Raw genomic sequence first — 72,089 nt, forward strand, 5'->3', positions numbered from 1 at the left:
GACCGATCAGATCAGGTAACCACGTGAATTTGTATAGTATCGGAATCTTACTGCAATATTAAGAAAATATGACCTAGAACAGGAACGGCCCAGTTAGCCCAACGTGTTTGCTAAAGGGCATACAAAATATTTGAGTTGTATGAATCGGATTAGTCTCAATAAATATCGGAATTTACGTGAAAAATTATAAGCAGTGGTGCTTACGGCACCACACAGTGTAGCCTGACTGTTAGAGTAACTCAAACTACGAAACGTAAAATAATTCCGTGTCATATAAAATTATGAACGGCAAGTCTGCCAACTCCGTCGGCTCCATCGCTTACCTTCCGTCCTGGAGCCCATGTATAAGAAGACGGCTTACCTCGACTAGTGAATAGTTTGATGTGGACAATGGAAACAACGTAAGTGAATACCAATATCTGCGACTGGCACTCTAGAACAAATGTTAGTGTGAAAATGCAAAGTGCAGTTCCGCGAAAATTGGTTTGAATAGGAAAGTGAGGGCAACTAAACGCAATGAATTAGAAAATATTCGACTAGAGAAGCATATAATCACAACGTGTAATTGAGCCACGACAGCACGTACAATACAATGGTGAAAAAATACTTTGGTTACCTCAGAACCTTTGAGATGGTCCTAGGAGCATTGCCACGTGTTCACTACGTCAGTTAAAACTACATTTATGCTCTAAACCGGATAATACGTGCCTATTTTACGTGGATATGTACGGTAATTTTGAACAGAAATTGTAGAAGTGGCCTTCCCCACAATTGATACTTTCCCCAATCAAAAATCAGGGATTTTCTTGGGAACCACCCATTACCAAATTCTGATTTTATGAGCCGGCTAGGGTCCACCCTCGATCATAGCTAATGCAAAAGAACTAACGTATTTGCTCAATTTGCCTGGGCGGGAGGAAACGTGTAATGTTTGAGTTTTGACACTATGTTGTATGAGGAGGATAGGGGCAGTATGCCACTTCTTCCGATGGGTATATCGCTAGGGAAATGACTACCCAAAACGGTTAACCCCTCATCCCCGTGATCAACAGAATCCAAGATTGACCACCTGAAAAATCTCATTTCAACCCATGTCTTTTTGGAACATATTGGCACCATGCACTTTCGTGGGTGGCCCTTTAACACAAAGGCCAACCAGAAAATAAAGAACTTCCTCGCATACACCCCTCCGCACACCAGTGTGGTGCAGCGCACATTGGTATATGGTGTTCAAATTTATGCGAACAGTCGCCGCATGCGGCTGTATGTCGGACCTTGTCTTGTGGTAAATGCAGAGAGGGCTGCGACCATGATTGTGCCGATTACGAGTCCTGCCAACTGTGAGGTACGTGGTATTATTTGTTTTCTGCAGGCGGAAAATGTTAGATCCAGCGACCTTATCCGCAGACTTGTTATCATTTGTAGTGAAGCTGTAATGATTGTATCCAGTGTCCGAAATTGATGCACAGTGTTTAGCAATGAGAGAGCAGCTGTTCATAACGGAAAGAGATCAGGGCGACCCTCCGTCATCACAGGTACGCTGAGACAAAATGTCTGTCGCATCATTCAACAGAATCAACGACTCACTGAAGTAGCACTTTGCTGGTAAACGTTTCAAATATATGTAGGCCTGAAGGATGCTGTCGTGATCTGGTTGAACAGCCAGGTGACCACATAGTATGAAGAATGTGCAGACAAACTGTTGCCGAGGTACGAAGACTGCCTTAATTTCAAAAGCTGCTGTGTGGAAAGGTAGACAGAATACACAGAGGTGACAGAACTCATGGGATAGCGATATTCAGATACACAGGTGGTGGTAGTGTCTCGTACACAGGCTTTAAAAGGGCAGTGCGATGGTGGAGCTGCCTTTTGTACTCAGGAGATTCACGTGAAAAGGTTTCCGACGGGAATTAACAAGCTTTGAACACGGAACAGTAGTTGGAGCTAGACGCATGGGATTTCCATTTCGGAAATAGCTAGGGAATTCAATATTCCGAGATGTAGCAAGGACGGAGTTGCAGTGGTCGTGGGTAGTACTGGGTTAAGAGGAGAATACATGCTCACACAAATTTCATTTATTTTCTTTTAACGACCTTGCGATACACGAAGGCGTGAGACACATGGAGAATACGCTACTAGTAACATTAAATTTGAAATGCAGTAATTTAAAAATGAGAATTAAAATACGAAATATCAATGAAAATACCGGAAATCACTTAAACACGCCACTTCTCTTTCTTCTCAGAACATCAAATTTGAAAGTCCCAATAATTATAAAACAAGAAATAAAATACTTAATATCAATGAATATCCGAAATACCAATGATATATTGATTTCCTTCTTAGAAAGCAACAGGCACTAGATTTAGCAACATCAGGCATTGTTGCAGAAATATTACAATACAGGTCACACAGTTACAATTCAGCGCCTGTAGCATACTATTTGGTACCTGTTAGCATTGCTTGCAACAATTTCAACGTATCTTGACAACTCACCTTTGCACATTCTTCCGAAGTCTACTAAAAATGGCCACTAATGCCAAAAAATACGCATTCGACAGTTTAGACTTTCAGGTCCTGCGCAGTTACCAAAACTAGTAGGTAAAAGGTTAGAAATGACAAGCCGACTATAGTGATTTGGGACGAATTTCATTCGTTACCAACACGGCGACCTGAGCAAATGTTTCTAATTACACCCTAAACGGTAATCAGCCGAACAACAAATACATCAAATAAGCCCCAACCGCTCAAGTCAAGTCATGAGCTAGGAGTACGCAAAACCACTATTTCCTTGATGAGACGTGTCCACGGGAGAATTCTAGAATTGCAGTGACTCAAGTTAACGTTTTTGACTTCAACCAATTACCAAGAACACTTAGACATATATAAGCATAACTTCTTATGTGCCATATGCCAAGGGATAAACAACTATAAGTAGTCAGTAACTGACACATCAAAACACCACAATTGTTTGGTAACGTAACTAGAAAGCTTAATTAGAATAACAACCTACCCAGTAACATATTTGTGGACAATTTCCTTCCATCGAGTCACTGCTTCAGCACAGCTGACAAGAATCGTAAAGTTTTCACATTTATTTTCAATGAAACACAAGGTTGCTTTTCCCATGCATGTAGAAACAGAGGTAACGCAAGGCACCAGCGGCAAAAAAGGCCTACAAGTTCAGAACACTTGAACTACCACAACAGACAATTTTATCAATATACGCAGAGTTCACAAACCTCCAGCGCCTAGAACAAATTGTTCAGACGCAGTTAGAAATTTAGTACCCAAAGCAGAGTGCTTGCAAAAGACACAATATTTCACCCCAAGCGAGCAGACTACTGTCTGAGGCAAATGATACTTTTCACTCCAACCACCTCCAGTGTCATTTTGCCCTACCGTCTCTACTGACCATTTGCCATTACATGTCGACAACTCAGACCTCCGCAGCCAATGTCCGCACACGTCCTCCGTTCGCCACACGTCAGTGTGCAGGACCTGTTTCGTTCTTCCTGGACGACAACCTGAACTCTAATCGGCTCCTCCTTGCTAAGCGCAGAATTTCCTCGTGGCATCCACCACATCACCCTCTTTCAAAGCTGGCGGACAACCGCTGCTCTCCGGCGGCGCGCTATTCGCAGCTCCCGGCCGCGGGGGGAAGTTCAAGTACTAGTGCTCGGTGAGACGCCGTAACGTCACATTAGATACACAGTGCAAGAGTGTGTCGAGAATACCCAATTTCAGACATTACCTCTCACCATGGACAATGCATTGGCAGATGGCCTTCAGTTGACGACCGGGAGCAACGGCAACTGCTTAGAGTTGTCGTTGTTTAGAGACAAGCAACACTGTGTGAAATAATCGCAGAAATCAATGCGTGACGTACGGCGGAAGTATCCGTTTGGAGTTAATTCTCTATGGCAGCAGATGACGGACGCGAGTGCCTTGGTAAGAGCACGACACCACCTACAGCGCCTCTCCTGGGCCAGTGAGAATATCGGTTGAACCCTAGACGACTCGGTTGAACCCGTGACCTGATTAGAGAAGTACCGATTTCAGTGGGTGGGAGGTGATGATAGGGTTCGGGTGTGATGCACACTCCACGATCAGAGGGGTCCATGTTGTCGACAAGGCACTGTGCAAGCAGGTAGTGGCTCCGTAACAGTGTGGGCTGTGTTTACGTGAAATGGACGGGGTCCCCTGTTCCGGTTGAACCAGTCATTAACTGTAAATGGTTACATTCGGCTACTTCGAGAACATTTCCACCATTCATGGACTTCATGTTCCCAAACAACTATGTAATTATTATGTATGCGCCATGTTATGAAGCCACAATTGTTTGCCATTTTTGAAGAACATTCTGAAGAATCCGAGGGAATCATTTGGCCACCTCGATACCCGACTTAAAGGTCGGTTGATGAAAAAAATCATTCACCAACAACACATGCGATTATGGACCTTTTAGAGACAGCATGGCTGAGTATTTCTACTGGTGACTTCCAGCAACATGTGAGGTCTTTGCCACGTAGAGTTTCTAGACTACGCCGCCAAAAATGTCAGACACGACACTAGGAGGTATTCTATTAGTTTTGTCACCTCAGTGTATATGCCATGTTGTTATTAAAGAATATCTTGGTATGCCGAAACGCTCTTCACTTTGTGGATCCCCTCTTACTTTTCGTCGTGGTGTAACTGGATAATACACAAGTGTTCTCCGTTCATTCACATCGGAGAGAAGTGCCATGCCCTCGTGGTGGACACGCCGCCGTGCAAATACCCTCTGCCGGAAGCGCTTTGGATTCTTCACAAGCCGTCAGGTCTGCCCGCTCCGGATAGTGGAGTGCTGTACGCGCAGCGTGTGACTAATGACGTGATACGTGCCGGGCGTCCGTCTTCATAAAAGACGATCTGCATGCGGGGGTCTCGGCCTCTGGGGACATAAATCCACGGGCGGAATGAGCGGGGCGTTAGGCGCGGCCTGGCTGTGGCGCTGCCACAGAGTAGATGTAGCGCAGCACTGCCGCAGACTGCACACTCGTCGGCTCAGGCATATTTCCGGTTGACAACTTAAGCAAGAAAAGTGGAGTGTTTCGTGAAGTGACACGCCCAACGGCTCGTCGTCAAATGGGAGTTGCATTTTGTTGGAGAGGCTAGGCTTGCCTCCAGAGAGCCGGCAGTCACAGTCAAAAAAGAAAAGACCCAAAGAAGAAAAGAAGATTAGGGCTTAACGTTACGAACAACTAACATATTGGTCATTAACTGAGATCTTAGAGGAAAGAGAAACGAGTCAGCCTTGCCTCTTTCTGAAAGTTCGTTATTCGGCATACATTCGTCATACATACATACTGCGCAAGCCACAGTATTGTGCCTGGCGGAGGGCACCCTGTACCACTACCAGTCATTTCCTTTCCTGATCCACTTGCTTATAGAGCAAGGGAAAAATGACTGCCCCTATGCTTCCTAATTTCTCGTAACTTATTTTCGTCGTCCTTACGCGAAATGTATGTTGGCGACATTAGAATCGTTCTGCTGTCAGCTTCTAATGCCGTTTCTCTAAATTTTCTCACCAGTGTTCCTCGAAACGAACTTCGCCTACCCGCCAGACATTCCCTTCTGTGTTCCCGAAGCATCTCTGTAGCACCTGCGTCTTGTTCGGACCTATCGGTAACAAATCTAGCAACCGGCCTCTGAATTTCTTCGATGTCTTACTTTAATCCGTTCTAGTATGGATCCCAAACACTCGAGCAGTACTCAAAAATAGTTAGCGCTTGCGTCCTATATGTGATCTGCCTTAATGATGAACCATACCTTCCAAAATTTCTAACAACATATCGAGAAACGGGCAAGCTGAGTTTCACACGAGCGATACTCTCTAAATCCATGCCGATTCATGGACATAAGCGTCTCGATCTCCAGAAAATTTATTACATTCGGACTGAGAATAAGTTCAAGGTTTCTGCAGCAAACCGTATTAGGGTATGTTTGTATGCTCTTCTTATGTACGGGATTCAGCTGAGCTTTTTCACCAGTCGCTTGGGACTTTGCATTGGGCGAGAGATTCGCGATAAATACGAGCTAGGTAAAGAGCCATTGACACGTCATATTCTTTGTAAAAACGAAACTGGAATTCCAACCGGACATGAGACGTATTTGTTTTCAACTCTTTCAGTTGTTTCTCTATGCCAGGGACACTTCTCACTACGATGTGCATACATGAGTCCGTTCGATAGACGTTATGTTTGTACGACACTCTTGCGTTAACGTCTCCTTAAATGCGAAATTTAAATATTCGGCCTTCGTTGGAGACAATTAATAGAACGACAATGTAGTCTAATAATTTTTCCACACATTCTGTGTGTCAGTGGCATATCACCAACACATGTATGACATTATTAACAGTTTCTTTTGGTGACGGGAACTAGGAATGTTTTGTGTTTTAAGAGATGAATGACTTAAACGTGTTAAACGAACAGACAGAAGTGTTCAAAGGTCATTTCTGGACTCACTGTAGCTATGTTCTTTAGAAAATCAGTCGTCAACCTAATTTCCAAAGTAGTAATAAATTCTTTGTGTTTACAGTTAGTCATTTGTGGTTTATGTAGTGAGCACATTTTGGAGAGTGGTGCAAGCATTAGCCCTGAGTAGTAGCTTGGCTGCCAATGGCTACGTATGTTCGATGATGTATCAGTGAATATTATTTTCTATAAAATCTCAAGAGATAAAAACATTATACCATAGTTGTAAGATTGTTTTCATCCTTTGCTTTAAAACAGATATACATTAGGCGAAGAAGGCCTTTGAACCGACGGCTGGATCGTTGGTGGCACTGATGTGTACCTGACATATACAAAATTTGATCGAAAGTGTCCGGACACCTGGCTAAAAACGACTTACAAGTTCGCGACGCCCTGCATCGGTAATGCTAGAATTCAGTATGGTGCTGGCCCACTATTAACCTTGATGACAGCTGCCACTCTCGCAGGCATACGGCCAGTCGGGTGCTGGAAGGTTTCTTGGGGAATGGCAGCAGCCCATTCTGCACGGAGTGCTGCACTGAGGAGAGGTATCGATATCGGTCGGTGAGGCTTGACACGAAGTCGGCGTTCCAAAACATCCCAAAGCGATTCTATAGGATTCAGGTCAGGACTCTGTGCAGGCCAATCCGTTATAGGGATGTTACTGTCGTGTAACCACTCCGCCACAGGCCGTGCATTATGAACAGGTGCTCAATCGTGTTGAAATATGCAAAAGTGGGAAACAAAAAGGTGCGTAAGACATCAACGTGTGACTGTGCAAAACAAAAGGGGTTGCAGGCGCCCTCCATGAAAAACACGACCACACCACAACACAACCGCCTCCGAATTTTACTGTTGTCACTACACACGTTGACAGATGACGTTCACCGGGCATTCGCCATACTCACACCTTGCTATCGGATTGCCACATTGTGTACTGTGAATCGTCACACAACTTTTTTCCTCTGTTCAATCGTCCGGTGTTTACGCTCCTTACACCAATAGAGGCTCGCTTGGCATTTACCGTGGTGATGTGTGGCGTATGAGCAGCCGCTCCACCATGAAATCCAAGTTTCCTCACCTCCCGCCTAACTGTCATAGTACTTACAATGGATCCTGATGCAGTTTTTAATTCCTGTGTGATAGTCTGAACAGCTGTCTGCCTATTACACATTACGACCCTCTTAAACTGTCGGTGGTCTTTGTCATTCAGCAGACGAGGTCGGCCTGTACGCTTTTGTGCTGTACGTGTCCCTTCACTTTTCCACTTCACTATCACATTGGAGACAATGGAGCAAGGGATGTTTAGGGGTGTGAACATCTTGCGTACAGACGTATGACACAAGTGACACACAATCACCTGACCACGTTCGAAGTCTGTGAGATCCGCGGAGCGCCCCATTCTGCTCTGTCACGTTGTCTAATGACTACTGAGGTCGCTGATACGGATTACCTGGCAGTAGATGGCATCACAATGCACCTAATAGGAGAAACTTATGTTTTTGGGTTTGTCCGGATACTTTTGATAACATAGTGTATTACTATCTTTTGTAGCTGATTGGCAGTTGACTTTCGTCAGTAAATAAACTGATCTCTGTGAGAGTATTTCACACCATCACTAATTACGAACTTTATACCATGTTGTAATGCTACCAGAGACGGCTAAGGTCTTGGAAGAGGAGTTGCGTTTATTTTGCCACAAAATAGCGCAAACAGGTGACACTAAAGAAGAAACAATGTGAAGAATATACAACATGTTAAACTGGAACATGCATAACGGTAGACAAAAATGTTCTTTTTCTTTCTTTTTTCAACGGATTTGCGCACACATTCTGAGAAATCGTTAATGTGCTCAGTATAAGGTACCAATACAGGCCTGAAAACGACGGAACATGCAGCGAATGATGTCATCAGTCACATGTTGAATTAATAACGCCCATTCTTCCTGCAGAAGTGCACACAAGTCTTGGAGGGTGGTTGGTGGATGCTGACGTGATGCAACCCCTTTCCCTAATGCATCCCAGGCGTGCTATATGGGATTCAGATCGGGACAGCGAGCAGGCCACGCCATGCGTGCAATATCATCCACTCCAAAAAACATCATTCTCTCTTGCTATATGAGATCGACAATTATCGTCCATCAATACAAAGTCTGAGGCCACAGCACCGCGCAATAATCGCGCGTGAGATCCCAAAATCTCCTCACGATAAATGAGAGCAGTTAAATAATGCTGATTCATCCGAACAATTTTATGAAGAGGTGTTCGTGTTGTCAACGTAATCCCTGCCTACACCATTAGGGATCCTCCTCGATATCGGTCTCTTTCCGCAGTGTTGGATCCCAAAATCAAGTTCCACTTGCCCTCCAGATGTGAATTCGACGGGAATCACCCTCCAGACTAAATCGGGACTCATATGTGAAAAGAACATTGGCCCACAGTTCAACCATCCAGGTGGCATGTTGACGGCTCCATTGTAGACATTCCCTTCTGCGAAGAACGCCAGAGGTAAACAGACAGCAGGTCTCCAACAATGAAGGCCACTCTGCTGAATCCTTCTGTGCACCGTTTGCCTCGATACAACACGTCCAGCGGATGCTGCAAGGTCAGATGCCAGGAGGTACCATCATTCCCTTACAGCTAAATTAACGGTCCACTCTTTCTGATGCCACATGTGGTCGGCAGTGTCCTGGTCTCTGGGATACAGTTTCGGTCTCTGTTAACAGTTCCCACATCTGAGAAACAACGACTCACGTAAAGCCATCGGACCACATGGGTTTACGACTGCCCTGCTTCCATTTTTCCTATGATCCTCCAATGTAGATAGTCTGTAGGCGTCTTGTGCCATATTGCACCGTCTGTTACTGTGTACACAGTGATTGTGGATGTGGCACTACCCCGCAAACATTACCCCGCTTAATAGATGCCCGACGCTATTGCTAGTGTGGTTGGCCGTTGGTCGGAATGCCATCTTCCGTCCAGAACACGATCACAACAACGTCTGTTGATAGTTTATATGATTATATCGTGAGTTAGGCACCGGACAGGGAAGTATCAGTTGGTTGCTTTAATTTTGGTGACCGGCGTATTTGGGAGGCGAAATAACTGTGGATGGACGAAGTAAGCAAGAAAAGCATTTATGAAACAAAGGAAATTGTTGATATCTTATACCAATTTTAGTGTTAGGATGTCTTTCCTGAAGTTATTTCTTTAGAGGGTAGCGATGTGTGGAACTGAGAAGTGTCAAAAGGCAGTTCAGATTGAAACAGAACAGCCGCTTTTCGAGTGTGGTGCTATAGAATAATGCTGGAGATTATATATGTAGTTCGAATGATAAATCAACAGTTACAAAACTGAGTTGTGAAAAAGATGTGTGTGCTACAACTTACCAAAAGAGGAACCGGTTGGTAAGAAACATCCTGAGACATCAAGGAATTACTAGTTTGGTAATGCATAACGTTTTCGTCAAAACACAGCTGTTCAGGCTTGTCCAGTCATGAAATAGGAGAATAATTAATGCAAAGTTATTACATTTGATAGCATGCACAGCGCGTCCTGTACTGTAGTGGATTAATGTTAGCAAAGACACCGATGTGGTACGCACGAAAGAAGAGTTTTTGTTTGCATTATGTATTGTGCATACCACGTCAGTGCTTTGGAAATATTAGCATAACACAGGTCGTAGAAGAATATACACTGAAGAGCCAAAGAAACTGGCACACCTGCCTAATATCGTGGAGGGCCCCAGTGAGCAGGCAGAAGTGCCGCAACACGACATGGCGTACATTCGACTAATGTCTGAAGTAGTGCTGGAGGAACTGACACCATGAATTCTTCAGTGCTGTCCATAAATCCTCGTCATGCTCAACAGCGTTCATGGCGGGGGGGGGTTGATGGTCAGCAGAAGTGTTTAAACTCAGAAGAGTGTTCCTGGGGACACTGTGTAGCAATTCTGGACGTGTTGGGTGTCGCATTATCCTGATGGAACTACCCAAGTCTGTCAGAATGCACAATGGGCATAAATGGATGCAGGTGTCATGCGTCAGAGTCGTATCTAGACGTATCACGGGTCCCATATCACTCCACACGCCCCATTTCGTTGTAGTGCCTCCACATGCCTGAACTCTTCCCCGCAGACATGCAGAGTACACGGATTCATGAAGTTGTCTCCATCCCCTTACACGTCCATCCGCTCGATACAGTTTGAAACAAGACTAGTCCGACCAGGCAATATGTTTCCAGTCATCAGCAGTCCATTGTCGGTGCTGATGGGCCCAAGCGTACCATAAAGCTTTGTGTCTGCAGTCATCAATGGTACACGAGTGGGCCTTCGGCTCCGAAAGCCCATATCGATGATGTATCGTTGAATAGTTCGCACACTTGCTGATGGCCCAGCATTGGAATCTGCAGCAATCTGCGGAAGAGTTGCCAACCGCAGCGCTGTATTCTGGATGTTTACATATCTCTGTATTTGAATACCCATAACTACACCAGTTTCTTTGGCGCTGCTTGTACGTTGCGTATAGAGCTGAATGTAGCTCCTGCGTATGATTTTTTCTCGTATTTCACGACGAGACAGCCGTTCATATATATAGATATGAATTGTTATATTTCGATGACGAAATTATATTCAGTCATATTTCTCATGTGCTGATGTCTTACCCAGTTACACTTGATAATGACTAAAAACGCAAATTATGCTAATGCAAATAAGAAAAAGCATACAGTCAAATGGCAGCAGTTGTTGTTCTTGGGGTGGTCTTCGGCCCACGCTAATCTCTCCTGTCTAGGCCTCTTCATGTCTGACTAACTACTGCAACCTATATCTATTTGAATTCGCTCACTGTATTGACGCGTAGTACCCCTCTACAATACCCCCCCCCCCCCAAAAAAAAAAATCAAAACTCACGCACACACACGCACGCACACACACACACACACACACACACACACACACACACACAATTCTCTCCATCACCAACACTATTCCTTGAAGGCTCAGGACGTGTTCTACCAACTGATTTCTGCCTTGAGACAAGTTGCACCGTAAATTTCTTTTCTCCTCAATATGATTCATTACTTCCTGCTTAATTATTTGATTTATCAATATTAGCTTCAGCATTTTTCTGCAGCACATTTCAAAAGTTCTCTTCTTGTTAGAAACGCTTGTCGTCGGCGTTTTACTTCCGTACTACGCCACATTCCAGAGAAAAAGCTTCTTTTTTTTTTTTGTCATCAGTCTGCTGACTGGTATGATGCGGCCCGCCACGAATTCCTTTCCTGTGCTAGCCTCTTCATCTCAGAGTAGCACTTGCAACCTACGTCCTCAATTATTTGCTTGACGTATTCCAATCGCTGTCTTCCTCTACAGTTTTTGCCCTCTACAGCTCCCTCTAGTACCATGGAAGTCATTCCCTCATGTCTTAGCAGATGTCCTATCATCCTTTCCCTTCTCCTTATCAGTGTTTTCCACATATTCCTTTCCTCTCCGATTCTGCGTAGAACCTCCTCATTCCTTACCTTATCAGTCCACCTAATTTTCAACATTCGTCTATAGCACCACATCTCAGATGCTTCGATCCTCTTCTGTTCCAGTTTTCCCACAGTCCATGTTTCACTACCATACAATGCTGTACTCCAGACGTACATCCTCAGAAATTTCTTCCTCAAATTAAAGCCGGTATTTGATATTAGTAGACTTCTCTTGGCCAGAAATGCCTTTTTTGCCATAGCGAGTCTGCTTTTGATGTCCTCCTTGCTCCGTCCGTCATTGGTTATTTTACTGCCTAGGTAGCAGAATTCCTTAACTTCATTGACTTCGTGACCATAAATCCTGATGTTAAGTTTCTCGCTGTTCTCATTTCTACTACTTCTCATTACCTTCGTCTTTCTCCGATTTACTTTCAAACCATACTGTGTACTCATTAGACTGTTCATACCGTTCAGCAGATCATTTAATTCTTCTTCACTTTCACTCAGGATAGCAATGTCATCAGCGAATCGTATCATTGATATCCTTCCACCTTGTATTTTAATTCCACTCCTGAACCTTTCCTTTATTTCCATCATTGCTTCCTCGATGTACAGATTGAAGAGTAGAGGCGAAAGGCTACAGCCTTGTCTTACACCCTTCTTAATACGAGCACTTCGTTCTTGATCGTCCACTTTTATTATTCCCTCTTGGTTGTTGTACATATTGTATATGACCCGTCTCTCCCTATAGCTTACCCCTACTTTTTTCAGAATCTCGTACAGCTTGCACCATTTTATATTGTCGAACGCTTTTTCCAGGTCGACAAATCCTATGAAAGTGTCTTGATTTTTCTTTAGCCTTGCTTCCATTATTAGCCGTAACGTCAGAATTGCCTCTCTCGGCCCTTTACTTTTCCTAAAGCCAAACTGATCCTCACCTAGCGCATTCTCAATTTTCTTTTCCATTCTTCTGTACATTATTCTTGTAAGCAGCTTCGATGCATGAGCTGTTAAGCTGATTGTGAGATAATTCTCGCACTTGTCAGCTCTTGCAGTCTTCGGAATTGTGTGGATGATGCTTTTCCGAAAGTCAGATGGTATATCGTCAGACTCATATATCCTAAAAACCAACGTGAATAGTCGTTTTGTTGCCACTTCCCCCAATGATTTTAGAAATTCTAATGGAATGTTACCTATCCATTCTGCCTTATTTGACCGTAAGTCCTCCAAAGCTCTTTTAAATTCCGATTCTAATACTGGATCCCCTATATCTTCTAAATCGACTCCTGTTTCTTCTTCTATCACATCAGACAAATCTTCACCCTCATAGAGGCTTTTAATGTATTCTTTGCACCTATCTGCTCTCTCCTCTGCATTTAACAGTGGAATTCCCGTTGCACTCTTAATGTTACCACCGTTGCTTTTAATGTCACCAAAGGTTGTTTTGACTTTCCTGTATGCTGAGTCTGTCCTTCCGACAATCATATCTTTTTCGATGTCTTCACAGTACCTATGTTTTCCTTCCCAACTTCTGTGATGGCCCTTTTTAGAGATGTCCACTCCTCTTCAACTTTATTGCCTACTGCGCTATTCCTTATTGCTATATCTATAGCGTTAGAGAACTTCAAACGTATCTCGTCATTCCTTAGTACTTCCGTATCCCTCTTCCTTGCGTATTGATTCTTCCTGACTAATGTCTTGAACTTCAGCCTACTCTTCATCACTACTATATTGTGATCTGAGTCTGTATCTGCTCCGGGTACGCCTTACAATCCAGTATCTGATTTCGGAATCTCTGTCTGACCATGATGTAATCTAATTGAAATCTTCCCGTATCTCCCGGCCTTTTCCAAGTATACCTCCTCCTCTTGTGATTCTTGAACAGGGTATTCGCTATCACTAGCTGAAACTTGTTACAGAACTCAATTAGTCTTTCTTCCCTTTCATTCCTTGTCGCAAGCCCATATTCTCATGTAACCTTTTCTCCTACTCCTTCCCGTACAACTGCATTCCAGTCGCCCATGATTATTAGATTTTCGTCCCCCTTTACATACTGCATTACCCTTACAATATCCTCATACACTTTCTCTATCTGTTCATCTTCAGCTTGCGACGTCGGCATGTATACCTGAACTATCGTTGTCGGTGTTGGTCTGCTGTCGATTCTGATTAGAACAAGCCGGTCACTGAACTGTTCACAGTAACACACCCTCTGGCCTACCTTCCTATTCATAACGAATCCTACACCTGTTATACCATTTTCTGCTGCTGTTGATATTACCCGATACTCATCTGACCAGTAATCCTTGTCTTTTTTCCACTTCACTTCACTGACCCCTACTATATATAGATTGAGCCTTTGCATTTCCCTTTTCAGATTTTCTAGTTTCCCGTGGTAGGGAAACTAGAAAATCTGAAAAGGGAAAAGCTTCTGACATTCCACGCGCCGACTCGTAGAACGTTATCCTTTCGTTAATTATTCAATCTTTTTCTCATGGTAACCTCCCCCTTGGCAGTCCCCTCCCGGAGATCCGAATGGGGGACTATTCCGGAATCTTTTGCCAATGGAAAGATCATCATGACACTTCTTCTATTACAGGCCACATGTCCTGTGGATACACGTTACGTGTCTTTAATGCAGTGATTTACATTGCCTTCTGCATCCTCATGTCGTTGATCATTGCTGATTCTTCCGCCTTTAGGGGCAATTTCCCACCCCTAATACAAGAGAGTGCCGTGAACCTCTATCCGCTCCTCCGCCCTCTTTGACAAGGCCGTTGGCAGAATGAGGCTGACTTCTTATGCCGGAAGTCTTCGGCCGCCAATGCTGATTATGTATCAAAATTTAGGCAGTGGCGGGGATCGAACCTGGGACCGAAGACGTTTTGACTATGAATCAAAGACGTTACCCCTAGACCACGGGTACTCCTGTTGGATTGTAACTTCATAAAAGACTTCGAAACTCTCAAATTTATGTTAGATACTAACAAATTCCTTATTTGTCAAAAGTGATTTCCATGCTATTGGCAGTTTGAATTTTATATCCGCTCTGCTTCGGTCATCATCAGTTATTTTGCCACCCAGGTAGGTAAACTCATCTACTACATTTACTGTCTCACTTCTTAAACTAATACCCTGAGCATTCCCATATTTAATTCTGCAAAATTCAGTTTTGGTTGTTTTACTTTAATTGATATTCATCATCTAATCTCTACTCAAGACACTATCTGTTCCAGACTGCTTTTCCAAGTTCTTAGCCAACTCTGACATAATTGCAGTAATATCCCTAAACCTCAAAGTTTTTATTTCTTCTGCCTGACATATTCTTTGCTTTCCCAATTTCTCCTTGATTTCCTTTACTGATTGTTCAATGTGCATGTGGAATCAACCCGGGGAATAAGCTACAGGCCTGTCTCATTCCCTTCTTAAGAACTGTTTTCCTTTCAAGCCCTTCGAATTTTATAACTGCAGTATACCTTTTGCACAAGTTGTAAATAACTTTTCGCGTCCTACATTTTTTCCTGCTACCTTCAAAATTTCAAAGTATATAGTCCACGTAACACTACCAAACGCTTTCCCTTAATCTACGTATCCTACAAACATAGATCTGTCTTGCGTCAACCTGTTTCGTAAGATAAGATGTAGGGTCAATATTGCCTCATGTATTCTTATATTTTTCCTAAACCAAAAATAATCGTACCCTACATTGGCTTATAATAATTTGTCCATGCTTCTGTAAATAATCGTTGTCAATATTTTGCAACCATCGTTTTTTAAATTGATGGTTCGATAGCATTCAAGCCTGTCAATATGTGCCTCAAGGCGATGTGAAATTATTACATTATTTCTTGGAAAGTGTATGTATTTTGCTTGCTTGCGCCACGGTAGACTCCCGCAAGGATCTCAATAGTTATGAAAGAATGCCGTGTGCTCCAGCTCTCTCAGTGCTCTGTCTTTACGCAGTGTCATATCTACCATATCTTAACGTATTTCCTCTTCTCTTTCTGTTGTAATGTCCTTTATTATGTTTCATCTATATACACGTTTCATATATTCCACACACCTTTCAGCTTCTCCTCTCTTCTTAGTGCTGGCTTGCCATCGTAGTACTCGATATTCAAATAGCCGCTTCACTTATCACCAAAGCCCTCTTTAATTTTCCTATATGCAGCATCCGTATTCACCCTACTCATGCGTAGACAAGCGTAGCATTTGTCCTCTTGCCCCATATCCGCATCCAGTGACTCCTGAGGGCTGAGAATGACACGGCGGCTGGTTGGTGCTGTTGGGCCTTCATAGCCTGTTCCGGCGGAGTTAAGTTTTTTTCGTGTCAATGTCTGTGTACCCTTTTGCTTTCTTCATGTGAATGAAGTGAAGCAGGCTTGAGAGTTATTAAAAATAACTCTTTTATTCCTTAAAATGTATGGTTTGCTATATTACATTATTAGACATCTTCACAAAAAGTGTCAAATTTATTTCTGTGCTGTTGGGTGCAACAAATCTACAAATGTCTAATCGAAGTGCTATCAAAATGTCCATGCGAACTCACTTTCATATGCAATAATGGCATTCAGAGGGTAAATTAAGGAACGTTCTCTTTAGTCTGACTACGAAACCCACTTTCTAAACCGATGACTTACTTTTCATTAAAACAGAGTAAATAATGATAGTGGCTCACCATTTCAGGTCACGAAATGCACTTTTCATTTTTGAGTGACCAGTCTTCTGACGTTTGATGCACCAGTCTCTTCTTCTCAGAGTAGTGCGTGCATCTCACATCCTCAGACATTTACTGGGTGAGTTGCAGTCACTCTCTCTTCCCCTTCTGTTTTACCCTCTACAGTTCCTTCCAGTAGCATGACAGTTATTCTCTGTTGTCTTCAGACATGTTTTGTCATCCTGTCCTTCTTGTTGTCAAAATGGTTCAAATGGTTCAAATGGCCCTGAGCACTATGCGACTTAACTTCTGAGGTCATCAGTAGCCTAGAACATAGAACTAATTAAACCTAACTAACCTAAAGACATCACACACATCCATGCCCGAGGCAGGATTCGAACCTGAGACCGTAGCGGTCGCCCGGCTCCAGACTGTAGCGCCTAGAACCTCACGGCCACTCCGGCCGGCTCTTGTTGTCAGTGTTTTCTACGTGTTCCCTTTTTTCGTCGATTCTGCAGAAAACCTCATCATTCCTTATTTTATCAGTCCACCATATTTTTAACATCCAAGGTTTAGTGTCTCTTCTGTTCCAGAAGATATGGCTGGTTGCCATTGCAATTGCGCATATCTACACAATATTTGCGGGACTGTAGACGATTAGAGTTACAATAGTCTGTGACAGACAGAACGGTCACCAAAGTGTGTTAATGTTGTTCGACTACAAGGTTGATACCAGAGAAATATATAAGAGCCATGAACAGCTTCAGAGTTTGAGTGGTGATTGTGAAGAACACGGAGATGCAGCATACTCGTGTGCGACAACTTATCGGCGTGCGACAGAGTTTAAAAGTATGACCGTTTGGCCAGCTGGTGGAATTGTCCAATGTCTAGATGTTTGTGGCCGTCGGATGTCACAGTCACCCGATGTTGGGCTTCATGGGAACGTGAGGGTAGGCATACTGGTTCTCAAGGTCTCGTTCGAACACAAATAACTAGCAAAGGGGAGAGTCGCCGTATTGAGCACCAAGCACATTGTAGCCCCGTAACATCTACGACTGTCATCTGAGAACAAATAATGGGCTTCTTACAACATTCTGTGTCATCCTGCGCCGTTGGTGAGAGACCTAGGAGTAGGCGGGCAAAGAAATTAGCATCTCATGCGTAGGGTGCTGTTATCGCCAGAACACAACAAACAGCTGCGTTTGGGCTGGTGTCGTGACCGGAAAGCATGGGCACTACCACAGATCACACATCATCGGCGAGGATGGTGGCGACATGGTGAGAGGCCTCATTCTTCAAATGTTTTGGAAAGGCGTAGCGGTGTTACTGCTGGTGTCATCATTTGCGGAGCCATAGGCTTGACTTACGGCGAGTGCTGGTAGTGACTGAGGGAACTCTAACGGCTCAACGTCACATCACGGATACTATGCGTCCTGTGTTACTGCTGATGTGACAACATCGTGGTGCTGTTTCTCTGCAGAAGGGTGCTCGTCCATACACGGCAAGATCCATGTGAACTGTCTGCGTGAACTTGAGGCACCGACGTGACCAACCAGGTATCCAGATCTTTTCCCCATAGAAGAAGTGTGGGACCAGCTTGGCCGTCAGCTCCACCACAGTGCCGGTGCCCAGGACGTCAGCTACCAGTTACAACATCTGTCGGTCAGTTTGCCTCAGGAGAGGATGCAACGGATAAAGACACCCTTCCTAATCAATTCGGTACATGCACAAAGGTCATAGTAGGTGCAACATCATACTAATAATAGGGCTCCTACTGCCAAGTTCTTTTTAAATGTGACTCGATTTTGTAATCACTAAAATAACATCACATACCGTCTCGGTTTGAAGTTTCGTTTCACCCTTCTCTTCTTAGATGCTTCACCTGTGTCGTCAGGCAGTGGAGTTCAGTCCTTCTATTATAGCTGTGCTAAAAAGCTATTTTCATACGAAATATTTAAAAGATTCAAATCATTGGCTCAAAAAGCACTGTACAAAAGTTAATTTATTTGTCTGCGCCTATACACTGTGTGCATAAAATATCTACATGAAAATATAAATACAAATATTTGTATATTGGAATTAATATTAATACTCATTGACACATCTGTGCGTAAAAGCTTATTTGACAGAACCGCTTATCGTGTAACATCTGTTTATTTGAGTGATTAAACGCAGCAGCAGCGTGGAAACATGTGAAATATGTATGTTCTCAATGGTTTCTGTTAAAGTCTGTTCTGTGGATTTGTGCTATTCTGTTATTTTATTATATAAATCTATTGTATTTTTAAGTGATTGCCACCTGTTTTCTGTTTATTCTTTGAGAGAGTTCTGCATTCACGAGCAAGCTAAACGCCTTTAAGGAGTGTCAAATATTTATCGATTCATGTAGATCACATTTTTCTGCAGTACCAAGCGTTTGACGAACTTAAAAATTCTTGTCCCTACTTTCTGTATTGATACTTCTGCCGAAATGAGCATTAATCGCACATCTAACTGATGAATGTTATTAGTTCGTTCTAAAACATATACATAGTAATCGAATTTTTCTGTGACACTAAATCTTTCGATGCACTTGCGTAACATACAGATAACACGCTCTAATACTTTGTAATATTAAATAAATATTACACTGAGGGAATTCTGTTACTGTCATCTAATGTGTCTTTATTTCTGCTGTTATTCAGGTAGCCGTTTATGTGTTGCGGTTAAATGGTGGTCGCTTTGTAGGCGACAGTAATCCAGGGAACAACTAGTATCGTAAGGTACGTGCACCTGTTTAAAAATAAATTTTCATTTCAATTTATCGTCAAATATTCAGCATGAAATCACGAAGAAGCATATTTATATTTAGTATAGACTAATGAAATTAAAGTTTAATTTATTTTCTGAGAACTGTAGTAACTGGAAACAGTAACACACACTGTGGGACGACGGTACCGATGAAGTTAATGTTTATGCATCATCTGAAACCTGTGACACGCAGTATGAGACCAGTGTTCATGATAATGTTTCTGTGGTGTACTTTTACAACCATATTATTTTTTGTAGCTCATGTTCTGCAGCCGTTAAATAGAATGTAAATATCAGTAATAGAAGCCATACGATATACTGTAATGAGGCCAGTCATATAAAGAAAATATAGGACGTGCAATATTAAAATAATTTTGAGTTTCAAATACATTTTCTTGACAACTCTGAAAACACTCCTGATGTTTTAGTTAGTATTACTGTAGAAAAAATAATGGTTGTAGAAAATCCCTTGCATTGGTGGCTAGCTTAAACAATAATACTTATTTTGAATTTAGTTTTCTTATTCTGTCTATTAGTATAATATTAACATTTGGTCTTGGGCAGATGGTGTAGTTCATTGTGTTGTTCGTTAACCGTACAGTCCTCCCCATCCACAGAAATCAAATAAAACGTTAACAGCTCAATTAATATTGATTGTGTTACAATACTCATTAAGCTGATTGACTATAGCTGCCCATCTACCGTTCAGTCTGTCAGTTTACGTGTACCACGTAAAACAGTAATAAATCAATTTTTGTAAACTGATAAAACTGACACTATTAGTATTTACCGGTTGTTGTTGGTGGTGGTGTGTTTCTGAGTCCAAAAACTTGTAACTATTCCTTCTCGCCTCAGGATTCATTCGCTCTGTTAGTTGAGCCAAGAAGATATTTTTTCCCGATTCGATTTAGTAACTCTTCGTTGGTAATCTCATCTTCAGCTGTCTTATGGCCTGTCAATAGAAACCCCTTCAACCTAACCGTACCTCTTGTTAGATGTAGTCTTTTGTGTACATGGTCCGCGGACGCTGTGAATTTCTTGAAGGAAGTGAATTTCCTTCTTAGGTTATTTTTATTTTCGAAAGTATTTCGCCCCCTGGGAATTTTCAAATTCTCTGTTACTCGCGTCACTGAAACGTATTGTAATCATAGAGCGTCTTACCTCTCACATTCAGAAAGTTTCCAGATTGGATTAATAAAAAAACAGAGAAAAGTTAAGATGGTGGTTTTTATGCTCCAGGTGTTGTACAATCTCCCTCGCTTGAGTACAGCGAAATGAACGTTGACCCTACAGCGTGAAACTGTACGAAAAGTAGGCTACGTCTTTACGTCTTTGAGATGTACAACTAGCGCGTCACATTCGCACCTTCTTCGGTCTTAACGAACCATTAGAGGCCCATTCCGCATTTTGTTGTTTTCTGGCAGATTCGTATTGACAACAACAAGTGATCATTTTTTCCAGAATAGATAAATCCGTGTTTTCATTTCAACAAGTGGCAGCAGGTGTCCACGCATCGTTCCTCCTCCTTTGTTCGGAATTCAAGGTATTCGGGACAATCTTTGCACAAATGTTTCCCATTTCCATTCCGGGATGTGTCTTGAATACTCGATTTAGAGATATTCAGTTCGTTGCTTCTTTGCGATTTGTGACACAACATCATTCTCGCACTACAGCCAAACGTCCATCACTTAACACTGGCTGTTCACAGCTCACTAGTCGAATGCTGGAATAAAATCATTCTAGGAATTTTTTGGACGGACGCTGTATAGTCCACACATCAGACTGGAGGCAGAAATATCTGATAGCGACCTTACCATCGTTTTCTTACGATCATGGTTGTTATGGGCACAACTACGTAAGATGTGAATTCTGTACGTAAAAAGAGAAAAATGGCACCCTTTTATGGTTATTGTCACTGTGCGAGCATACAACACATTAAAAAACGTTAGTTAAACAGGTCTAGTAATCAAGTTACCTTCCACTCAGAAGGCTGTTTCACTCAGCGACTTTTGTATTGACTTGTAAATAATAGATTTCAGCTATGAGTCGTCCTTTTCAAATTTTTATTGGCAGATCTAGATCACAGCTAGAAACTAGCCATTCTCAATACACTATCAATTTTTATCAATGCGTGTAATGCCTGTTGGTCGGGCTTCATCCACAGGTCATTGGGTATTCAATGAACTGTGGATGAAGCCCGACCAACAGGCGTCGTGGCTTCAATCTCACCCAAGGGGTTTAAAATCTGACGTACTTCATATAATATATTGTAGCCAGAACCAACCGCCTCGATCCCGCCAAAAACTGGCTAAGGAAATCGGACGTGCTGTGTGTCGGCCGATATTATCGGGCGACCTCTGGAAATGTCGTCTGGTAAGTGTTGTCGGTGCCACTGTTAACGCAGCCTATCACTCCTCACAAGTAATCTGTTTCTTCAGTGAACAACCAGAAAGCTCCTGGCAGACAGCTTTGATGAATGAGGTTGACCTCTCTGGATCATACGCTGCAGTCATTGTATGTTACAAGAAGAGAATCAGTGACTCGTGCCTGAATTCATTCCTTTTTCGGAAAGCTTCGGCATTTGCATCATTCGAACATGCATCGCGTATTAATCTCTGAAGATGCTCTCCAATAGAGGTGTCCATCGCGTACTAATCTCTGAAAATGCTCACCAACAGAGCTGAGCAGCTCTTCGGCAGCATTTAGAGCGCCTGAAATTGGTCTCATTCGCTCTTAACGGTGTCCTTAACGTTTGTTTCATCTTTCATTCAGCTGTTAAACTGCACAAAACGAACAGTTGTTGAAGTCCTGGTTCTTTCGATCAAAATCCCATGGAGTAGGCAGTTGCGCGAACAGGTACACAATAATTGGAAATTTTTCGTTGGCAGGCGTATTGGCAGTTCCAATATTTTCCTGGAAACCAATCGAAACCTCCGAGAGCCACTGAGAGAGAGAGAGAAAGAGAGAGAGAGAGGGAAGGAGGGAGCGAGAGAGAGAGAGAGAGAGAGAGAGAGAGAGAGACAGAGAGAGAGAGAGAGACAGAGACAGATATGTTATTTCGGACGATTGGCAGAAGCGTTGTCATGTGTTTCATTTCAAATGTGAACGAACGTATTTAATGAGGTTGATGTTCACACAGTGACAAAGACCCTCGTGAAGGTTACATGTATCATATTACAGACGGAATGCATATCTACGCAGCTTGAAAATTCCCAAGGAGGCGAAATTAACTAAAGCGAGAAATCATGAAATATAGTATTTATTTCAAAAATAAAAAAGCCTAAGTAGGACAGTGACTTCTCTGAAAAGATTAAAAGTACACTCTGTAGGAAACATCATTTTTGCTGGGATTTACCGTAATGCATTCGGTGAACCCGGCAGCCACGTATGTTCGCAATTACTCAAATTGCACAACAGATATGCTCGGCAGTAATCTGGTTCTAAAATTACTTTGTGCTGATTTCCGTTGAGTTAAAAGTGCCTCCGTTGTTGTTATCATTGTACTGAGTAATGAAGATTTTACTGTTCTCAAACTGTAACAGATCGATCGCGACGGATTTCAGTGGCGTAGCATCCATTCTATTATCTTGTGAACGCTACAACAGATCAATCGTGACTAATTTCAGTGGCGTAGTATCCCTTCTACTATTTCTTGAACAGTTCAACATATCGAAACGATGTTTTCGGTAAATTACAGTATTTTTCTTTCTTTTTCTTGTTAATACTCTTACATATTGAATCAGTCGATATATTAATGGATGTAAACTTCTTTCTTTTTAAATGAAATAATTCGTTTTAACGGCATTCAAAAGTTATTGAAAATACGAGCACAGTGACACAATACTTTTGATGTTGGCACTGAAACTTACGCAAAGGCATCCAAGAAGCATGGTGAAAATGAAAGGCAAGGTGACCGGAACTGGCTGTTTCGGTAGAAACGCTGCCAAGTGGTTTTCTCTGTATCTACATCTACACTCCACAAGACACCCCATGGAGTGTGGCAGAGGGTACTCTTTGTGCCCCTGTCACTTCCCACTTTTGCTGTTACGGTCGCGAATAGTTCGCGAGAAGAACAATTGTTAGTTAGCCTGCGTATTAGCCATGACACGCAAGTTTTACGTTGGTGGTCTTTTCACAAAATATACGTAGGTGGAAGAAATATATCGGTTGACTCCTCAGCCACGGACGCTCTCTGAACTTCAACAGTGTACTGTACCTTGATACAGAACGCCTCTCTTGTACCCTCTGCCACTTGAGTTGGCTGAGCGTATCAATGACACTATTGTGCGTACTAAATGAACCTGTAACGAAATGTGCTGCCACTCTTTGGATATCCTATATTTCCTCTATCAATCCTATCTGGTACTGAGACTGAGAAATACTCAAGTGCTACAAGATTTTACGTGCTACCTCCTTTATTGGTGGACTACATATACTGAATATTTTTCCATCCCAGAGTCTGCCGTCGTATCTAGTCTTTCGACAGCTCACATGTCTTCGCAGCAGTTGCTCACTTCGATATGCTAAGTACACATTTTAAATCGTTTTGCTAAGCCCGTTATGCCCCCCTGCGGGTTCGGGGGTAAGAATAGGCCTGCGGTATTCCTGCCTGTCGTAAGAGGCGACTAAAAGGAGTCTCAAACGTTTCGGCCTTATGTGATGGTCCCGTCTTGGGTTTGACCTCCATTTTTCCAAATTTCCGTTGTTAGTGCGTGCCATTTGGGGAAAGACGCCTTACGTGGTGTTTTTCTATTGGTCCATCATGCACCACCATCTTGCATGCTACCTATTGTCGTGTGGCGGGATTTACACCCAACGTCTTCTGGGTTGCCTCCTTCTCGTCTTGTGCGCAATCCCCTTCTTAGCGCCCTTGACAACTGTGGACCCTTTCAACACCTAAAATCCAGCACGGTAGCCAGTCCGTTGTGGTAGGGATCGCACTACAGATGCCAGAGCTGTTTCCTCCCCACACATGCCAAGGAGTATGTGCCCATCTTGTCTCGGGCTCGGGGGCTCCGGGCAACGGGATATCGGCCAGGTACCTGTTGCTTTGGCTGGGTGGCGCCCTTGGGGAGAGCCCTCGGTCGGAGTAGGTGGGATGTGGGCGGATGTGGCGCAATGAAGCGCAATAAATGACACCAATCTGGTGGTTGCACGGCCACCAGCGTCTCTAAGCAAGACAGAGTTGACTTTGATGCTGCGCAATATGACCCTCAGTCGTTCCCCTCGTTGGCTGCGCCGTGGGAGGGGCGCAGATCTAGTGCCAAGCGGGAGCCTTATGTACCACAATACCTTGTCTGCAACAGGACTGATGGTGACTTCTTTCTTACTACGAAGCCTCTGTTTTTTGTGGAACACCTGGAGGATAAGTTTGGGGAAGTGGCGGGGTTGTCTAAAATGAGGAATGGGTCCATCCTCCTCAAGACGTCCTCCCCAGCCCAGTCACGAGCGTTGCTCTTGTGTGATAAGCTGGGTGACGTCCCTGTTACCGTCACTCCCCACAGTAGCTTAAATATGGTCCAGGGGTTATTTACCATCGTGACCTATTGTTACAATCCGACGACGAGCTGAGAGCCGACTTGGAACGACGTGGTGTACATTTTGTCCGTCGTGTACATAGAGGACCCAAGAATAACAGGGTGGCCACCGGTGCCTTTATCTTGGCCTTCGAGGGTGCTGTATTGCCCGAGAAGGTCAAGGTAATGGTTTACCGTTGTGACGTCAAGCCATATGTCCCTCCCCCAATGCAGTGCTTCCAGTGCTGGAAGTTTGGGCATATGTCCTCCCATAGCCCATCCAGCGCCACATGTCGAGATTGCGGACGCCCCTCTCATCCCGATCCTTCATGTACACCTCCACCTGTATGTGTCAACTGTGGGGAGCACCACTCTCCATGCTCGCCGGATTGCCCCGTTCTTCATAAGGAGCGGAAGGTAATGGAATTTAAGACCCTGTACCGGCTTACTTATCAAGAGGCAAAACTGAAATTTGAAAAGTTGTATCCTGTTTCCCTTCGAACATCTTATGCTGCAGCCACGTTATCGTCGCTCTCGCGAGCGGCAGTTGTCACCTCATCTGTGCCGCCTTCGGTGGGCCCTCGGGGCCGTGCATCTCTGTCTGCCCCCTAGTGTCTGGGGCAAGCCTTCCTCTGTTGCCCCCATAGCAGTTGGGGGCAAACCCCTTCAGTCGCTCCCCCCACACTTACTTCGGGAGTGACATCTGCTCAAAAACCAGGGTGCTCGATCCCTCCCCCTCCTTCTCCGCCGGTGTTGCCTCTGCTGGTTCCTCTCTCGCGGAAGGGGTCCCTCAGGGCTCTCCCTTCCTCTGTTTCTTCTCCTACCCAGCCGGATGTCAGCCAGTGGCTGAAGGTTCCGCCACCTGCTGGTCGTCGGGCTTCTGCGTCGTCGTCAGCCTCCGACGCTCCTTCAGAGAAGCTCTCCCAGCCCTCTAAGGACAGGCGCGAGTAGAAGGAACGGAACGTGTCCAAGAAGAAGGACTTTCCGGCGGTTTCAGTACCGCCTGCTGTAAATAGTTCTGGCTCCGGGGACGAGGTGGAGATCCTCGCCTCTGCCGCGGATCTCGCCCTCACGGAACCCTCGTGGGCCTTTCCTATGGACACAGCTGACTCTCCCCTGGTGGCGGCAGTTGGCTCTGAGGCGCCGTCTGCCTCTTAGTCGCCTTCACGCCCTCCCAGTCCCCTACTGCTTCCATTCTCCAGTGGAACTGCGGCGGTTATTTCCGCCACCTGCCCGAGCTCTGGATGCTTCTGAGTGTTTCCCCTGTTCTCTGCATTGCTTTCAGGAAACTTGGTTTCCAGCAATGCGGACCTGCACCCTTCGTGGTTATCGGGGATACTATAAGAACCGCACTGCCTGTCAATGAGCGTCAGGTGGAGTTTGCCTCTTTGTTCACCACTCTGTCTGTAACTCGCCAGTACCCCTTCTGACGCCTTTAGAGGCAGTCTCTGTCAGCGTTGAGCTCTCGCCAGCTATTACTGTTTGCTCTGTTTACATACCTCCGGATGGGGAGCTCCCCCGACATGTCTTGGCTGCGCTGCTGGCTCAATTCCCGCCACCATTGCTGCTTCTGGGCGATTTCAATGCCCGCAACCCTCTATGGGGTGGGACTGTCTCCGATGACCGGATGACCGTGGTCGTACTGTGGAGCATGTGTTGGCTCAGCTCGACCTTAGCCTCTTGAACACCAGTGCTCTTACGCATTTCAGTGTGGCCCATGGCTCGTTCCCGCCCATCGATCTCTCTCTCTGCAGTCCCGGACTTGTCCCATCCCTCCACTGGAGAGTGCATCCTGACCTCTGTGGTAGTGACCATTTTCCCATCTATTTGTCATTGCCCCAGTGTCATTCTTCTGGGCGCCTGCCCTGCTGGGCTCTCAACAGGGCTGACTGGCTGGCTTTTACTTCCGCTGCCTCCATTGAGTCTCCCCCACAGGGTGACATTGACGAGGTGGTCCATGTCTTGACCACGTCAATCATTTCTGCGGCCAAGGCTGCCATCCCCCGCTCTTCTGGACTCCCTCGGAGGAAGGCTGTACAATGGTGGTTGCCGGAGATTGCTGAGGCTATTCACAACCATAGGTGGGCTCTCCAGCATCATAGGCGGCACCTGTCTCTGGAGACCCTCGTCGCCTTTAAATGGCTCCCTGGCTTGGCCCGTCGTCTTATTGCACAGCATAAGCAGGAGTGCTGGGAGAGGTATGTCGCATCCTTGGGCTCCCGTGTCTCCCCCTCGCTCTTGTGGTCCCAGATCCGGCGGATTTATGGATACCGGACCCATATGGGTGTCCCTGGGATTTCCCAGGACGGCACTGTCTGCACGGACGCTGCCGCCATTGCTGACCACCTTGTCGCGCACTTTGCTACGAGCTCTGCGACTGCAACTTACCCCCCCCCCTCCCCCCGCCTTTCGCTCTCTAAAGGAGCGAGCCGAGCAGACGCCGTTATCATTCCACATGCGTTGTTCTGAAACGTACAATGCTCCTTTCAGTGAGAGGGAATGCCTCGCTGCCCTCGCCGATTGCCCTGATACAGCACCAGGACCACACTGCATCCACGCGTAGATGCTGAAGCATCTCTCCAGGGACTGCCAGAGACACATCCTCACCATCTTTAACCACATTTGGAGCGAGGGCGTGTTCCCATCGCAATGGCGAGAGGGTGTTATTGTCCCCATCTTGAAGCCCGGTGGAGACCCACTGGCGGTGGACAGCTATCATCCCATTACCCTCACCACCGTTTTGTGCAAATTGCTCGAACGTATGGTGGGGTGGCGATTGTGTTGGGTCCTTGAGTCGCGCGGTCTCTTCGCTCCATCCCAGGGTGGCTTCCGTCGGGGCCGGTCTGCTGTGGACAATTTCGTGCGGCTGGAATCTGCTATCCGTACGGCCTTTGCCCGACGTCAGCATTTCGTTGCTGTATTTTTTGATCTGCGGAAGGCATATGACACCACCTGGAGGCATCACATCCTTGCTACGTTGCATGAGTGGGATCTTTGTGGTCAGCTCCCAGCTTTTCTTCAAACCTTTTTATTGCGCCGCTCTTTCCGGGTGCAAGTCGGTGCCGCCTCTAATTCATCTTATATACAGGAAAATGGGGTCCCACAGGGCTCGGTGTTAAGCGTCTCCTTATTTCTAGTGGCCATTAATGGTCTGGCTGCAGCCGTGGGGTCATCGGTGTCTCCTTCTTTGTATGCCAACGACTTCTGCATCTCATTTAGCTCAATGACTATGGGAGTCGCCGAACGCAGGCTGCAAGTAACCGTTCGCAGGGCAGCATCATGGGCTCTGACTCATGGTTTTCAGTTCTCTGCAGCCAAGACTCGAGTTATGCACTTCTGCAGGCGTCGAATGGTCCACCCTCATCCTGAACTTTACCTCAACGGCCACCTGCTTGATGTGGTGGACACTAGCCGCTTCTTAGGACTCGTCTTTGATGCCTGGCTCACTTGGGTTCCTCATATTACTCAGCTGAAGCGAAAGTGCTGGCGGCACCTCAACGCCCTCGGCTGCCTGAGTCACACGTCTTGGGGTGCAGATCGCTGCACGCTGTTGAGATTGTACAGAGCCCTTGTGCAGTCCAGGCTTGATTATGGGAGCCTGGCCTATGGGTCTGCATCACCCTCAGTGTTGACATTGTTGGACTCCATACACCAATGTGGGGTTCGGCTTGCAACTGGCACTTTCCTTATGAGCCCTGTGGATAGTCTACTGGTGGAGGCCGAGGTTCTCCCGCTGCGGATTCGCCGCCATCGACTGCTCACCGACTATGCTGTCCACGTGCATTGCTCGCCGGGCCATCCCAATCGACGCCTGCATTTCCCTGCCATGGTCCTCTATCTGCCCTACCGGCGACCTAGGTCTGGGCTTTCCATTGCTGTCCGCGTCCAGTCCCTGCTGTCGGAACTGGGGTCATTCCCTCTTCTGCCTCCCTTCCGGGTCTGTGCACCTACGCCTCTGGACTTGACATGGGGACCTGGTTCCGCCTGTGGCCCTCCGTCGCCATTTTCTTGCGCTCCTCGCCTGTCTACACTGTCTACACTGATGGTTCCCTGGTTGATGGTCGTACTGCCTACGCTTTTGCTCACGCTGCCCATGTTGAACAGCGCTCCTTGCTGGCTGGCTGCAGTAGTTTTACTGCAGAGCTGGTGGCCATATTGCGCGCTCTTGAGTATATGCGTTCCTGCTCAGGTAAGTCCATCGTCATCTGCAGTGACTCCCTGAGCAGCCTCCAGGCTATCGACCGCTGCTATACCTCTTCTCCTCTGGTATCATTTATTCAGGAGTCTGTTTCTGCCATTACTCACTCTGGTCGTTCGGTGGACGCCAGGTCACGTTGGCATCCCGGGGAACGAACGTGTCGACAGGCTGGCCAAAGGGGCCATCTTTTGCGTCGGGAGGATCCGCCCCCCCCCCCCCCCCCCTGTGTCGGTGTGGGTCCCGGCTGACGGTTGCCCGCATTTTGTTGGAGTGTCCCCGACTGCGCACCCTCCGGCAGTCTTTTAATCTCCCGGGCACTTTGCCTTTGGTTTTATGCGACGATGCCTCCATGGCTGACGACGTTTTAAATTTTATCCGTGGTAGTCCTTTTTATGGTTCCATTTAGGGAGGTCCTGCACCTTTCCCTTTCTGTGTCTCTTGTCCTCGAGCCTCTCATAATTGGTTGCAGATTTTGGTGTGTAGTCGGATGGTTGACTCTTTCCCTTGTTTTTTGTTCTCGTGGTCAGTCAACCAGTCTCCGGCCATCTTCTTTTCTTCTGTTTCTTTCTGTCTGGTGTTCATCTGTACTTTTCTTGTCTGTAGTGTTCGTTGCTGCATTTGTGTTCTTTCAGTGCCTGGGAGGGAGTCTCCTTCCCCTTGGTGTTTTACCTGCTCCGCAAATTTTCGTCTCGCCTGTTTTTTTGGAATGGGTGACTGATGACCTTAGCTGTTTAGTCCGCCTTAAACATCCCAACAACCACCACCGCTAAGCCCGTTATGATACACTAGAAGTTAGATTTCAAAAATTGTAGCTGACACCGTGTTCATGTCTTATAAAACTGTACCAAGAGGAAATACGTTTTCATTTTAGCAGCCTTACCTTCTCACAGCATATGACGGATCCTGCCACGCTATCACTTATTAGCGATGTTCACATTGCAGTAGTCGATACTAGACACCTTAGCTTTCTGTTTTAGCATATTACTCGGGTGATTTTGCGAAAATTTTCAACGCTAACATTAACAAGTGTTAATGTTATTTCATAAGATTTTGAATGCTATTAAAGAAAATAACGTCCTTCCTTTGAAAAAGACATATTCGCTGTAACACTCCGGTTGTTACAAAAGTGGATAGGATCAAATGCACGTAATTCCCTGCCTACTTATTTTGATATCTTGGAACTTCCACGACGTACAAAAGGGTGTTAAGTCTTACCAGACTCAATAATACGTATTTATACAGTGTGTAAACGATAACTGTACACAATGTGCAACGGTGGTGTAGGTGAAGTCGAAACTAATAACTTTCAATGGAACACTGCCGTCAGTGAAGCCAGGAAATAGCTTCAAAGTAGCCTACAAAATCCAGCTAAGCTACACAGCATACGCGATATGCTGTTTATTTTGTGTATCCTCTCGTTCTCTTTCGCCATCGGCTTAGTCAGATGTTTTGTTAACATTATTAATGTAAACTTTCGAATGAAAGTAATGAGCTGAAAAAGATGTTTGGGTGCATTACACAAATACTAATAGCGTTTTAGAATTTAGTCTTAAATTAAACGTTACAAGTACACAAGTTTTGTAGCAAGAAGGCCAGCTATCAAAATAATTTTGTTGTGCTGTTAAACTGCAGAATATTTTGAGGTAAAATTTACTCAAACATCAATTTTTTATGTTGTAGGCCCAAGAACAATAGGTTCTGGATCTTCAAGGACGATTTTAGCCAAACTCGTGCATGATGCGCATCTACTGTAGCTTAGGTGGCTTATGTAGACCAATTTGAGGCTGTTTTCCGGCTTGATAATCGACAGTGTCCCATATAAATTTGTGCGTTCGACTTCACCTTCGCCGCCATGGTATGTTATAAACAGTAATTGCAGACCGTTTATGCAGGGTGATCAGAAATAGTCAGAAAAGCTGTAAGGGTGTTGCATGGTAGGTTGTGCTGATACATTATTATTAAGACAAAGTTTCGATATCTTGTACCGTTTCCGATACAATTAGCAGTGAAGTTAGCCAGTCTGGTCGATGTGCGAGTAAATTTAAGCAGCCTGCGAAAGATGGTGTTGCAAAACATGTTCTTCGTTTGGTGTTCTAAAACCGAACAAAGAGGCGATAAAAAATCTGGCATGGGACACTAGTAAGGACGAACTCATGCCAGAGGCATATAGGCAGTCATTTTTCCCTCGTTCTGTTTGGGAATGGAACAGGGAAAGAAGATGCTAGTTGTGGTACGAGGAACCCTCCGCCACGCACCGTATGGTGGATTGCGGAGTATGTATGTACATGAAGGCTGATCAGTCTCATGTACTATCATCTACGCTATGAGAACAACTCATGCGAATTGTATCTGACAGACCACTTTAATTTCCCCACGCAACGACCTGAATAGCTAATTTCTATGCTAGTCAAATCGGAAACAGAGCAATGTGTCGATTTCTTTTCTTAAAATTCATTTCTTAGCACAACCTACCGTGCAACACCCTTATAAGTTTTTCAGACTGTTCCCGATCACCCAAAAATATGGTTCAAATGGCTCTGAGCACTATGGGACTTAACTTCGGTGGTCATCAGTCCTCTAGAACTTAGAACTACTTAAACCTAACTAATCTAAGGACATCACACACATCCATGCCCGAGGCAGGATTCGAACCTGCGATCATAGCGGTCGCGCTGTTCCAGAGTGTAGCGCGTAGTACCGCTCGGCCACTCTGGCCGCCCCTATCACCCAGTACACAGGATGACTCAGGAGAAATGTCACATAATTTGAGAGGTGGTTTTACACGTAAAAATAAACTGAAAACGTCGTATGAACGTATGCCTGATTTTCAGTCGTTACGGAACTGGAGCTCGTTGAATACTACACACATGGATGATTATGAAAGAAGTGTGAATATTCCAGAATGAGATTTTCACTCTGCAGCGGAGTGTGCGCTGATATGAAACTTCCTGGCAGATTAAATCTGTGTGCTGGACCAAGACTCGAACTCGGCAGAGTGAAAATCTCATTCTGGAAACAACCCCCAGGCAGTGGCTAAGCCATGTCTCCGCAATATCCTTTCTTCGAGGAGTACTAGTTTTGCAAGATTCGTAGAGGAGCTTCTGTGAAGTTTGGAAGGTAGACGACGTACTGGCGGAAGTAAAGCTGTGAGGACGGATCGTGAGTCGTGCTTGCGTAGCTCAGATGGTAGAGCACTTGCCCGTGAAAGGCAAAGGTCCCAAGTTCGAGTCTCACTCCGGCACACAGTTTTAATCTGAGAGGAAGTTTCAGGTTTGAATATTACTAAAAAGAAATGCTGAGTAGGCACTTTGGTGGACAGAATAATAGTGGGACAGATCACTGATCAATCTTGCAAGAGGTGTTCAAAAAATCCCCCACCCGTCTCAATGGTCTTGTCAATACGTTGGATGGTATATTGTGTTTCACGTCGAACATTGGTGATGTGAGCGCTAAGTTCTTCACGTGTATCCACATTAATAGCGTAAACATCCCCCTTTAGCCAGCCCCATAAGCGGAAGTCTAATGAGGTTAGGTAGTGTGATCTGGCAGGCCAGAATGGATCTACCACTGCCAATCCACCATTGACTAAATGTGTTATTTAGTTACTTAGATACTTGTCTGGTACAGTGAATCGATGGTCCATCATGCTGCAGGTACATTTTCCGTCGTCTCTGTAACGCATGTCTTCCAAAAGTGCATTTAGGTCATCTATCAGGAAATGTGTATATGCTGTGGCTGTCATGTGATTTGGCGGGAGCGCAAGCCCTATCACCAGGTCATCAATCATACCACATCACACGTTCACTGAGAATCTATCATGGAATTTTGTTTATCTAGTGCCATGTGGGTTCTCCACCCCCATGTATAAAAACTGTGGGTGTTCATGGCACCGCTGCGTGTAAATGCAGCCTCATCTGTAAATAAAGTGTATTGCACGACGTCTCTGTGTACAGCCGACGATTCACAAAAATTTTTTCTGCTTCCTGAGTCACTTAGCTGCTGATGCCGCATGGGCTGTACATGGAATGGGTACAAGCAGTCGGAATGTAACGGAATGTCAAATACGCCACATTCGCGTTTGTGGAATATCCAGCTGACGGCTAAGGCACCGCATACAGGTGGTGGGACTACCTTATACCATTGCAATAATGTCTTCCCTTTCCTCATTTGATTGGACGGGCTCAATTTCTGATGTTATATGTACACTGGGCAGTGTTTCGAATTCAGGTTATGTTTGAAGAACCCTGGGAAGACCCTGGAACAGGTAATTCGTCGATCAGGGAAACGTCACTGGTATTCGGTCACAGCCACACGGGTACTGCCATTACAGCAGCAGTTCACAAACAACATGTCTGCGTATTTTGCATGGATGAAGGTACGGGGTGCATTTGAATATTCACGGACACAGTGGACTGGCTCAGTTAAATAATACTCGACCACGACACGCAAACGGCCTCACGAATGGTCTCTCATTCCACCCACGATTGTACACTAGGTAGATTGCACTTGCCTCAGTGCGACTTCACAGTACTGACACCTATTGAAAAAGCCCTACACCTCTTGTAGGATGGATCAGTCATGCGTCCCACCATTATTCTGACCACCGCAACGCATACACAGCACCTCGTAAGTAGTATTCACAGTTGTCTTCATATTCATTCATGGAAGTGTGTAGTCCTCAACCCATTCCAGTTCCGTAACGATCGAAAATCTAACATATTTTCATAGGACTTTTTGGTTTATTTTCAATTTGTATAATTATGTCACAAATCATGTGAAATTCCTCCTGAATCAGGAGGAAACGGAACTCCATCGAAAAACTTTCAGAAATTTTGCATTGCAACCATCTTTCGTTGTTACCAAGATTGGATACTTGATTGCTGTTTCATGATGATAGTAATTTGGTAGTGTATCTCTTCGCTGCAATTATCTCCACCTTTAAGGAAGTCTTGGGCTCTCCGTGCGCCAGGATCGAGTCATCAGGTTAATCAATTCTACCAAATGATGTGGCCGAAATGAAAATGTACTCAATTATTTGTTCACTCTCAATACAAAGATGACGCAACATTGAGGCAATACCAGCTATACCAGGGCTGTTGCTGCTGGTTCTTATATACTTTACAACTATCGAAAAATAAACATATTCATTGTTTAAAACAGTAATTTTGATGTGTAAAATATAAAGTTTTTAAACCAAGTTCCGGCATTTGAATTTACAGTCACTTGTAATCTTTTCAGAATAATAAACATGCCGAAATTACATTACTATCTTTCACAAAATACATGAAAAACCTTCCAACGATAATATTTGGTGTGGAAATGTTCATAACTTTTTAAATATAGATTTGATTTTGTTACTAATATAAATCCTGGATTATTAGACATAGCTAAACAATAATTACATTCAAGTTGTCCTGTAGGAATTTTGTAAATTCAGAATTTTACATTTGTTACACCTAGTTTCGTACAGAAACTACATTTCATCATAATTTTACAATATTTCATCATTATCATGTTCCACGTACCTAAGCTACCCTAATTCAGTCATGTAATATCGTTTCTATATCTAATATTGTCTATCCTACCCATTCCCTAATTAAAACTATATTGTCACTGAAGTTCCTGTAATCACAGATCCAACTGCAGCAGTGCCTTGTATACTCGTACTATGATCCCAACCGATTTATCTATTCATTTTAAACTAGGAGATGCACAATGAGAGAGGGAAGCAGGCGCAGATGGACAAAGGAAGAGGAGACGGAGAAAAGTTTACGGTGTATATTCAATTCCTAAACCTGTTTAGTTCAAATGGTTCAAATGGCTCTGAGCACTATGGGACTCAACTGCTGAGGTTATTAGTCCCCTAGAACTTAGAACTAGTTAAACCTAACTAACCTAAGGACATCACAAACATCCATGCCCGAGGCAGGATTCGAACCTGCGACCGTAGCGGTCTTGCGGTTCCAGACTGCAGCGCCTTTAACCGCACGGCCACTTCGGCCGGCTTAAACCTGTTCAGTAGTTGCCAAATTTTGCCGGGATATATATATATATATATATATATATATATATATATATATATATGATAAGCCATTGCAAATATGAAATGATGGTACATTAATAACCTGTGTAACCGCCGCAATGTTGAATACAAGCATGCAAACGTGCATAGTACGTGTCGCACAGGTGACGGGTGTCAGTTTGTGTAATGGAGTTCCATGCCTGTTGCACATGGACGGTCAATATAGGGACAGTTAACGCGTCTGGTGAGCAAGAAATATGAGACAGGCAAAATACCCTCACACTTCAAGAAGAATATAATAATTCCTATCCCAAAGAAAGCAGGTGTTGACAGATGTGAAAATTACCGAACTACCAGTTTAATAAGTCATAGCTGCAAAATACTAACGCGAATTCTTTACAGACGAATGGAAAAACTGATAGAAGCCGACCTCGGGGAAAATCAGTTTGGGTTCCGCAGTAATGCTGAAACACGTGAGGCAATACTGACCCTACGACTTATCTTAGAAGAAAGATTAAGGAAAGGCAAACCTACGTTCCTAGCATTTGTAGACTTAGTGAAAGCTTTTAACAATGTTGATTGGAATACTCTCTTTCAAATTCTGAAGGTGTCAGGGGTAAAATACAGGGAGCGAAAGGCTATTTACAATTTGTACAGAAATCAGATGGCAGTTATAAGAGTCGAGGGGCATGAAAGGGAAGCAGTGGTTGGGAAGGGAGTAAGACTGGGTTGTAGCCTCTCCCCGATGTTATTCAATCTGTATATGGAGAAAGCAGTAAAGGAAACAAAAGAAAAATTGGCAGTAGTTATTAAAATCATGGAAAAGAAATAAAAAAAATTCAGGTTCGCCGACGACATTGTAATTCTGTCAGAGACAGCAAAGGACTTGGAAGAGCAGTTGAACGGAATGGACAGTGTCTTGAAAGGAGGGTATAAGATGAACATCAACAAAAGCAAAACGAGGATAATGGAATGTAGTCGAATTAAGTCGGGTGATGCTGAGGGAATTAGATTAGGAAATGAGACACTTAAAGTAGTAAAGGAGTTTTGCTATTTGGGGAGTAAAATAACTGATGATGGTCTAAGTTGAGAGGATATAAAATGTAGACTGGCAATGGCAAGGAAAGAGTTTCTGAAGAAGAAAAATTTGTTAACATCGAGTATAGATTTAAATGTTAGGAAGTCGTTTCTGAAAGTATTTGTATGGAGTGTAGTCATGTATGGAAGTGAAACGTGGATGATAAATAGTTTAGACAAAAAGAGAATAGAAGCTTTCGAAATGCGGTGCTACAGGAGAATGCTGAAGATTAGATTGGTAGATCACATAACTAATGAGGAGGTATTGAATAGAATTGGGGAGAAGAGGAGCTTGTGCCACAACTTGACTAGAAGAAGGGATCAGATGGTAGGTCATGTTCTGAGGCATCGAGGGATTACCAATTTAGTATTTGAGGGCAGCGTGGAGGATAAAAATTGTAGAGGGAGACCAAGAGATGAATACACTAAGCAGTTTCAGAAGGATGTGGGCTGCAGTAGGTACTGGGAGATGACGAAGCTTGCACAGGATAGAGTAGCATTGAGAGCTGCATTAAACCAGTCTCGGGACTGAAGACCACAACAACAACAGCGCAGACTTTGAATGACTCTGGGTGTGGATGACACTGCACTTGTTTGATGATGTCCGATATGTGCCCGATTGGAGACAGAATCTGGTGATCGAGCAGTTCTACGGTAACTGAAAGGAAACTGGACGTAACGACGCCAAACTACCAAATGTGACAATAAATTACGAAGAGGCTAGCTTCTGTAAAGGCCGTGTGAGGCAGTAATCCACGTAAAAGTCTTTAGAGGAGATTTGCGCCCTGGGAGAATCTTCCTGTCAGCCTCGTGTCTGCGGCACTGTGCGGGCTCCACAGCGCAGGCACAGGTTGCGCGGCGCCGGCCGCGGCGGCACCGGCATTGTTTAATCGAGCAGCAGCAGCCGACGCCGTCGTCCGGCCGGCCTCTCCCTGGCTGGCGGCATCGGCGCCAAACGAAGACGGATCGGCGCGGCGCGCGACGCGCCATCAATCGCTGCACCTAGCTGCAGGCTAGCTGGCCGAGGTGCGGCTCAGGCGGCCGACGGCGATCGCTTTCCCCCGGGGGCGCAAAAACTGCCGGCTCGTTTGTTGCTGGCTCTGACGGCCCAGCGACACTCACCGAAGGCACTAAATCCCTCCAAGTTAGTGGCAGCAGCAAAAAGTCAGCCTCCTCTCAGTCTCCCCAGCTCTATAGACTACAGCTATGCATAGCGTACAGGCAAACCGGCGCGGTTTCCCGTGAATTCTCCATTATAACTACGTCTGACTGTGTGTGTGTGTGTGTGTGTGTGTGTGTGTGTGTGTGTGTGTGAGTGTGTGTGTGCGCGCGCGGGCGAGCACCTGCGTGTGTGACGAAGGGACAGAGAAAGAAAGGGGAGATGGTGAGGGAGAGGGAGAAAGAGAGACAGAGAGAGAGAGAGAGAGAGAGAGAGAGAGAGGAAAAGGAAGCGACTGGGGGAGCAGAGAGCACTGTATACCAGCACATGTAAAAATGAACATTACTGTAAGACAGTTGTTCTCACACATTCCGAAACCATTTCCATTGAGTGCACTCAGATATTAGCTAGCACCCTCCCCCAACACTTTCGCCCCCGCCAGTACTTTCCCGGCTTTAATGATGGCTTGAATGAAAAAAAAAATCTTCTTCGAATGCTTTCATTTCTAAAATGGCGAAACGTAAATTGAGTGTTTTATTAAACAATAAGATAATGACTCAATGAGACGGTAAGTACTGCTCATTTTTAGCAACCTTTTTTTTGTTTTTAATTATGAAACGATTCTCAGTGCATCGCGGGGCCTACCTCCGATTCCTTGTCAGAAAACAATGATAACTATCAACACTGATGGTAGACATTACAAAACAAGCTTTATCTGCACCACTCCTCTCCCTATAGACGCACGCTTCCCCCACACCACGCACCCCTGTTTAAAATTTGTGCGTTATACGTATTATTTGTAAATCAACGGATTGATGGACTCCTAACTTATGAATTGGCAGATACTGGAAGACTTCAAGCTGCCATTGCTTAGAATCGGACCACTACACTAATAATAGTAAAACAGAGTGTGCCGTACCGCGCGGGATCAGCCGAGCGGTCTTGGGCGCTGTAGTGATGGACTGTGCGGCTGATCCCGGCGTAGGTTAGAGTCCTCCCTCGGGCATGGGTGTGTCTGTTTGTCCTTACTATAATTTAGGTTAAGTAGTGAGTAAGTTTAGAGACTGATGACCTTAGCAGTTAAGTCCCATAAGATTTCACACACATTTGAACATTTTAGAGTAAGCCGTACACCAGGGTAGTAGCTTTTACATAGTTATTGTTACGCTTTGTAGTGTTGTCAGCTTATTTGTTGATTGTACTGCAGTGAATAATGGTGCGATTTCTGGTCTATTATGAGATATACCTATAATTAGAACTAGGAAAAGGCATTTTTGTGAGATACTTGGAGATATGTGATGTCTCATTTTTACCGTCATGGAAGCGTGGTACGAAGCACAGAGTGTGTATGTAGTGCGTGGAGTATGTGAGAAAGATGTTCGTAGATTCGTTTCACAAGCTGTAATATTTCAACGCACCTCTGCCACAACATGTAATCCAGTTGTCTCTATTTCCTACAGAGAAAACGTTTGTATAAACGTCGAAACTATGGTAAAGGGATTTCAATAAACCTTACAATTTGCAACTGATCGGCTGTTTACTATTTCTACAAGAAAGAAAGTAATTTTTGCGACCGAAACACGGGCAAACCCTTTTGTTTCTACCCCTCAGAGAACTTCATTTTACCCATATGTGGCTGATTATCTCATTCTGAGAACAACTGTAACATAACACGAGTTTATAATCGTGTTTTAGACTTTCGACGATAGTGACAAACAGTGGAAAGAAATGGATGAGGCTCGTCGACCAGGCATAAGGGAGGTATGGTCCTTGCTGGATACAGAAAGCTTAATGTTAAGAACAAAACTGAAATTGTTACTACATTTTTCTCTTCAACATCTTAATTATCTTTCTGGTGCAGCAAAGAGGGACGCTATCGTCCTAAACACGAAAGTCATTCCGAAACCGATGACTTTTTTTGTGCTGTCTGTGAGTCTACTAGCCAGATTACGTTGCTGTTGATCCATTAAATTTCAGCGATGCAGCCACATAAATTCTGTTTCTTCGTTTTCTAATACACTCCTGGAAATGGAAAAAAGAACACATTGACACCGGTGTGTCAGACCCACCATACTTGCTCCGGACACCGCGAGAGGGCTGTACAAGCAATGATCACACGCACGGCACAGCGGACAAACCAGGAACCGCGGTGTTGGCCGTCGAATGGCGCTAGCTGCGCAGCATTTGTGCACCGCCGCCGTCAGTGTCAGCCAGTTTGCCGTGGCATACGGAGCTCCATCGCAGTCTTTAACACTGGTAGCATGCCGCGACAGCGTGGACGTGAACCGTATGTGCAGTTGACGGACTTTGAGCGAGGGCGTATAGTGGGCATGCGGGAGGTCGGGTGGACGTACCGCCGAATTGCTCAACACGTGGGGCGTGAGGTCTCCACAGTACATCGATGTTGTCGCCAGTGGTCGGCGGAAGGTGCACGTGCCCGTCGACCTGGGATCGGACCGCAGCGACGCACGGATGCACGCCAAGACCGTAGGATCCTACGCAGTGCCGTAGGGGACCGCACCGCCACTTCCCAGCAAATTAGGGACACTGTTGCTCCTGGGGTATCGGCGAGGACCATTCGCAACCGTCTCCATGAAGCTGGGCTACGGTCCCGCACACCGTTAGGCCGTCTTCCGCTCACGCCCCAACATCGTGCAGCCCGCCTCCAGTGGTGTCGCGACAGGCGTGAATGGAGGGACGAATGGAGACGTGTCGTCTTCAGCGATGAGAGTCGCTTCTGCCTTGGTGCCAATGATGGTCGTATGCGTGTTTGGCACCGTGCAGGTGAGCGCCACAATCAGGACTGCATACGACCGAGGCACACAGGGCCAACACCCGGCATCATGGTGTGGGGAGCGATCTCCTACACTGGCCGTACACCACTGGTGATCGTCGAGGGGACACTGAATAATGCACGGTACATCCAAACCGTCATCGAACCCATCGTTCTACCATTCCTAGACCGGCAAGGGAACTTGCTGTTCCAACAGGACAATGCACGTCCGCATGTATCCCGTGCCACCCAACGTGCTCTAGAAGGTGTAAGTCAACTACCCTGGCCAGCAAGATCTCCGGATCTGTCCCCCATTGAGCATGTTTGGGACTGGATGAAGCGTCGTCTCACGCGGTCTGCACGTCCAGCACGAACGCTGGTCCAACTGAGGCGCCAGGTGGAAATGGCATGGCAAGCCGTTCCACAGGACTACATCCAGCATCTCTACGATCGTCTCCATGGGAGAATAGTAGCCTGCATTGCTGCGAAAGGTGGATATACACTGTACTAGTGCCGACATTGTGCATGCTCTGTTGCCTGTGTCTATGTGCCTGTGGTTCTGTCAGTGTGATCATGTGATGTATCTGACCCCAGGAATGTGTCAATAAAGTTTCCCCTTCCTGGGACAATGAATTCACGGTGTTCTTATTTCAATTTCCAGGAGTGTATATCGGCTGTATAACTTTGACCATCTTCAGAGTGCGTCAACAGACCGAAACAACAGTTCTTAGTCGATTAAATTTCGGGCATGTAGCCACACAAATAAAATTTTTTCGACTGATATTCCGGCCGCATATCGTCCGGTCATCCTCAGAGTGATTTCCGTTGTTTAAACCATAGATACACAAGCGCCAGTGACGTTGAACGGTGGAAAAGAACATGGCTAACTGAATATTCGGCTACGGGGCGGATTAGTGTTGGAGTATCGATGTGTCATTTTTAGTGGTTGTATTCCTGAAACTTAATGGATCAATAATTATGCCAACAAAACTCGAAGATGCACAGACGTTGGTATTGAACTAATTTTGAATTTTCTCGCTAATGTACTGCTGTCGTCCCGCGACAGACAGAAACAGTCGGAAAGCGTTCCAAATTGCTGTCTGGCGTGTAGGTGCCTATCAAACAGAGATATCTCATTGAATTACTCACTGCTGTGCAAACGGGAGCTGAATCCACGTGATAGATCGATGACAATTTAAGTGTGACGTTTGGATGGTTTCACACAGCGAAGTAGACACATGTCATTCTGGTTTACCTCTCAGCGATTAAAACACAGCATCGGGAGGGGTACATATGAAACTAGCCACAGCAAAATGTACACGGCTTACAGAGATACAGCGTACGCTACCTTCTTCACATCTTAAGACGTGCAACAAAAATGCATCTGTCCACAGAATATCGACGTACGAGGGTCATTCTGAAGTTAATAGCTCAGATTTACTTTCACAGAAACTACAATAGATGCAGAAAAATCAACAGCAGAGCTAAACTTAGCAAGATTTCAGCTATATGCTTTTCTCCATAAAGCACCATTCATTATACACTTTTGTCAACGCTGAACGAGAGCCTGTAAGTAGAGTTATCAAGAAACTGAACCTGCTGACGCTAGTCGGTGCCTTACAGCTTTGATGACAGCATCTAGGAAACATGAAATGTATTCGCACTGGCGAATATGGACAACCAGCAGCGTTATAATGGAATGACAACACTGAAAATTTTTGCCTGATCGGAAATCAAACCCGGATTTTCCGGTTATTGCGAGCAGTCGCCGTACCATTTTTTCCCTATTTTGTCCGTGAATGTTCGTTGCTTTTGGTCTGAGCGGACGTCACTTGACAGCCATTGAAGTCCCTCGCTGATTTGTTTGGTCAGCCTATTTTTTATTACAGAGGTCAGCCAGCCCTCTCACTGAACACGCTGAGCTACCGTGCCGGCACCATTAGGCTATCCCTGCATGTCTCACTGCCAGATCCAAACTTCCATACGTCGTCAACCATGTGTCTACAATCTGTACTCGTACGTGACTGTGGTGACGGATAAATTACGATATTCCAGTGCCTGTGCTGAAAAGAAGTACGATGCAAAGGCATTACAATATCGCATCTGGAAAGTTGTGTCCGTGTAGCGCGTCTTGCATACCCTCACAAAGATGTAAGCTTGAAGGTGCTAAATCAGGACTTTACTTTGAATACGGTAGGACAGTCGAGACAAATTCTGCAGTGTATTACAGAGTCGTAGAAGTCTTACGGCCTTCGGGCTCCCGCTTTATCCTGTATCATCTTTTAGTGTTCTTAATTAGTTGCTTTACGCTCCAAGATATCCAAAAGAACCGCATCATAACTATTACAGAAGAATGTGACTGTGCCTTAAAGTTTTTCTTTGTTGGTGAATTCGCTTGTCGCAACTCCATAGACTGTCTTTTGGATTCCGACCCGTAGTGCACACACCACGTCTCATCTCCGGTTATGATGGCGTTCAGAAAACTATCACTTTCAGACTGATACTTATCCAGTAAGTCATGACCAAATTCTTTTCCACGACTGTTTTTGGTCTTGTGTAGGCATGCACGGGACCCATCTGGTACGCACTCTGAGTTAAACAATGGTGCGTGACTTCTTATCTAAGGAATTATGGGAAATCACGCATGATTTGATATAAATGCGATATGGGGGATGAAAACGAAGCAGTGTGACTTGTCGTGTACATCCTCTTCACCAACAATGAAATGCAGCATTCCCAGCTTTCGTTATCACTTTTGCTCTATCGTCTACATGCACCTTTCCTTTCTTCCTCCACCTGCATGTCATAAATTAGTAGAGGAGAGTGCTAAACCTTCGAACCCTTCTCAGACTTCCACCTCTAGCCTGTCCTGTAATAGAGGCTTAATACACTTTCTTATTCCGTTTTTAAAAATAGCATTCACTTTTTATTTGTTGTCTTTTTCTCACATTAAAAATATTACTTTGTAAAATTAAAGTCTTTCCAAATGTAAAAACAAGTTCCAAAGTACAACACGGTCACTTACCTAGGAACAAATATTCTATTCACATTTTAAAGTGTTACAATGCAGAAATTCTTATCAATGTGTCTTACATTATAATCAATAACCAGTGAGTGAAACCAGACTAAGAAAGAACATTATCAAAAACAGTTACAACTAAAAAAGGTATGAAATAGAAGTTATTGGCAATTAAAGCACGTTTTCAGCTTCAAGTCAGAGAAAATTGTTAGCATCTTTAAGAAACTCAGCTCTTTTGCAAATATCATGTGTCCCATTTAGACCTGTCAGGGAACAAGGTGGTGCATGACTGTCGAAGTATGCCATAATCGTCCAAATGGCTAATGGCTCTGAGCACTATGGGACATAACATCTGTGGTCATCAGTCCCCTAGAACTTAGAACTACTTAAACCTAACTAACCTAAGGACATCACACACATCCATACCCGAGGCAGGATTCGAACCTGCGACCGTAGCAGTCCCGCGGTTCCGGACTGAGCGCCTAGAACCGCTAGACCACCGCGGCCGGCAATCGTCCAAATGTTTGCAAGACTAATTTTACTCACCATAAAGCTCTGTAACAGAAGAATTAACAGTAACCTCCAGAAAAGGAAATTCGTATCGTATAACACTTAAAGATGTAGAACTCATAATATGTACAGACGCTGCACAAAAAAAAGTATAAAATGTCGGAAACTGCTTCTTGTGATCTATACTGCACCTTCGCTCATGTGATGCTATAAACAGCCACTAGACTGAAACACTGACGAAGAAAATCCCGTGTTCCTAGGTAAACAATCTTCCAGGTACAAACCTCCCCCCTACATCACACCTTATATTCTATCAATTCTTAGAGCTATAGTTTCTAGTACTTTTATAAAGTATAATGACGATTACACCTTACAAGACTTATACACTCTCATTTATGATGGATAGATCTTACTTTATAATACAACTTCTGAACAGTTAATCTCTTCCAGTTACAGATCACGCTGTGCATACACTGCAGGACACCTCTTTCAGTAGCTCATTTTCAAACAGATATAATGTTATAGACCCAGGTGCTTGTTTCTAAACAGCAGTCTTTTTGTAAGCACAGCTGCAATTGCTTCAAGCCCACAGAAATTGCTTCTTGTATTTTTGTGTAAAAAGTATCGAATTTCAAAGCATTTCAGTCAAGTTACATATTATTTCGGAAAAGCAATTTTGCTGCAATAAATGCAAAGTTCCAAGCAAGGAGTGTGCGTCAGACAAGCAAATAGGAAACTTAAATGGGTTCTTCCCTCCCGCCTAAGTCGAACTCGGAGTTGGCGAAAGGAAATTTTTGCGCGAAGTTTGGCAGATGTCGGATCGATGACTGTGAGAGAGGACTGGCGTGGGAGGGAGGAGGGAGGGTGAAGCAGGGCCGTGGGGTAGGGGGAGGCAGCCTTAACTTCCTACTCTGTCCCCTGTCTGGCTCGCTCCCGTGAGTGTGCTCATCTGCTGCCTTTGAAGTCTTCCAGAGTGGTTAGTTTCTCCGCGTCCAAAGCACGAAAAATTATTTAAGGATCCGGCGTCCTCTGATAGCTATGCTACATTTATATTGCAGTCTCATCCCTTCCTATGTGCTGGTCGTAGAGCTTACCTCCGGCATCATCACTTTGTCCGTTGTCAGCAACGCTACTTCATCCCTTCCATTCGGACCAATATTTTGTCTAAGTTCGAAAGAACATACTACTGCAGCATTAAATTATAAGATATAAAAACTGTGCGCATCAAGTACATGCGCAAATATAACAATGTATTTGTGCCCCACTGTATTCTAGTATTATTATTATTTGTTATTGTAAATGAGATAAACGTTTTCGATAAAAATTAGCATTCCTAAAGCTGTTTTTATCCTCTTCGCATCCCCGATAATAGGTATTTTCCAATTCCATAGTACTTGATCACGAGGACTCCATTCATCAACCTAAGAGTTACACGAAGCAGAAAAAGACACACAAGTATAGGCATACTCATGTAGTGCTGGAATTCACTTAGAAGCCTACCTAAATTTGTAAGATATTGCCTTTCGCTATGTGCTGTAATTCGAAATCCCACCACTACGTGTGCCCATATTTTCATCGTAGAGCGGAACCATCTCAGTAGAATCCCTCTTCATATGAAACTCCAAACCGCGTTTCCGTAAATGACGAAAAGAAAAGAGCGTGAGTACAATCCCTATGCGATAAAAGTCTCCGAATATACGTGAAAGAGTTTTTTACGCTGCTATTCTTGCTAATGAAACAATAGCTGTGAGATTACATTTCTTCGTAAACGAACAGTGCAGCAACGAAAAGCTTGTTTTTTTTAAAATGTGTCCTATTTTCTTAGGGGGGCCGGCGCTTGTTGACTGCTAAACTTTAGCACTGGTATCTGTTCCCTGCCATTATTATTTCACTTCTGAGTTTGCTGCATGTATTCTTCCATAAAGACAGAGGCAAATGGATAATATAGTGTCCGAATAGACTGTTTTTAAGTGTTAGCCCTGTCATTATGAAACATCGAAGCGATTATACAACCGAGGTTTCGACCGCCCTTACGGCGGTGCCCGCAACTGCGACTGAACCGACAGAGAGCTGAACCATTTAATCGCCCTCAAGGGGACCATTGCAAAGACGGTCGAAAACTTCTTTGAACAGTTATTTAAGTCTTTCATAATAACGATACCTAACACGCAAAATGATTTTATGGACACTGATTCTAGCCGAGGAATCCTACAGACTTTACACAGGTTAAAGTGCATATAATGAAATATAAAGGTTTTAGGTATCCGTAATTGTAGCAACTTTATCACCCTGAAAATTAACAGTTTTTTCATACGTTGACACATAAATCCTTAGTTACCTATCTAAAGTCACAACCATGTCGTCTTAGGACTGTCAAAGTAAAATAAACTGTTCATACTTTACCTGAAAACTGGATTTCTCCGCCAGTGTCACTGGCAAACTTTCGTAAAGGAAAACATCTAACGATGCCAGAAAAGTCTTGTGAATATGCATGTATTACTTGTGTTAGTAACAATCTCATCACTGTTTTGTGTCTTGGGTACAACCGATCTTTTTAACATAACCACAGCTGAAAGTTTTCACTTCACAAAATCTCCTAATACTTTCCTATTTCCCTCATGATGAGCTTGAAGGTGCCGAAGTACACATTGCTCAATGACTCACTCCTCGAGTATGTATTTTGCGTGAATTGTTACTTTTTGAGGCTTTCTGAATGAACGAATGGATTGCGAAGAAGCATTGTTATCATATCTGTCGGTCTTTAACTGAAACTGTGTCCACTTTCTCACAAGATGGCCGAAAGGTACACGGTCGAAATATCAATTTGAGAAAATGGAGTTTCTGAGAGTACACTACCGAAATCTAATGGGTCAGTATGCTGTGAAAACGTGAAGTAAATGTCTGATATTTTTAAATTTTGTCATGTTCTAATACACGAAAATGTGCTTTGGTTCCACTTGGAAGTGGTTAAAAGCCGAAAATGCGGTCTTAGGTTTTACAAATAAATAATTTCAGCATTCTAAGGCGCTAAGGAGACAAAAGTCATGCAGCAACTCTATGCGCCCTGGACTCAAAAAGTCGTTGGAAGTCCCCTACAAAAATATTGAGCCATTCTGCCCCTATAGTCGGCCATAATTGCAAAACTCAACGAAATTACTTCCCGTAAATGTTTGATGGTTGGCCATATCATTTGATCGAAATATCCAGAATGTTCTTCAAATCAATCACGAAGTACTGTGGCCAAGTGATATGGCGCATTGTTATCCATAAAAAGTACCCTCGTTGTTCGGGAACATGAAGTCTATGAATGGCTGCAAATAGACACCAATTGTCCGAACATAGGCATTTTCAGCCAATGATCGTTTCAGAAGTATCTGAAGACCCAGTCTGTACCCCGTAAACACAGCCCGCATCCTTATGGAGACACCATCAGCTTGCACACTAACTTGTTTACAACTTGGGTGCGTAGCTTCGTAGGGTCTGCGCCACACTAGAACCCTACCATCCGTTCTTACCAACTGAAATCTGGACTCATCTGACCAAGTCACTGTGTACCAGTCGTCTAGGGTCCAACTGGTATGGTGACGAACTCAGCACAGCAGTCCATGTCGTGCTGTCAGCAATGGCAATCGAGTCGGTCGTATGCTGCCACAGCCCATTAAAGCTACATTTGGTTGCTCTGTCCTAAGCATACCTTCGTTGTAAGTTCCACATTGATCTCTGAGATTATTTCACATTGAGTTTCTTGCATATCAACACTGACAACTCTATGCAAACACCACTGCTGTCGGTCGTAAAGTGCTGTCGGCCACCGTGTTGTCCTTGGTGAGAGGTAATGCCTGAAATTTGGTATTCTGAGCACTGTTGACACTGTTGGTCTTCGAATATTGAAATCCCTAACATTTTCGGAAACGGAATGTCCCATGCGTCTAGCTCCAACTACCGTTCCGCGTTGTTAATTCCAGTCATGCGGCCATAATAACGTCGGAAACAGTTCCACACGAATCAGCTGAGTACAAATAACAGGTCCACCAATACATTTCCCTTTAATACCGTGTAGGTGATACTGCTGCCATCTGTGTTTGTGCGTAAAGCTATCCCATGACATTCGTCATCTCAGCGTATGTATTAAAAAGGCTTTGAATGTCATTGAAGAGAGATAAATAATTTCAAACAGCTAATCGAACCGCCACACGGGACTGCGGTGCGAGAAGAGTTACGCAGCGGCTGAAGAGCCATCCTAGCCTGGGGCGGCCCTTGTCGCGTCTGCGGGCTCTCGACGGCTGCGGCCTGGTCTAAGCACAGCCGGTGCTGAGCCAAGTTTGTGGCGGCCAGGCTGCAAGCTGCGAGATTGGCGGCCGGTGTTTGCCGGGCAGCCGCCACCTCAGGGGATCATATCGATTTCCCAGTTGCGCCCGTGTCTCGGCGTGCTGCTCCTCAAAGCACACGCGTCCGTCGCTTTTTTGGGATGTGAATTACTTCTCTCTCTTTGTCTCCCACTCTCTCCCTCATTCTCTCTCTCTCCCTCTCTCTCTGTCTCTCTCTCTCTCTCTCTCTCTCTCCCTCTCCCTTTCCCTCTCGCCCCTCTCCTCTCATTTTCTCCGTCATTTCTCGCGGTGTAAATGGCATGACTTGCAACTGAGGCAGAAAGTATTCGCTTCGGTATCATCTTAATGGTGGACCGGGATGAAACGAATGACCTAGTGTGCCCTAGTGAAGATAATCTTACACAGTCCATACGGTGACTGCCTTAAGAGAACTAATTTTTTGATCAAGTTCTCGTCGTGTAATTTCCGTTATGAATTATCGCAATTATGAAAGGGAGCTTACAGTTTCCCTCTGAGAGCTTTGCTGCAGCGTATACGCCACATAGCGCGACTCGGATGCAGGTATACAGGGTGTCCTAAAACTCTCCTTACAAAGTTCTAGTACTTGTAGAGAGGACTCAGTAGACAATACTTTGAACTGAATGCTTACATCTGATCGGATGATGTCATTTGATATTTATCCTATCCCTTTAACCTGGTTCGAGCCTCATTCACATGTCAGTGAGTGTCAGAGCAATATGGTTTATGAGACTACTGTAGAGACAGAAGAAGATCTAGTGGCACTAACTGAAGTCGCTTCGAGGTAGATTGCAGAGACATCAGAGCGTGTGTACTACATCATTGGTAGGCACAATGCGTGCATCGAGCTTGGTGGTCAGCACATCGAACCTTACTTGTAGTGAATCAGAATCAAACGCTCCTTTGAGAAGGACAAAAGTTGATAATGTTAAACTATAAGAAATAGTGTTTGCGACAAGCGATTAAGTGTCCTTTTTGTTTCCTCGGTTATTAATGAGTGGCACCATAAAATAAGTGATATACTGGGTCACGTCTAATAAATTATACTTACAGTTGGTCGGATTACCAACATGTTTTCAAATGGTTGCACCACGGAAACGGTACGTTTCGAGACATGGGTTCTAATTCAGATATTATCTACTCAGTCTCCTCCATAAGCTCTAGAAGTTTGTAAGAGGGATTTTAGAGAACCTTCTGTTAGCACCAACCTGTAGGAACGAAATTAGTGTGACATTCGTGTCTTTCCGGCGTGCGTGCGATAAATACGGAAACCTGAACTATGTCAGGTTATAACCAGATGCGTCCAAACAGTACCAACGTGCTGCTATTCGTTTCTTGGATGCCGTACTACAAACACCGGTTGTAATCCACCAGAGAATGAATAATGTGTATGGGGAATCATGTACGTCTAAAACCACTGTTGTGGAATGAAGCGCCATGGAGTGATGCCGCTTCATGGTAAAGCACGCCGCCCTATCGCAAATATCGTAACGCAAAAGTTACGCAAACTCACGTGGGAGACTCTCGAGTACTCACCCTACAGTCCGAATCTCCCCCATGCGATTGTCAAGCTCTTCGGCCTTAAAAAAGGCTTTGAAGGGACAACGACTCACGTCTGACGACGATGTGCAGCAGGCCGTTAGGGATTTCTTCATGGAGCAGGACACGGTTGTTTGACAAACAGGTATCTTCTACCGGGCGCGTCGGTGGGATGATTACCTGAGCGTTCAAGGCGATTTTGCGTGATTCGTATACGTATCCTGGACTATACGTCAGTCGAACAGATATTTTTAACCTTCTCTTATATCTGGAGAGACATTACCTGTACTTATCTTTCTCTAACCGTTCTGTTTGCCGCATATTAACATCTCTCCTAGCTCCAATTCATACCCTTCTTCTCCTGTGTTCATTCTGGCTAGACACTGCTGAAATGTACCTTCGCCGTATCCTCGGAGCTTCTGTGGCGTCGCGGAAAGTCTTACTCGCCGTCGTGGGCGGGAAACCACGCACTTCTAACTATGTGGGGTGCGTGAGGAAAGTTTTCACTACTACAGCATCCGCACAAATAATAAAAACGGATGTACTTATGTGTGTGTGTGTGGTGTGTGTGTGTGTGTGTGTGTGTGTGTGTGTGTGTGTGTGCGCGTATCTAAACCACTGGAAAGATTTCAACCAAACTTGGAACACTTATCATTTACTGTCTGGAAACTTTCTTTGCGGAGGTAACAATTATCAAAGGGGTAGGGTGGGGTTGGGGTTGAAAAAGCAGTTTAGCATACGACGTGAGAATATCAATACCTTAGTTATCTAGCATTTGAGAATGAGAGCACTTACAGACTAGCAACGAACTTTACACATAATTTCAAACTTTAACGAAACAGTTTGTCACTGACGACCCTCACAAAATGATGAAAAAAGTAATCATTTCCTACTTTTCGCTGTTCAGGCAGTAAAACAAGCGTCTTCCAGCCAAACTGCGAGACTACGGAGTATCGCTTCAGTTGTGCGACTGGATTCGTGATTTCCTGTCAGAAAGGTCACAGTTCGTAGTAACAGACTGAAAGTCATCGAGTAAAACAGAAGTAATATCCGGCGTTCCCCAAGAAAGTGTTATAGGCCCTCTATTGTTCCTGATCTATATTAACGACATAGGAGACAATCTGAATAGCCGTCTTAGATAGTTTGCAGATGATGCTGTCATTTACCGTCTTGAAAAGTCATCAGGTGATCAAAACGACTTGCAAAATGATGTAGATAAGATATCTGTATGGTGCGAAAAGTGACAATTGATCCTGGATAAAAAAAAGTGTGAAGTTATTGACATGAGTACTAAAAGAAATCTGCTAAATTTCGATTACGCGATAAGTCACACAAAGTTGAGGGCTGTAAATTCAACTAAATGTTTAGGGATTACAATTACAAATAACCTAAATTGGAACGATCACATAGATAATATTGTGGGTGGAGGAAACCAAAGACTGCGGTTCATTGGCAGAACATTTAGAAGGTGCAACAGGTCTACCAAAGACACTGCTTACACTACGCTTGTCCGCCCTATTCTGGAGTATTGCTATACGGTGTCGGATCCGCATAAGAGGGTACTGACGGATGACATCGAAAAAGTACAAAGAAGGGCAGCTCGTTTTGTATTATCGCGAAATAGGGGAGATAGTGTCACAGACATGATACGTGAATTGGAATGGCAATCATTAAAACAAAGGCGTTTTTCGTTGCGACAGGATCTTCTCATGAAATTTCAATCACCTGTTTTCTCCTCCGGTTGCGAAAACATCTACATAGGGAGAAATGATCATCACGATAAAATAAGAGAAATCAGGGCTCTCACAGAAAAATTTAAGTGCTCGTTTTTCCCGCGTGCAGTTCGAGAGTGAAACGGTAGAGAGACAGATTGAAGATGGTTCATTGATCCCTCTGTCAGGCACTTTATTGTGAATAGCAGAGTAATCACATAGATGTAGATGAGAACCGCCACATTAAGCATGACCTTTTAATTTATTACTTCTTTATTACTAACTATATGTTTGGAAAATCTTTCAGACAGTATTCAAATATACTATTGAAAGTGCTAGAATAATTACATCACTGTAGGACACTTAGTTCAGGATGTATGAGGTCATAAACATTGTACGCGTGAAAAACTACCTCATAATTATGTCGTTGCTACTAATATTATTTGCAACACTTTTCGCATGCAGTATCCACATATACCGTTGAGTGTACCTACGAAAATATTTTATTGATCGACACATAGTTCAAGAGACATGACGTTAAATACTGACATGTCTGAAAAACTGCCGCTTCATGTATGACATTTAAATTTATTGTTACGCTGCTACAAACTCTATTCGTAACACTTTCCACAGACAGTACCACATGTGCCGCTGAATGTACCTAGAAAAAAATTATCGTTGTATTATACACAGTTCAGGAGATATGACGTCGTAAACACTTGGATGCGTGAGAGACTTCCGCATCATACATGACGTTTTAATTTATTACTTCTTTACTACTAACTCCATTCACAAAACATTTCGCAGACAGTAGGCACGTACAGCACTGGCTGTACGTATAAAACCATAACATTGTACAGCGCAGAGTTCAGGAGATACTACGCCATAAACATTGAGCCACCTTAAAATGAAACTGCAGGGCGAAATTCACTAGACCTACAGGTTAAATATGTGTACAAGTACAAATTAAATTTGTTAAATACGTCTGAATTACGTTTGACATGTTTGTATGCGAGCCAGTCAATGGGTAGGAAACTCATCTTAAGCCCTTGGAATGTTTTCAGTGAAATTTGGCACACATGTTAGTTACAATCTGGAAAGAATTGCTGTAGGGGTAAGAACCACCAGCTTCCTGTTGTGGTGAGTGTGATAACGTGAAGAGAGAAGAGACGACGATGAGAAAGATATACAGCAAGGGGAAAGAGAATATAGGGAAAGCTGAGATGAGGAAGAGACGGATGGAGAAAGGTGAGAGGGAAATGGACAGAGGGAGGGGAGAGGAGGAGAGGGACAGAGAGTGGGGATGAAGGACGTTGACAGAGACAGGGGCTGTTGGGCAGACGGAGGAGGAAGGAGGAGATAGAATAATAGAAGACTGGAACAAATACATAACAGGCCAATGTGATTCTACCACTGGACTGGGTACTAACACCGCTGTCACATAAGAACAAATGTCTCAAGTTTCACAAATGTAACTTACTGCCCTCAGTTAAACTCCTTCAAGACGTTTCCTTCATGTCTTTACTCAACTAATGGCACTGCGATGCAGTATGAGGCCCCTACCTACCAAACATGTAGACATTTGGTAAACTGTAAAACTGCCCTATAGAAACGAGCTCATCAGAATTTCACAACCATGGATAGGAATAAACTTTCAAAGTTTTGCAGGCTCTGTCTGTTGGAGAAACAGTTTATGAATCACTATGGATAACTAATTACCAAGTCAGGTGAGCGACAGAGACAGGGGAGGAATAGACACACAGAAAGACGAGGATGGTGCAGATGAACAGGCAGAGGTGGAGGGAGAAATGGAGAGAGATAAGAAAGAGGAGGTGATGGACAGAGAGGGAGGAGAGAAGGAGATGGACAGAGAGTGCTCTCTCATTTCCTCTGATAATTCCTCCTGTCATTTTTTCCTGCTTTAAATCTTGGTTCACGTGATTTTGATTTTATGTATTAACATCAATTTAATCTCTTTCGTTTTATAACCCTATTTTTTCGTTCGTGTTACTGGATTCATTCTTTCTATTTTTCATTTTCTCTGGATTACGTTTTACTCGTAAAGCCTTCTTTCGCTTAAATTTTGATCTGCGTTGAATTGCCTAAAGTTCAGTAGGAATTTAGGTTATGTTTTGAATGTTTCTATGACAATTATCACAAAGAAATGCACATCTTGTAATGAAAAATGCATTTTTTGACACTGCTTCACAGTCAATAAAAATAGATTAATTCGTCTTTCGTCTTCTAACAGATAGATCAGTATTTTCAAATATTTAAATTTTATAATAGTAAATGTAATTAATTCCACATCCACAAAAATTCAGACTGGAAAATAATGTCACAAACAAAAAATGAGAACTAATTTAAAAGATCATAATTCGATTAAAATGATGTGACAAAAGGAATAGAAATAAAAAAATTGCACCTAACCCAATTAACTGAATAAAAAACTCATTTCCATAAAGATTTAAAAATAAAAAAATTAAACCACATGATAAGATTTGAATCCTCCTTCAGCATGTGAAGGCATTACCCTATCCGTTACACCACGCAACCAACCTTTCCGAAACTACCTTTTTTATCGTATTTAGCATCATGCTAAAGTAAGACTTTTTTTTTACATCGGTTACTCACAAACAAGAGCTGCCCAGGATGAATTTCTACAGAATGTGATACTTGGGATCTCAGTCTACATCGCCGTACAGATGGTGTCAAGAAGTAGATCCCACCGCTGGAGACCTCTTCATGCCAGTTGTTGTGTAGGAAGTTTCAGATACAGGCTAATTCTAAGCATACCAATTTTTAATATTTTTGTAATTACTAATGAAGAGTAGGCTGCCAAAATCATTTCCGACACATTAGTAAATTTACCACTTATGATTAATCTGCTTTACTGTTAAATTTTTTATTTTTTATTTTAGTAAATTACAAAATGTTTGTTGTATACAAATTTTTCTCAGTGCGCTGGAAAACAAAGGCAAGTGTGAATTGGTCTATGGAAATGTCCTTTTTTCTTACTCTCTTTGATGCAGTTTTCCCTTTGTCCCAAACTGGTAACGTTTGTTTGCTTTTCTGTTGACAATTTCTCAGTAAACTGATGTGCGATGAGTCTGCACTTCGAACTCCAGATGCTGGATGTCTCTCTTCACTGATTTCCAGTCGTCTTTTTATCCCCAATTCATTTGAAAATTTACAAATAAAACGGCTAATAAAGACTTTTTATCTTTTTCTCTTCATCTACAATAGTAGTAATACTCTGACAACTCCTCATTCTGGTTCGAAAGATCTTCCAGTACAGTGTCCTTCAGTGTCTATGTTTGACACGTGACGCCTGTACGCCATGTTGCCAGAGTTTTACTGTTTAAACAGGGTGATCATGTGATTATGTTACAAAATTTCAGGGGTAAATGTGTGAAACTGAGTTGAGGAGCCCTAGTCCAGAAACGACAGAGTCGAAAGTTATAAACGAAAATCTTTCTCACGCCTCTGATAGTGGACCTCTTCTACTGAAAACACTTTGCTCTCCATATTTTGAAGGAGGTAGTATGGATCAAAAGAAGAAAACAGTGTCCTGCAAATGTGGGCTCTGAAATGGATACGTTAAGAGTTATGACCACTTGTTCATCTACGCAACTGTGAAACACATCTCTTCTACTGAACAAGTGCTGGAAGTTCTTAAGAATTCCATTTCATAACCCATGTTTACATGAACTTTTTTTTGTTTTGGTTGAGACATCTTCATCCCAAAATATTGATAGCAAACAGCTTGCAGTAGAAGAGGTTCACAGTCAGACTTATCAGAATGATTTTCATTTATAACTTTTGACTCTGTCGGTTCCGGACCAGTGTCCGTTACCTCAGATTGATACACCATCCCCTTAAGTCTGATATATCATCCCAAAATCACCCTGTATGTTTTCACACAATTATCAATAACCCACGTAGGTGATGAACACACAATTTCGGTGAAGTAGAAAGAGCCACGAAACACAGGAATGTTCTGGTTTAAAAAGATAGTCGCAAAGTTTTAACGATCACCTGAAAAAAAGGAAAGTTACATAATTTATTTTTTATTCGTTTCTGGACTCATGCCTGCAGTCCTGATATATACTCAAACCGCCGCGCCTGAGTATCGCACCACGCCTCCAGAGGAGTCAAAATTGGAGATGACTTTACGACTAGCCCTCGTACATACTGCATTTTAGCAATGGTCTCCACCATTTTATTGTTGCTCTTCTGGAGACGTGCTGCGGTACTGTGGTACAAAGGTTTCTGTACGTGTCCTGACTGCAGGATGAACCTGCAGACATACGATAATAATAATCTAATTTCATTTCTTTCGAGGTGATGGTTAAAATTTTATGACTACCTCCAAATAACACTGTTAATGTCACTAGAGACGGAGCTCAAGCTTGGGTTTAAAAGATTCAGAAAAGGAAATATGCTGAGTCCTATTCAAAGGAACCATCCGGCATTTATTCAAGTCACTCATGGAGAAAACTGAGGAATCTGGATTACTGCATGGGGTCTTGAACCACGGTCCTCCTAAACATAAGCACACTGTGTCACTATTGCGCTACCGTGCAGGTAGCGCTATTCGTGATTCACCGGCATGCGCTTCGAGCAAACGCATCGAATAAAAAGACTGCCATCACACCACTACTTTCGCACTCCACAAACGCAAAATGAACGTTCAAATCATCATCATTTGCTGTGGCCTTTGTCCTACCGAAAAGTGGGGTCGGCCTTGTTAATATGGACTTTGGCGATGTTACTGCCGGAGGGTGCCGCATAGCTTTCCTTTCGACATCCCACACTCCCCGGGACAGAGGTTGTGTACCCCAACTGTCTGCATCTAGTGTAAGCAATGAAATACTGCGAGAGTTCTTCAAATGCCTGCGAGTCGTGTAGCTGAGGTGGGACATGGGGACCAGCCCAATGTCCTCCTAGGGGATGTGGAAAACCTCCTAAAAACCCTAAAAACCACATCCAGGCTGTCCAGCACACCGGCCCTCGTCGTTAATCTGCTGGGTGGATTCGATCTGGGGCCAGGGCGCGTACTCGAGTCCAGGAAACAGCGTGGGTAAAAATGAACGTTCAAATGAGAAGTAAATAAGCCATTATTGAAGAACACTTGAACTACTTCAGATAATTTAGGGTGAAGCATCATCTACTACATCTGTGGGCCCAAATGTATAATGATATCTCCATTAATTCTCTACCGCTTTTATATAGCTCACAATGTAACCTTAGCACATCTGCTGACAGTATATCAGCCCAGAAGCCGTCGGCGCATGGAAGTTGCACTGCCAGGTGTGGTAATGAGAACAAGTTGCGAAATTGTGGATGTCGCAGTTAGACCCCGCTCTCGCGTGGCGTTGCAGACGCCAGCGCCGCAGCCGGTGACGACGCCGAATTAAATCATCCCGAGCGTCGGCGACGGTGGAGCGCTCTGTCGAACCGCCAACTTGTGGGCATCAATCAGCCGTTATCTGGCGCGGCTGAAGGCCAATTATACGTAAGCCTCCGGCGCTCTTTATAGCCCCATTAAACTTGCTTATCGGCCGGCGTGTAGTACCGCGCTGTCACATCCTCTTTCTCTCCCTCTGTTGGACAGCCAACTGAAAGCCTCCGCAAAGCGACGCATCGACGTTACGTCCGCGTCGCGACAGCAAATACACACAGGCGGTAGCTGCGTGTCCCGAATGAAAGACCGACGATTTTCCCTGACGTCTAGTGCTTGTATGTGGGAGCATATTAACTTTCCCAGCGCTGTTTCCCAGTCAGAAACCATTGTTAGACTAGTATGTAAGCTGTTCCTCGACAGAGTTACATAAATGCAATAACAGTAACAAATGTACGTGAAACACACAGTGATTCAAAGTACAGATATTTGCTGGAGAGCAGATAACAAGAGGTGAAACATGAAAACACAATGGAGAACATCATCAAACCTTACCAGTAGAATACATCTCAAAAGGAATAATGTTAGTGAATGTTTCACAGCTGGATATTCAAAGATGTTTTCCTACAAGTAAATAAAATAAAAAATTAAAAGATGATGAGCTTACCAGAAACAAGCTTGATACACGACTGAATGTTGTGGCATATAGGTCTGTAGCTTATTGGGGCCATAAGAGCTAATTGCTGATATCGAGACATGAATAAATTGTTTCGTTTGTTTCCAGTCAGATTTTTAATTTATTTTTGAACTGAGTAGTTCTATCAGTATTCAGTGCATTTTGCCTAATCATCAGGCATTTTATTACATGTGTTCATAAGCTAAAATCACTCAAATAATTTAAAACTGGTTATTTTATATCTTACAATTGGGTCTAACATAACCTTGACGCAATTTCTTCTTGTCCGGAAATGGGGTGCGGGAATGGGGAGAAGTTTGTTATTGTAGTGTTGAACGTAAATTTCTTGCACCAGTTTCTGTGTTTCAATGGTTATTTAACATCGTCTCTTCATGTGATTGGTTTTGCTTAGTATTTGTGCGTTCCAGGCTTGATTGTCAATTACGAAGGTTAAATAATGGCAACTACTTATTCACAACCGATAGAAAAGAGTTACATGTTTGCACCTGTTACTGTCCTTCATAGTAGTCACTAGCGTACTGTACCATCGACCATACTCCCCGGACTCAAGTCCTTGTGACTTTGATTTGATTCTGAACATGAAGGAACCACTTCGTGGCATTCGCTTCAGAACTGTTCCAGAGATTCGGCAGGCAGCAGACCGCTCCATTCGCACTATCAACAGAACAGGGTCTGATAACGGTATACTACGCCTTCCACATCACTGGCATATGGTTATACATAACGCTGGTTACTACTTTGAAGGACAGTAACAGGTGAAAACATGTAACTCTTTTGTATCGGTTGTGAATAAATAGTTGCCACTATTTAAGTTCCACCCCTCGTACTATATCATATTGTAAAAATGCATCACAATATTACAAGCACTGAGGACAGAGCGCTAAGCATCTTACCTTCTCTGCATTTTATTCTGAAATTCGTTGAAGAACTCGGTTTTTAGCTGCTCATCACCAATCACAACATTACTCCAATGTGGCAGGCATGCGGTGTACGCCAGGATATCGATTATCGAGTCTGTGAACGTCGAACGTTTCGGAAATAATAGCTAACTTATCATTTCTTTAGCACTGGGTCGACGTACCTCTGCTGTATTTACTGCATAGTAGATGAATATTTCTATTTCTTCGTTTTACGATTTTGTGCAAAGTTTCCATGTTTTATTCAGTTTTCATTCAGTGCCCTGTTTCTTTAAAGCGTGTTTCTGATGATGATTGTTGCATTCCTCCATATTGAAAAATCTATGTTCTCTTAAAAAGAAGCCTTGAATTTTCTGCGAGTCTGTACTAAGCAGCTTTTCTTTTCTGCAATGTTTTTTTTCTGAAATTCCCTGCAGAACTGCGTATATAACTGTAAATAAAAGTTAATGATATTACTCCGAGTTGTTAGGCATCTTGTTAGGCATGCAGTTTGCGTCAGATAATGTACTGTCGAGTCTGTCAATGTCGATCATTGAGAAATAACAAAGAAGTAGTCGTTTTTTTACTCCTGGCATTTGTTGCACTGGTGGTAGGTAATTTTGTGGATGCCACATTAGCACGTGTTATTTTATATTACGTATAAGCGTTCGACATAGGATCTTCGGGACACTAAAGCGTATTCTTACATGTGTGTTTTTGAATAAGTTAAGTAATTTATTAGACATTGGACAAAAGTTGGGAATCTTTCGATATTCAGTTGCTGAATTACTATTAAGTGAGTATAGTTTGCTATTATTTATTCAGCTTGTTCCTTATATGCTGAGATATTTTTCTAATCAGCGGTCGTATTCATCGCTTGTTATGGTGCTCTTTCTGACTAATATTTCGTGTTAAACATCTGTTTAAGGGGAAACTCTGGGCTCTGTATTGCACCGATGTATTTGCTTCTTTATGATGAGTGATAAAGTGTGGAGAAGAGTTTTGTGTAATGGTATCTGACCTAGTAGCTTTCTGTAAACTTTGAAAGACGTACTAGCTCTGCAGATCACATTAGTAAGCATTTGAAAATAATAAATCGCCGACTTTAGCAGGTACTGTGAAAATATTGATTGTGGTCATCAAATGGCAAAAGTGGAAAATGGAATTGTCTTTAAATAAATTTGTGGCTGCGTAGCACCCACTATGAAAAACTTTATTAAAGGAAAATTAGTATTAAGTAAAACATACTTCCTGGTACGACATCCCACAGGACTTCACAACGGAAGTTTGAAAATATTTTGAAGACTATTTGTACAGGAAATATCAAAATTGTTGGGTTTTGTTAGTAATCTACAGTTCTCAGAATATATTCGCTTTGTATTGCAAGAGATAAGAATGACAATGCCAGTTTCACTCCATATAAACGTGCATAAAAATGAAATCCGAAATTTCATTTTAATGAGACAACATATTGTCTGAATGGATGATGTATTGAACCCATACAACACGTATAAAATTCCCCACTACACAGGGTGTATCAGAAAGAATTATCCGATTTTTAAAAAACCATAAGTATTTATTATTTGAGATATGTGAGTGAACAACATACTGTTGGAAAGAGCAAACTCTCGAGTTTTACGTGGTTTCCGCTAGGTAGCGGCAGTGTGCTCCCACTTCAGTTCTAGTAAAAATGCTACCGGGACAACAGAATGCGTTTTGTGTTCTACGTTTTGCGCAGTGCGGGTCAGTAATAACTACTGTTCAGCGTGACTCTCATACTAGATATGGTGTGGATCCGCCTACAGCACAGAACATTAGTCCATGGCCTGAACAGTTCCGAGAAACAGGTCGTTTGTGTAAAGGCAGATCGCCGGGCCGTCCCCTAGTGTCTGGTACAGAGGTCGAAAGCATCCGCCATGGGTTCACAAGGAGTCCACAGAAATCCGTTCGCCTTGCAGCTCGACAGCACAACATGCTCCAGGTGTCCGTTGGCGTGTGTTGCGTCGACGTTTACACATGAAACCATGCAAAAGTCAGCTAATGCAAGCTCTTGGTGAAGTTGACAGATAACAACGTGTGGAGTTCTGTAATATCATTCTTCGCAAGTTTTCTGCCACGCTTAGTGTTTAGTGACGAGGCAACATTCCATTTAAATAGAAAGGTGAACCATCATAATGTGAGAATATGGGATACGGAACACCCACATGAAGGTGTAAAACATGAGAGGGACAATCAAAAATTCAATGTGTTTTGTGTAGTTTGCCGGGAAAAGGTGTATGGTACATTTTTCTTTGCCGAGAACACTGTTTCATGAAGCACATATCTCGACCTGCTTGAGAACTTTCTTTTCCTACAGTTGGAGACTGATTCGAACGACTTCATTTACCAACAGGATGAGGCACATTTAGAAGTGCGGCGGTGGATTACTGAACGATGGATCGGTCGCACTGGACCAAATAATTCGGCCTTACATTACTGGCCTCCAAGATAACCAGACCTGACTGTATGTGATTATTTCTTGTGGAGGTCTATAAAAGACTCTGTACTGTATGTGATTATTCCTTTTGGGGAGGGGTCTATAAAAGACTCTGTTTATGTGCTTCTATTACCAACAACAATGAATCAGCTGAGACATCGCATAACAGCAGCTGTGGAAGCTGTAAGTCAAGACATGCATTGACATACGCCGTGTATCTCAAGCGGGTCATATTGAACACCTATGAAGGGGTATGAAAAAAACTTTTGGAGTTTCCCATTCATCAAAAAACAAAATTCATTGTATATATTTATTAGTTTCAGAAAAACAGAAGAGTCAAAATGAGTGATTCTTTTTGATACAGCCTGTACTACACTTTTGTGGATACTTGTGTAGTAGTACTAACACATGTAGTAGCAGCGGTAGTTTCTTTTGCATTACCAAAATGATTTTTGGCTGAGCTGTAATAAGTTACTCTGGCAAATATTCTGCACGTTACTGGTGTTTACTTGTGAAACCAACCTTGCTTTTTCAAGCTTTGATTCCAGAAAGGTTGCTTTCATCACATCTTGAATGATTTAGAGGGTAAAATTCAATTTGGAGGGATAACCCAATCATGACTGTCATTCTTCAGAAGTCAGGTTATTTTGACCTGCTTCCGTTAGAAAGTATTTCATTTTCTTCTGCTGCTGCATTGACAGATTAAATTTACAGATGTTCATTGATACTTATTTTCATATTTGCTGCATTGTCTGTACACTTGCGATTTTGCTCAGTATGTCGCTGGTAAAGAAATTGTCTTCCTATGTTATTAAAGTTCACTACATAATGACAAGACACGACTTTGTGAACTGAAATATGATATAGAGACATGTGATGTGCCCAGTGATTGATAGTTATGATTCAGAGGTACCAAAAGTACACTTGTCTACAGAGAAGTGCACGAAATTCTGATTATCCAGTGCCGACTCTTCATTGAACTGAAGCAACAATTCTGTGAGCTTTTCAGGGAAAGCAGTTTTGATTTCAGCAACAGACTACAAATCGGTGTCATTTTTACCACAGCATTGGCATCTGTGTCCAGTTACGCAAGATTTCATTCCCATGGTTTCCTGATTATTGTAAGTGTCGTTCATTTCCTTTACGCAGTGTTGTTGTCTTGAAAGCTTCTTATTGTTTCTCTAGAATATGGAACTGTCAAAGTAATATATGACGCGTAAAGCCTAATACTGTTTAAATTTTTAATTTTTCTGCGATATATTTCTCCATTACGGTGCATTAAGGTGATGAACTAACTCGACCCATCATTCTTAGGATTCACGAAAACGTCCCTCATATCACACTTGCTGACGTCAAGCGCCAGACAAGGGCCTTTACTTGAAAACACAATTAATTACGAAAGTTCCCAATCGCAAAAACAGCAATGCCATCACTAATTGTGTTCCATGACAATAAACTTCCACGAACAGCGGTCGTTCCGTTTAATGAAACCACAAATACTGAATACACAAATACCGAGAACGCGAGAAGGCCAATACTGAGCCACAGACATCAGCCGACTGAATTAACTGAATAGGACGAGGAATTATCAGGGAGAGCTAGGTACAAAAGGCATCCCAATGCCAGGAATTCGGTTTCCTAATACCGTAATTATTCTGGAGGTTTTTGTGACTGTCAGTACTAATAACTGTTCATGTGGATGAGAAACTAGTTTTACCGATTCTATCGGTGTGTACATACAAAATTCTGTAACAAAACAATGTCAGGATTCTTTAATTTATGTCGGGTTCTGAACAGTTGTTCCTTATTATTTCTGCCCATAATTCCGCCGTTCTTTTTTCCTGTAAAGACCTGAAACAAGGGAATACAGTATTGAAACCTTTCCCGAAGATAGCGACAGCAATGGATAAAATCCGTTATAACCCAATTCATGTTGAAAGATTCACACAGATCTAACATGTACATCTATCTATCGTCCTGTTCGTCATCGTCATCTTAATTACTTGAAACAAGGCATCTGCCTGTTACGATCTCACAGAATTTATACTCATAGTTTTCTTGATCGACTTATGTCCTCATTCCTTTAGGGTTACGTTTCAGAATATTGTTGGATATTCTTTAATCTCTCGTTCTATTCACATTCAGTCCCCATAGTCAGCTGTTTCCTGATTCATAGCATGTACAATAACTGATTGCTAAATTATTCATTTTTAATGAAAACTCTTCTTGTGCATTATTTCCTCTCCTCGAGAATATAATGTCTGCTGCTTGTACTTCCATGCCTTTCTTTCAACTGTAATAGCATTTCGATCCTGGTTCAAACACTACAAAAGTGGGTAATAAGTTACTACCTCTGAATCAGCTTGAGATTAAGAGTAAAGTTAATATGAAACAAGAAATAAAATTAATAAGGAATTAAGTGCTTAATATCCGAAATAAATCTAATTATACTGATTTCTGCCGTGACGTTTAATTACAGCGGAAACACACGTCGTCAGGTAACGCCAAATAAGCGTCAGTAGATCACAAGAGCAGAGAGGATCGGGCTGGTTGTGAACTTTTGTTTATGTACTAGTTGCTGTTCTTACACATGGCCTACCCCCGCCCCTTACAAAATACTGCAGTCCATGTTACGTAGTTTTTCTTTCCATGTTGGCCATTTCCAGACAGAGCTACTCCAACTGCTACTCCAACTGCATTTCTCCCTTTTTTGTGCCTGTCCAATATTTCCGAATTCGTTTCCTGTGCTGTATGTCTGTCACTTCGCTCCAATTTTTGCCAGTTTCTTTGGTTTGGATTTCTTTGGTATCCAAGGTGCTCTTGGAGATTCTTCTTGACTGGAATGCATGATCCCCTGGGGATAATTTGTCATTCTGAGAAACTTGCCACCTCTTCCCTCCCCATTCTCCTCCCAATCCCCCCTGCAAACCTCCAATCCTCCCTCCTCCCCTCTAAGTACACTTTCAGGTCAGAGTTATTCGAAAACCCCAGCCCACTTCATCAATTTTATTAACTAATTAATTCAATCAATAAATTAAACACCCCCCAACTGGAAAATCCCCCAGCCCTCCCCTTCTACTCCCACATGGAAATCGGCGGTTCTGTGCTGGAGAGGAAGTATCTGACACCGGGAAATTCAATTACACAGCAAAGGATATACTGTTTGTTTAGAAAATTCAATTTGCAGGGTTTGGGTTTCCGTTGTTCATCATTCTCTGTTGTTTGGGGAGATGCAGTTCTTGTAAAATACATAGAAAAACCGTAATTAAATACATCGCTTTTTTTATTCAGATAGCAAAACGAATACCATCAACATAACTCACCTCTCGTAATTACACTGTTAGACATCTTTTACACTGACTGCAGAGCATTGCACACCATCCCCCGACCACAACACCGGGCCTGCGCACTTCACATATTCCTGCACACACAGTTGCCACTACGCATGTTTGGGCCCACCGACTGATGTCACCTGCCACACAGCCATCCAACCTATATTCCTGCACACGCAGTTTGCACTATACACGTTCGGGCCCACTGACTGATGTCAGCTGCCAAGCAGCCATCCAACTCATGTGGTGTGCACTGATCCGTCAACAAAAGCTTCAGGTGGCAGCAATTTTTTGGTATTTGATACCTGAGAAACTCCTCTCAAAATAGGCTCTCTCCCTCTCTCACTAGTTCTCTCAAGTGGATGCTTCCTGTTTGGTTGAATCAACACATGCAGTCACACACATATGAGATGTCCCCCAACCCCTCCTCCCTTCGACTGCCAACTGCCCTCCCCTGCCCTCTTACTACTCATGCAAAACTCTCGTTGGTTGTTGGTACATTTCCTTTATTCTCACACTTTCACTGCTATGGAAACCTGTAGTGGATGGAACATAGACATACAAGAAGAAAGTAGGTAGCGTCTGTCATTTGCCACACTAACCCCATCATTATCCTGAACAAAGTAGTGGATACCTGGTAAGTCCCCAATTGCGCATGTCTTTGAAATATTCCCTCAGTCTATCAGACTGGTTGATTAATTAATTAAATGCAGGGTATTTTTCCATGCATCCTTTTGGTGGATACAAGGACTGCTATATCTGGTGGGACTCGACCCACAACTGCCTGGTTTTCAAATCCTACTGGACTTTTTATCCTTGCCTCTTATTGGTGGATACTGGCACAGTTAGGTCATCTGGTACAAAGCTCATTATGGTGGGGATAGTTGAAAATTTCAAACTTCACCTCAGTTGCATACTGTGCTATTAAATAATTTTTGGAAGTGGTTGGATGGATGAGTGTTCTCTCACACCACTAACAGAAACGATAAACTGATCAATCACGAATTTGACGTTGCAGTTGAGCTTTTAAAGCAATATAGAATTCCTACATTGCTTTCTTCACTACATCCAGAATGAGGCGGAGGGACCTGCTGTTTCATAGGATTGTGGCAAGAACAACTACCTCTGCAAGACCAAGCCCAATGCAATGTACTGAGAAGCACTAAACACAACATACGTTAGTAGCAGTAGTTCTTATGACTGGACATCTGAGATAACTGAAACACACACACATCCCATGCACTCATGTCTCAATGTCCACATACAGTGCGCCAATACCCTCATACTCCACTAACACCAACGCTCAGAGGTTAGGGAATACTGACACGATGACCACGGCAGCCATCATGGACATGTGCGTGTGACAGAGCGCACCACTCACAGTCATGGAGGACATCTGAGGATGTTCGGTGTGAAAGGAATCCGGATGTTTCCAATACATCCAACGCTAACAATTGGCAGTAATCGATGTTGAGCTACTCAATTTTCCATGGAGTGTACATGCAACACACGAGATCGTAGAGAGAGCCAAATGCTTACTGAGTATTAGTTTGTTACTTAGGTAGCGAGAGGGCGCCGCTGCCAGGACTTGCTCCTGCTCCTGTGTTCAAGAACAGGCTAGCTAGCCGGCTGGAACTTTTATTTATACCCAACGCTCGCGAGACCCTTAAGCCAGCACACCCATTCGTTCTAGCCACAGATTGCTTCCGCCACGCGTCTTGCACGCCAAACGGTGTCGTCCTACTAACACAGCCGGATAGTTATCACTTTAATTACAATTAAATGTTACCACTGCAGCCCCAACTGGATGACGTTGGACAATGAGCGAAATATCGGAAATACCTACTCCTGTCGGCTGTGGCTCTGGATGTATCGATATCTATATCCCTCTTATGACTGGACTTAATTTTCCATGTAAAGGCCTTCGTTCCCCTTTGCGGCTATCAGTGAGTTGAAATCACAACCTCCCACATCAAATCTCTACCTTCATTAGGACTGAAAATATTTTCTTTTCACTGTTCGGACAATGACTATAGTAACTTTACACCCCAACACACACACATTGTAAGCCGATCACAGCAAATCTATCACACATCCCGTACTAAGCATAACACTTCGCCGCAGCTGAATGCTAGTTGCACCAAATGATAGTGAGCGAAAATATGTGATAGATGATCATGCCTCATTTGTTTTTCTTGAAAGTGATATCAGTGTGTCTTGGGAAGAGAAACGTAGTCGTCTTATAAGCGACCAGATGTTAAAACACGATCGCAGAGACCATGTTACTGTCACCCAGCATAAAAAGCGGTCTTAATTCTACAGGTACACACAAGTATTTCTAACGATATCCATGTTAGAAACTATACATCCATTACAAATCGATGTATCATTTAGCTTCCGAATGAAGTGGTCCTCCACACAAATACCGCGACAATGAATATTGACGGTTATTGCAAGTTGTATATTAACAGATGACAGTGTGGGTGCACCTCACCAGCAGTGTGAACTCGTAATAAAATTATCCTTATCACCGAATTTAGAAAAATATTCTATTAAGGATCGTGATATTACGCAGATATTTGTAGCTCCTCCTTGTTCCTGCTAGATATTTCCCACGCTAACCAACCGTATTAGTAATGCATTCTATCTCAATACGATGTAGACAGTGTAACAGAGGTTCTGCGGTATGTTAACAGGGTTATAGGCGATGGAGCATAATGGTGAATTGAGAATTATCACATATAGTAGGGGGTGTACTATATGAGTAATCTCTTAAAACTACAATTTTACAATCAGGTTGTAAGAAATGTACAAAATCCTATGAGCAATACACTGCCATTTCAGATCTTTAGTTTTACATACTTTAGTAGAAATTGTGTCTGCGATTTGGAATCATGTCTCTCCATCCAACCACATGCTGGAGACGGATTCCATGGAGATGTTTTATAATGATCACAGCCATTGGTGAATCGTATTCACGGCACCCTCATATCTCGAATCGAATCACCGTTTTTGAATTTATATGCTGACCCCATATAGAAAACTCCAGCATGGTTTTAGACAGACTCTCTGCATTCCTGTAACTCTTCCTCAGTTTCTGCCCCACCCTCCCTGCAGCTTTATCTATCTGATTGTTCCAATTTAAGTCGGAATTGAGCGGAAGTCACAGAGCGCTACATCTAAGACCTTCCGCAAACCCTGGAGAAGAAGCTTGAGCGGACTTAACGCAACAGGACTGTCAATGAGAACATGCTGTCATTGGTCAGCCATCTGTGCACAATGTGTAACGCCAGCACCAAACGAAGCTTACTCCTGCAACATGAGGTAGTAGAAAAATCAGTACAAGCAGTTACAGAGACGTTTCTTGTTCGAAATCTTAGGAAGACTCCACATCATAAGAAAACTGAATGAACGAAGAGGATTTTGGTACTGCATTTTGGTGTGTCTCCAAACTACATACAGGTACTGCAGTCTGAAGCAGATCTGCATCCCGCAGTGTGCATCCATGTCTGTCACCCAAGCATTCTCTCTCTCCTCGTTATTTTGTACCATCCAATAGAGGAAAACTACCAACTATGAAAACTCCACGAACGTCAGTTGGTAGACAACTCGATAAGAATTGGTCCGCAGCTCGTGGTCTCGCAGTCACATTCTCGCTTCCCGAGCACGGGCTCCCGGGTTCGATTCCCGGCGGGATCAGAAATTTTCACCTACCTCGAGATTACTGGGTGTTTGTGCTGTCCTCATCATTTCATCATCATTCACCAAAGTGGCGAGATTAGGCTAAGCAAAGGTTAGGAATTTCTACGGGCGCTAATAACCGCGCAGTTGAGCGCCCCATAAACCAACATCATCATCATCACCATCGATAAGAACTGACTGTGTCCGTCTCTTCTGATATATCGAAAATAAATACTGTCTGCATGCTGACATCGAGCATATGTGGCGATCCTATTAAAAATAAAGATATTAGTCCACTGAAGCAGGTGGCTATTGATCAAAGTTGATTGCACAGACCAGTTTTCACCCATATTGTCGGTGGACCATATCCCAAAGGCATCAACTGCAAGATATGGTCCCTGTGTTATTTATTCATAAGCAGTTTGATACATCACTGTTTCTACTGTAGCAGATCCAAGCAGTGTAAGGAGCTAAACTGGCATCATACATTTCAATCCATTGGCTCTCACAGGAAGCTGAACGTTGCATGGTGTAAACTTTGCTGCTCCCACAACACACACAGGAGCGCCCTTGGAGTTGGAGATTGAAAGATGTCTCCAACTTGTCTTTGACTAACCCTCCCTACAACAGGGTCACAAAATTAATTTGCAGCAGACCAGAAACAGGAGGGTGCTGTATCCATTGCATTCTATAACACTATCGGCCCTTCCCGAACTGGCAATCGCCAATAATGTTTACCTTCCATGAAAGATTTATCATGACTCTGACTACCTAATGAAAAGGAATAAGACTATAATTTCACTATCATAAAGTAAGTGAAAGAGTAGCAACAGCAAAATAACTATTATTATACATGCATGCAGTCGCCAACCTAATTAGGCAACGCAGTATCAAGTTTTATGGCAAAGAGAAATAAATTTTGTATAAGGAAACTAACCACATTTGATACCCTGAGTAATCTCTTATAACACATTTAACCTCAGTATTATACAATTTGCCCTAGCAAACATCATAACAGATAATCCTCATGCAGAACATAGAATGCACAGTAAATGTAGCAGTGAATAATGTCTCAAAATAACACATACAATTGGCAAAAACTAATATACAATGTAATCAATATATGCATGTAAAACTACTAACAAAGTCTGGCTGACAATAGCGTGAGCTACTATTATTTTAATTAACTGTCAAAAGAAAGATCACAACTTCAGACTGTACTGAATACTATGTGCTTCAGAAATATGCACATGAAGCTGCTGTATACAAATGGTCAGTACTGTTATCGTTTTAAAGTAGAATAAATGATTGCACACATGCTAAGTACCTTATGGGGTCTATTAAACTGGTATGGTTTGAAGAACTATAAGCTATCCTATATAGTAACACACAAAATTAAGAAAATGGCGAATTCCTTTAGTAACAAATTTAAGCATAACGAATAATAACAGTAGGACTTGGCAACAAATCTCTCATTTGACTCGAAGTCCAACTGCTTTGTAAAGCCACTACTACTTTAAAACAATATATAAATAAGAAACAAACAATTACAATTATACAAACTCATTAAAAGTGAAATAATACTGCAGTCTTTTATAAATTTTACTTACAGCCAGCTATAAGCTCTTTATATTTTTGGTATTTATTATTTTAATGGCAGCTTCTTACTCAGTTAAAAGCTTTCTTTACGATTACACTTTAGGAAACTTCAAGACGAAATATTATCTTGAGTAAATCATTTATTACTGTACAGAAAATTATTCAAACTTCATACTCCACCAAGTTAATAAAAACTGCGAAACCTTTCACTGCTAAAATTGTCAGTTTAACAAAAACAGGATACTGGAAATTAATTCACATGGATAGGACCCTGTCAAGGACTGTCACTGGGGATAACCCTGGGTGTGGGCAGGTGTGTTAGAAGTTCCAGAAAAAGTTATTATTCAATACATAATACCTGGTTCATTGGATGTAAACATTTAGATAACAGTTCTTTTGGAGGTGGTGGTGCTTGTGGCAAATTAGAGTGACTATAAAATTGCCAGTAAAGCAAACGTATTCTTGATGTTAACCATACTCTGATATAACCCTCCTTGGCGTCATAAATTTAAACACGCAGGACCAATAATGATACTGTGGTCGACAGACCACTTTACATTCTATCGAAGGCTAATTTACATGCTCACAAGTTCTCCTTACCTAAATTTATACATCCAAATTGATCACAATAACTGACCACGGGTGCCACTGGCCACTCAGTATCACTCGAACTGCCACTCGACACAAAGGAATCAAGCAACTTTTCTGCCAAGTTCACCTTTTGTAGCTCCGCCAAACTACTTCCGTAGTGGCAGGGCTTTACTACAGGTTTTACGTTCAGTTTCCTTACTTATGAACCAGTAAAATATACAGAGTTTCTACATACTATTATATTCACCAGAGGTACAGTTACAATACAACTTCTTAAAAAGCCACAATAATTAACATTATATATTTACACAACCAAATATCTTGACTATGCAGATACACTAGTGTACAATGTCAGCAGAGGACTTACATGGAATATACATAAAGTTATCGATTATTGGAGTTACATATGCCCCACGGTTCATTGAAGTTTCTTGTTAATGACACATCAATGAAACATCTTTAACATGTAATCAGTATTGGTCATTAAGAAAGTAGCAAAATCCAACTATAGTCACACATTAAAGAATTCATTACAAACATATTAACACAACATACACTTTACATAGATATCAATAGAGAACAAGGAATAATTTTGGCACATCTTTCACATAAGCATTATATTATTTATACTTATCATAATAACCATCATTTGTAGAAAAATACTTGTATTACAAAGGACATTGGGTAACACAGGATACAAACATAGTATAAGGACACACATAAACATATTACACTATACTAAAAGCGAAATGTACATTGTATACCTCCACATAAGCGTAGCATACACTGTTTTCGACAGTCACAAATGTTGAAAGACGTCTTATATAGTCCTATTACTTTGATGTTAGACTCAAGTATCCAGCGCACATTATCCGCAGGCTAATGTTAGAGGTGGATCCATCTTCAAACACTATCCCATATGTGGCATATTGAGGATCCACACTCAGCACTAACTTGTTTCTACTCTAGGTCATGGGAGCCATCTGCAACACACGCACAGACACAGACATACGGAAACAGAGCAAATGTATTGTAACTGTAGAATACGTTGTTGGGTGTGACTGGGTGCATTCAAGTACAGTGCAGTACTGTACCGTTTGACCAGAAAATTAGTGCATTTTTCGCTAGATGTTGACAACTGTACTATATTTACAAGCAATTTTAGAATACGTGGCGAGAGATGATGTCATGACTGCATGCGCAGATGCGACATAAAATTGATAAATTACGAAAATTGACAGAAAATACGTATAAAATGGAGGAAAATACGCCAAAACGCGGAGATGTTGAGGGCCAATGAGAGAGTACTTGCATGTCGTCACCTTGATGCAGGAAAATTCTCTTACATGGGAACGAGTATGTGACAGCAAGAAGAATGCTGGGAAAAGCTGACATGGAATCAGCAGGAAACAGAGAAACAATTATTTTTCGTTGACAGAGATAAGACGGACGGAACAGAATGTTCAATGTGGATAACCACCAAATATAGAGTAATAACTGTATACATGTCGGATCACAAGAATAGATGTGGCCCCAAAGTTATTGGCAACCATTTTACACATTTTTAGAAAGTGTCCTTAGCAAAAGACTATTGTATTACCACCTGGGGGGCTGCAATACACAACTACAGAATGGATCAAGTGTTTGACACTGTAAAAGACTGTTTAGGTGTTTTAAACCCTAACAGACAGAATTTACAATATACTTCTCTGTACTCTCCACCAGTGACAACCATATGGTATCAGCTACCTTACAGAACAATTTCTGTATGGTTTTAACAATATTCTACTGCATGTCTATTGAGGTAATAGTAATACATACAAGCTGACTTCTGTCTTTGATTCTTTCTTGGAAAGGAGAACTATCTGCCTCTAAATCGACATGGATCTACGTTTAAGAATAATAGAAAGTAAGTGATAGGTTGAGAGGGTTTGTAACGAGATATGATCCAACGATAGGCTGATGATGCATTCTAGAGAGAGGGAGATGTTGCTAAAGGTCATTTATCATGCATTCAACCTTTTTTTGTGTTCTCTCAGGGTGCATGAGTTATGTGGTATAACTTGTGACTTGTACACAATTGTGTGACTTAAAGCGCTATCTACC

This window comes from Schistocerca piceifrons, chromosome 4 (genome assembly GCF_021461385.2).
Source record: "Schistocerca piceifrons isolate TAMUIC-IGC-003096 chromosome 4, iqSchPice1.1, whole genome shotgun sequence".
Taxonomy (NCBI): Eukaryota; Metazoa; Arthropoda; class Insecta; order Orthoptera; family Acrididae; genus Schistocerca; species Schistocerca piceifrons.